The sequence below is a fragment of the Rhyacophila brunnea genome, unplaced genomic scaffold (assembly GCF_057557595.1).
Source record: "Rhyacophila brunnea isolate RB1 unplaced genomic scaffold, BYU_Rbru_1.0 scaffold_8, whole genome shotgun sequence".
In the NCBI taxonomy this organism is placed as follows: Eukaryota; Metazoa; Arthropoda; class Insecta; order Trichoptera; family Rhyacophilidae; genus Rhyacophila; species Rhyacophila brunnea.
In genome coordinates, this window is record NW_028233350.1 from 43,335,387 (window position 1) to 43,388,429 (window position 53,043).

The following is a 53,043-nucleotide window of genomic DNA, read 5'->3' on the forward strand; positions in this document are numbered from 1 at the left end:
GATACATATTAATTAATTAATACAGTTGAAATTGTAAATTATAAAAAAAAATCTCAAATTGCAAGCTTCGAATTTTTCCGCTTTTTTGTAGAAAACATGATTGTCCACAAGTTTTGTCTGAAACATTTTTTTTTATATTTAATAGATAGTGCACTACAACGCTGTAAAGTTGGGTAAAATATTAAAAACATACATAACGCTCCGTTTTGCACATATTTATGGCAATTATTTTTATGTAACATGCATTGAATCGTCTAAAAGTCTTTGTAGAAAATAACACAAAACGCTCATTATTACTTGTAGAAATAGAGCTTTATGAGATATTATATTATTTTCTTAAGGGGGATCATATAGGCCAACGGAGAACCTAGTGGAAAAATACGAAGCTTGCAATTTGAGATTTTTTTTTGATAATTTACAATTTCAACTGTACCAATTAATAAATATGTATCTGAAAACATTAAAAAGATTTTTTTTTAATTCAAAGATAAACTTACAATTGTAAAAAAATGTGAATTCGTTGCAGGGTCACATCTTATTATTACATTATATTTTATTGTCATATTTATTAAGTTTTCAAATTTTCGCCGTTTAGATTTTTGACTAATTCATAGTTTTGTAGCTGTCAGTATATTATTGATCAAATATCTATTTTTAATGTATCAAATTATTCGACCGCAATAATAAATTCCCAGCGACTCATATGCCGGTAAACAACTCATTACCTGTGTCAGTAGATTGATTGGCGATATTAAATACGGTATCGCAATGGAAAATTTGTCTAATATCCATTCCCATAGTATCATATTATATTATGACGGTAATAATAAATAAAATTCACAACTACTCGTATTTAAACCGCTGACTCATTCAATATAATTATGTACTAGAATATAATGTTTAGGTATTACTTTCGACTGTATAAATTACGAATAATGATTTATCAAAATGTCACTCGAATATACGTTTCCAGTATATTACCATCACAGTCTCTATATCGCTTCGCCCATCATCTGATCGTACCGAGATGCGGACTTCGGATCCGTACCTATCATAAGTTTAGTATTGTAACATAACTGCTGTAACATACTATTGTACCAACCATTACGCCTAATAAAATTTGCTCCTGCATACATCTTCGACTTCTTCATCATCATCCTCAACACCATAACCTACGACACATCGACGACTCCCAAAGTGATAACCCACACATCGAACACTACAGTTTTAATATTTTTTATATCTATTTTAAAAAACATCTATTTTTATAAAAAATATAAATGTGTATATCTTGAAATCCTTTTTATTTATATGAAATCTTATTTAGGTATGGTCCCAATATTTAAGCTCGATTTGATATAAATAAAAAGGATTTCAAGTAATACACATTTATATTTTTTTTATAAAAATCGATGTTTTTTAAAATAGATATAAAAAATATTAAAACTACGAATTAGTCAAAAATCTAAATGGCGAAAATTTGAAAACTTAATAAACTAAATTTTAATAATGAATATGACCATAAAATATAATGCGATAATAAGATGTGACCCTGCATCGAATTCACATTTTATTACATTTTGTTTTACAATTGTAAGTTTATCTTTGAATTAAAAAAAAAAACCTTTTTAATGTTTTCAGGTAAATATTTATTAATTAATACAGTTGAAATTGTACATTATCAAAAAAAATCTCAAATTGCAAGCTTCGCATTTTTCCGCTAGGTTCTCTGTTGGCATATATACGAACCGAAACGCAATTCCTAATTTTACCACGAGAGGCTCCGGTCCGCTCTGGTATATTTCGAACACTGCAAAACGCATGCATTTAATTTTATGAACCACTAGCTGAAGTACCCGGCTTCGCACAGGGTCGCTTCGTGGTTATATTTATCTTAGATATTTAAAAAATAATAAGAGGTAATTATTTTTTTAATATTAAAATATCTGTGTTATACAATATGGCAATATTAAAATAATTATAATAGGAGTAAAGGCCAAACAAAAGACCACTAAATTAAAATCGAATCCAAAATATGCAAACGTTATTAATGTTATTAATATGTAGTAAAAAAAATCAAAATTGCATGGATCAAACAAACAATAAACATTGTGTTTGTATATAATACTAATTTAGAAACCTTCGCAGGTGTGCGCACAACAACTGACAAAAGTTTCATCGCAATTGGATGAATGTTATAGGAACGCATACGAATAGAAGAAGAAGATGATTTTCTAATTCAGAAATCTTCGTGGGCATGCGTACGACAACTCACCAAATTTTCATTGAGAATAGAAGAAGATAAAATAGAAGAAGAAGGAGATGGTTATTCTAATTCAGAAACCTTTGCGGGTTTTGGCACAATTATTGACGAAAGTTTTATTGCAATCGGATGAATGGAATAGAAACGCATAGGAATAGAAGAATATAAAATAAAAGTAGAAGGTGGTTGTACTAATTCAGAAACCTTTGCGAGTGTTACCACAACAACTGACGAAGGTTTCATCGCAATCGGATGATTGGTGTAGGAACCATATGAATAAAAGAAGATATAATGAAGAAGAAGAAGAAGATGGTTGTACTAATTCAGAAACCTTCGCAGGTGTTAGCACAACCACTAACGAAAGTTTCATCGCAATCGGATGAGTGGTATAGGGACCATACAAATAAAAGAAGATATAATGATGAAGAAGAAGAAGAAGAAGGAGATGGTTGTACTTATTCAGAAACCTTTGCGGGTGTTACCACAACAACTGACGAAGGTTTCATCGCAATCGGATGAATGGTATAGGAACCATACGAATAATGTATAAAGAATAATGTATAAAGTATAGGAATCATACGATATATATATTGAAGAAGAAGATGGTTGTACTAATTCAAAAACCTTCCCAGGACTCGTCGCTATAGGATTTGTTTCCCGAATAGACCAAATGTCAATTTTACAGGAGACGAAAAACAAATTTCACTGTCGTATATTTTAATATCAGTAGATGTAACAATCATTCTTTCTATACTGTATGATTGCAACATTATCTAAGAATAGATTCCAAGAATAATATACTGGTATAAATCATTAAATGCACAGAAAATGCGTTTTATTTACAAGTACTCACTGTGGATATTCGGGAAATTTTTAGCGCTCTCTTAGAATAATGGATATTCGGGGCAAAACATGGACGTTCGGGATTTAAGACCGTAGCGTATTGCTGCACGGCCCACAGATTACTGAGTGGTCAAAAAGTACGCGCCTCAATGTTATATTTATTTACACGATAATTGTTAATAATTACCTCTACTATTTAAATACTTAATGATCGTAATTATCCAAGTTCGTATGTAATAATAACACGCGGCAATCGCTTTTTTCGGTTTTTTTTTTCGGATTAAGTAATAAAATAGTTTTTAAGTAATTAACTATTTTTTTATTGAACGAATATTTCACAAGATTTAAGAATGTACCATTCTAATAATTGAACATACTTACATATTTTTTTTAAATCACTTCTGAGAAAATATATTATAAGGTATCTACTACTTCAATTACTATCCGACGTCACGGTCATTTCTCCAATATTTTATGATGGTACTTACTCGTACTTGCTAACAATTTTATATTAATAATTTTTCCAAAAAAAAAAATCTATTTATATATATCTGTATATTATTATATATATATATATTTCTATAATTGACAATTAAACTTATTACAAACCACCAAATAAATATTATATATTTACTATTGTAAGGAACAACAACACAAAATAATAGCATGTATAAATTAATTACCATTGGCTGCTAATATTAGGTAGGTACCAATATCCTAAGTATATAATATCCACCAAATAAATAGTTACTAGCATACATATTAAATTAAAATATTAATTATCAGCGCATTCAAAAATAAATAATAGCATCGCCTTTATTTTCATAGAAATACCTAGATTAAAAGTAAAATAAAGACAAACAATGTTTGATTAATAATAATTTGAAATAATAATTATTTTTTACGTCGTAGTAGTTGCCGGGTCATACTGTAGAATTCATATAACCGTTGGGATTTTGTGTCATTTATCAAAACAAAATGCAGTTATTTAGGTTGAAATACTCACTTCCACAACTCTATTGTAAGTTCAGGGCGAACTGGTGGTGTATTAGCTATGAATGATCTCTTCAAATTTGATGAATTCACTATTAAAACAATAGTAACGTTAAAAACAATATCAATAAGACGAAATTTGAAAGAAGTCTCCAGACGGCGGAAAAATATGAAAGTGGGCGTGATTGTTTTAGAGCTAGACAGCGTGAATGTGGGAGCGAGATGCACGGCGTGAGCGCGGTTTGATTGGCTAAAGTCATATTCGGGAAATAAACACTCAGCCAGAGATATATTTCGACCGAAATTAACTTGGATATTCAGGTACGAATAGTTGGACATTCGGGAGAAAACCACGGAGTAATTGTAACTTAACATGGCGTATTCGGGTTTTTTAAAAAAATATCTCTGTTCCTAGATAAAAATATATTGTTTTTATAAATGATTTCGGTAGAGTTCGATAAAAGAAATTGAACTGCATTAAAATGTCGATTTCGACAAAAATGGATATTCGGGAAACAAATCCTATAGCGACGAGGTGTTGGCACAACATGTGCTGTACTTATTCAGAAACCTTTGCCGGTGTTACCACAACAACTGACGAAGGTTTCATTGCAATCGGATCAATGGTATAGGAACCATACGAATAATGTATAAAATATAAAGAATAATGTATAAAGTATAGGAACCATAAGATATAATGAAGAAGAAGAAGAATAAGATGGTTGTACTAATTCAGAAACCTTCGCAGGTGTTGGCACAACCACTAACGAAAGTTTCATCGCAATCGGATGAATGGTATAGGGACCATACAAATAAAAGAAGATAGAATGATGATGATGAAGAAGAAGAAGATAGTTGTACTTATTCAGAAACCTTTGCGGGTGTTACCACAACAACTGACGAATGTTTCATCGCAATCGGATGAATGGTACAGGAACCATACGAATAAAAGAAGATATAATGAAGAAGAACTAGAAGAAGATGGTTTTTCTAATTTAGAAACCTTTGCGGGTGTGTGTAAAATAACTGACGAAAGTTTCGTCGCAATCGGATGAATGGTATATGAACCATACGAATAAAAGAAAATAGAATGATGATGAAGAAGAAGATGATGATTTTTCTAATTCAGAAACCTTTGCGGGTGTGCATACAACCACTTACCAAAATTTCATCGCAATCGGATGAATGGTATAGGAACGCATACGGGACAGACAGAAAGACAGAAAGACAGACAGACAAACAGGCATACAGACAGACAGACATTCATTTTTATATATAAGATATAGCCTATACTCTTCACGAAAGTGCAAGCAATAAGTTAACAACGTTTTATCGCAATCGGATGAACGGTATGGCAGTGCATTCAATACGAACAAACAAACAAACAAATATTAATTTTTATATATTAGATTATATTAGTTAGCGTCCCAATGAATAAGATAATGAATTGCATATTATCAAACACGTCAAATTAAATAATAAATATTCAGTGTTATCAAGTTATCACTGTTATCAGTAATTGATGACTTGGCTAGACAGAGTTGTTATAAATTATTTTTATAATTTTCAAGATCTAAAAACTATAACCTACTATAATAAATATGTCCATTAGATATTATCATGGCTCAATTTCCGACAAATTTTAACAATAAATAAACATAAATGTCAAGTTAAGAATAATTTACAAATAACTTAAACAAGAAATCAAGAAAATATAATATATAAAAAGTGGTATGGTAAATTAACTTGTCCGAAATATTCAATATGAAAGTGCGATGGAGTGAGAGGCCATCGACAACTGATGGATTTGATGAGCATGAAATCTGAAACGAAAAAAACGATTCTCAGATTGCTAAGATGCTTGGCGAATATCTGAAGATTTAACTATACACAGCCAAAACTCTTTATTAACTTTGTATTGTTATACATCAGGGGTAGTCAACCTGGTCCCTACCGCCCACTAGTGGGCGTTTCAGCTTCAATGGTGGGCGGCGGGGGTTTTAAAAACATTCGTTTCGCAGCATCAGCATCAGGGATCTCATTAGGTAATAATTTAATTAATTTAATGTAATTCTTGCAGCCTTCATGCTTCTAGGGTCCGTCCTCACACGGGCCCAATTGGTCATGGAGATCTGATAGCAACCGAGGCCAACTTTGCGGTATTCAAGAAATTCGCAGTGTCGTATGGGGAGCGGGATAGTCCCGACTCTTCTGTAGACTCATCCATTTCAATTCTTTCAATTCGTGACACTCAGTATGCGGGTACACTAAGCGCTTAACGTCAGCGGACAGCAAAGCCAGTACAAAAAACAAAAAAAAAACAATTCTTTCTTAACTTTCTTCTTTAAGCACTACGGTGCATGGTTGCAGCATCAGTGTCTCGGGACGGAATGAGCACTTAAAATCACTTCCTTCAGACACGTTTAAAACGTCATAGAAAGCGGCCGTGCATATCGACGGCTGTACATATATGACGGGTGGTGGTGGGAACTTTAACTCCAGCCTTCATGCTTCTATGTGCGGTTAGAAAATTTGACTACTAACAGAGATTCAAAAGTGGGCGGTAGGTATAAAGAGGTTGACTACCCCTGTTATACATTCTATTAGTGAAATGTATAACTCCGTTTCGTTCTTGTTTGAATCCACGGCCAAAGTCTATGAACTCTTCATCATGAATACCATCGTAAAATCTAAAGATAACGACTATAAAATCATCGTTTGACCATGGTATTGCCACGACCCTTAACCAAAAATAACATGCTTTTTGAAAAAGCTAAATAAATAAATAAATATGCTCAAGCGAAGCTCCATAAAAATATGAACTTGTGGATATGATGTAACTTTATTGAAATAATATTTTATCGCAAAATACCAAGTTTTTAACCTTATTTTCAATGGTTAAAATAACTAATTTATTTTCTAACATAGTGAATATTATCAATACTTAAAACATCGGCGTATTTATAAAGGAGTTTGTTATGGATAATAATAATGTTATTATAGTAAATATTGTTGAAGTCGTGTTAACTATTAATTTAATAATATATTTCGATGATCTCAAGTAAATAAAGATCATTAAATTAATTGGGGTAATGGTATTGACCATAATATAATATGTCAACAATGTGTTTATTGCGGCAATATATTATGTTATATTAATAATATTAAGGGCGGACGTGCTCAGCGTGGGTAAAAATGGAGCTTTTTTTCTATTTTAAAAGCATGATCCTGGACATAACTTAAACGTTGTAGATAATCTATTTATATAATTTTGATGTCTTATTATATGTTATATTTATTTTAAACATTTGATGACTGCATAAAGTATTTTTATTACATAAAATAGTATTCTTTTAAACCCATGTGCAGTGGTGTTAAGATTTTTTACATTTATTAATTTTTAAACACATTTATAAAACCATCAGTATAATTTATATCGACATTATTATAGTGACATATTTACGATAAAAAATTATATTGATAATCTCTGTGATCCCAAATTTGACAAGAATTAGGCATTTTATTATTCAAAAAATTGGCAAGATTAACACATTTGAAGATAATTCTAAAGATACTCATTATAAGCTATGTCTTTGACCATTCAAGTGTGATAAACATCCTACGAATAATGATTGCTTTATAATAATTATTGACCTAAGAATAAGGTAGTGTTTTTTTGAAATACGCCATTTCTTTTGGCATTCCCCAGTGGTTAAGCTACCACATACGGCCGTAGCCATAAATTGACAAACCAAAACTGAAGTAGGTATCTTAAGATTCCACATAAATAGTACACACTAAACTTTATCAGTCATACTTATTTTTTTCATTGAACTAAGAATACAATTTGGATATGGTTCTGGTTAGTTTTAAAAATTTAATTAGACCCTGCCTAAACCAAACTATAATAATTTAGGTATGCTATAACAAAATATAGCACACTTTTTTAGTCATACTTATTTGTTTTCGTTGAATTAAGAATACACATTACATAATGGTGTTGATTAGTTTTTAAAAAGTTTATTAAGCCCTGTCTAATCCAAACCATGACCGATAAAAAATATTCTTCTATCAACAAAATATTTAAAATTTTGTACTTATGGTTTGATGACATAATTTTAGATATTTCAAAGGTAAACGAATATTTTTTGAATATTATCCATTGATATACCGGGTGTATAACGTGGTCATCAAGCCAATCGTCATGTATGGATGTGAAACGTGGGGTTTAACAGAAAAACAAGAAAAGGCGCTCCAAGTGTTTGAAAATAGAATCCTCCGGAGAATACTTGGACCCGTCAATGAGAACCACCGGTGGCGCATCCGCACAAACGCTGAGCTCTTCGACCGATACCAACCTAGAATCACTAATATTCTGAGGTCAAGAAGGCTCAGATGGGCGGGCCACGTTGTACGATCTGAACGATCTAGAACTCTCTATAGGATTTACAAAGGCACACCAGCTGGCACTCGACCTCTTGGCCGCCCTCGACGGAGATGGGCGGACAACATTCAAAGGGATGCGGAAAGGCTGGGGATAGTCAACTGGGAAGAGAGAGCGCTGGACAGAGATGCCTGGAAAAACGTTGTGCAGTCGGCCATGGACCTGAACGGCCCCTAGCGCCAGTTTAATAATAATAAGATATACTACTAGATGAGTAGTTACCAAACAAGTATCATGCTTTTGTTTATTCTATGTATTTAACAAATACCGGTAGTCAATAAAAATACCGAAATACCGTTTCATTCATTATTGAAGTCCCTGTATTGAATAAAATTGAACTTAATATAGAGAAAATAGAAAAATATTACATGATAAATTATTGGCATGTGTACTTCATTCCACTTATAAGAACACCTATTAAGTTAGATAGTAATTACTTAATTATCTACTTACATATTACGCAGTCATTTATTAGATAGGTACGTACATAAAACGTAGATTTATGTGTTCGAGAAAATGCAGTGGACGATTTTAGATAGTTGGTAAAGAACAGTCTTAAAAAGGTATCAGCCGTGATTGGAAGTCTTAGTTTTTGATCTTAATTGTTAAAACAAACTAAAATGATAGTCTTTTTTATTTTGGTTATATCTTGCTTGGTGGCAGCTTATCTGTATGCTACGAGGAATTTTAATTATTGGAAAGATCGAGGAATTTTCTATGTGAAACCTACGCCGTTTATTGGAAACCTGGGACCGATCTTCGGACAAAAAATGTCCATTGGAGAATTTCTGAAGAGTATTTATACGTGAGTAATATTGAATATTTTTTTGGTGCTTGGTCAATCCTATTAATTTTATGCTTATTATATATAGAGCGTTACGTTTATTTAATTAAATTTTCCACAAAGTTGTGTCAGAATTATTTTTCCACTATTAATTAAAATAAAATACAAGACGTTTTGCGTATTTAAGGACGGACGTGCTCAGCGTGGGTCAAAATGGTGCTATTTTCAAAGCATGATCCTGTAATTGAAGATCTTGGCATAAAAACAACAAATGTCACAAAACACTTTTTTTTCAGGAGAGAGTAAAAACATAATATCTTGGTTGTCAAGAAAAATTTTATTAATTTGACAATGAGAAATTATAGAGAAACCTTATATGCACTATATGAATGTAAAAAATATATTAAATTTATTTCGGTTAAATAGATATTTAAAAAAGAATGAGTGTGACATTTGCTGTTTTTACACAATTTTTGGACATTTGTTGTTTTTATTGCAAAATTGAAAAGATCGAAATGTAAATAGTATGACTAAAACTATAATTTTATTAAATAAAATAAAGAATATATATTTCTGTTATTTTTTAATCATAATACAACTTTTAATAAGGTTTGGACATATTATTTACCTATTAACAAACGACTTCAATGTATGTAAAAAATCAAGAATTAAATATTTAAAAAAATGTTTTAATTATGTGCGGGTTAATAATGATTAGCTTCATATTATTATTATTGATTTAATTTGATAAAACACATTTTTTATTATCTACTTATTCCATTTTAAATAAATAAATCTGGACCGGTTTCGTCCGCCTCTGTTTTTCTGCCAACTGTTTTCAACAGTTGAAAATGTCCCTATAAGGCGGACGAAACCTGTCCAGATTTATTTATTAAAAGTCGAATAAGTACTAAAAAAATGTGTATTATTAAATTAAATCATTAACACAATGGATTTCCACCATGAATTGATAGTTAACACGAAAAAAGAAAACCGATTAGATTCGTCTGACACCTTCACTATCAGAAAATTAAACGATGCATTTATTGGGTTTTGTAAATATTTAGCTAATTTTAAAATATATTTTTTTAGCTCCTTTCAATGGAATTAATCCACCATTATGTTGTTTTAAATGCAATCGTGACTTGCATTTGATTTTTCTTCACTACATTAAATCTATCCCACAGCCCAGAGAGAAACTGAAATGTTCGCAAAGTACTTCTCCCTTACCAGCCTGGTCTATTTTGTACATTATTACTAGCCTACAATTTTTTACCGAAAAATGCCTAAGTTTTAACCTATATTTCATATTAAAAAAATCATTTTCTCCGGTCTCTTTAGATTTTATAATGAAGGGCCCAGAATTTTCCTTATTGCATCCAACTGAACAATAATGAAAGTCACCGTTATTTGGTAAAAACGTTGCATGGTTTTGTTAATTTTTCTCTTTCGAGACGTTTCAGATATCTATGCTAGTAATATCCATGATAAAATATAAAAACAATCATAAGAAAACGTTATAAAAAACAATAATTAAACGAATCAAGGATAATTTGACAGCTCAGACACTAAATTTTATGGAATGTATACTAACATTACTAACGCCGCCTGGTGATAAAAGTGTAGAACTACTGGACCTTTGCTGTTTTCACACAAAAATGCCTGGACTATTGCGGTTTTTAGAAAAGTGGCATATTTTTGAGAGCAGATTTGAGGGACTTACGATTTTTTTTTAAAACATATCTTTGCACAGTTGTATGTAATCATACACAGGGAATATAGAAATGCAATAAAATGAAAATGGAAAAAAGTGGACATTTGATGTTTTTATGCCAAGATCTTCAATTTCGAATCGTTATAATTATCGGTTTCATGGCTAGAAAGAAACATTTATACGAAAATACCCCTTACGTTTATATGATGAGAAGAAATATGTAACAGTAATATAATGGAGAAAAACAGAGCAAATAAATTCGCAAGCAAGTGGAAAAATTCAAATAATTACAAGATAAAAAGAACTTTTTATATACAACGTTTTTAAATTCGGTTGAACTATATAAACTTGACTTGACACGATCAATTTTTTTTTGTACTTGACATGTCATATTATTGATTTCAGTAACGCATGTAAGTATATGTTAATAATTTAGTTGTTCCCTAGCAACCGATAATGGTGTCGAAATAACTTTTCATAGAAAACAGAATTAACTGAAAATGAATTCAATTCTACTTAAAGATGGCTAAAAGTATTAAAAAAATGCATTGGCATCGTGTTCTGATATATTCTAAAAGTTTCAAATGTCTAGCTAGTCGGGAAGTTAGTTAAAAATCGATTGCAAGATTTGTACCGGACAAAGAACCACCGGAAAAATAAGAATACAAGCTAAGAAAAACGTTGTAATAAATATGAAATGAATTATATTATTGTAAATTATTTAGAAGATCCACAAAAATAAAATAAAATTAAAACAATCGATCAAACTTAATCATGCTATCCAATAGGTCAACCGCACGATACATAGCATCATCAACCGTCACAACCTGCAATGGGGCAGTATGAAGACCACAGAACAGATTAATAAATATAATTCCGATAGGCAATATTATATTCCAATATACCACATTTTGACGCAGGTATTTGAATTTATGAGTGTGCTACGAAAATGAGCCACGCATTATGGACGTGAAGTGTGTGTTGCAACCTTCAATACACCAATATTAAATGGGCGTCAATGTATAAACCGAGAACAGTTGTCAGTATTCGACGTATGACATTGTATGATATTTACACGTGTTTAAGTTTATCCCATATTCTCCCGCACTCGAGATCGGTTGCCTGGTACCACCCGCTAGGTATTTCAGAGTTCCCTGAGGCACCCGAAGTTAAATTTAATACTTATTTAGTTCTTTTTTTAATCACTTGGATCGGTTTCTCCCAATGCCAATACTATTACCTCAGTTGAAGATTAATATTTTTTAAATTGATTTCGATCACCGACATGCTAGTAGTTTATTATATTGTTATAATGCATATTATATTATATTATAATATATTTTTTTCAGGACATATACAGATCATCCATACGTCGGAATATTTCTGGCTGATGCCCCATGCCTAGTGGTAAGAGATTTCGATCTGGCGAGCCGAATTCTGAAACAGGATTATGACTATTTCAATAATCGTATATTTAAAATATCCAAAAAGACGGATTACCTAGGCGCAATAAGGTAAATTATAAACGATAAATACCCGTTCATTGCGATTGATGTTTCTTTATAAATTTAATTAAATTATTTATTTTTTATGTGTTTTAGCCTTTTTGCAATCCACGGAAAAGAATGGAAAAATACAAGGGCCAAATTATCGCCGATTTTTACTGCGAAGAAGCAAAAGGTTATTTTTGATGCAATCGTTGGAGTATCTAAGAAATTGCAGAAGAAAATTGGAGAAAGTAAGAAGGGATAATACTTAATAAGTAATAGAATATTATAATATGTGTCAAAAAGTACACTAAAGCGTCAATTTGAGGTGAAAGATCTTGGGATAATTTTTGATTATTTATTATCTTTTCACTCGCATATAACTTCTACGGCTCTACGTGCGAGTCTTCTAGGATTCATCATGCGACAATCCAAACCATTCAAGAATCCAAATGTCTTACGTACACTCTACGTCTCATAAGTGCGTAGCATTCTTGAATATGGGTCGATTATCTGGTGGCCTTAAGAGGGTTTGAGTTTATTTTAGAACGTGTCCAGAAGAAATTTATTCGACGTCTTTATTTTAAGATATTCCTTTCGATAATTCGTCAAATGATTATTTTCCGACTGCCTTTCTACAAGGCATGCTTACTTTTCACTCTCTTGAATCCTCGTGTCAAGCCAATCAGGTACCATTAGTGAGGGGTGCAAGACAAGTCAATGCGCTCCCCAAAGACGTAGACGTTTTCGGTGACGTGCTTTGTATTATGTGCTAGGCATTATGATATTTGGTATCAGTAGGTACCAATTTGGACATAGGGACGGGACGTCACTGATCCCGTATATCTAAAAAATGTATCTAATATATTATAGTTGGGCTTCCACCATTGAGATTATAGCCACTTGGTCTTCTCCCGTCCTTTTTAAGGAGTGCTAGGGAGAATAGGTATCACTACATGTAATAATTTTTCATTATTTTTAATTTATAAAGGTTCATCGATTGAAATCAAGAGCCTGTCATCGTGTATCACCAGTGACGTCATATCTGATGCAGTTTTTGGATTTGACGGTACCGCAATCTCTGACCCGGAAAACGATTCATTAAAACACTTAGGAAACGCAGTGAGTAACAAATTATTATATGCGTCGTAAACATAGTAACGTATTATACATTTAATTTATTAGTATTATAGTCGGAATATTATTATTTACTATCAAACAATACGTAGAATTACTTCCGGTTACAAAGTTGTTGATTGTGATAGCAACATTTATTTACGATGAGCGAAGTATGACATAAGATTTTAGTAAACATAATTAAATATTAGAAATAAATAAAGTTTTTAATTAGGTATGCAAGCCATAATATGTAGGTCAAAGTGTATGAAATAGTCTAACAAGTCTAAATAATTACATAGGATGATCGGCTGTCTTCGATTTTTATTTATTTCAAATTAAAATTTAGTTACAAACGGTGAATTGTACAAATTAAAAATCCAAGCCGTTCACAGCATGACATGAAAAAATAAAAGCAGTTTCAGAAAAACAGTATAAATAAGTACGCAGAATGAGCTGAGTAGACCGTATTTTAAGAATTCACACGTCCTCGCATAGGTGGAATATATCAATATCCGAAACGATTTGGTTGAACAAGTTATAGCCCTCCCAATTGGTATTACTATGGCAGGGTAGTTATGCAGCCGCTGAGAACAAACAATGAATGCTTCCAATTGTTAAGATAATTATCGAGGACACACGTGTAAATACTACCAATATATGTAATATAGTACTATAATACAAGTTAATAATGATGTCATGTAATTAATAAATTCATAATAATACCATCAGATGGGCATGCGCTGTTGATAAAGTTTAATACACGTGTTGATGTCGTAAAAAGTGTATTTATGTTTGAAGTTAGTACAGCATAATTTATAAGAATATTAAATGTAGTCGTTTAAATCAATTATAGGAAACAATATTTTCTATTCATTTTTTCAACTAGCTTCTATGATAAATGCGGAATGGAAGTACAATTTTATTATTAATTATGAGGGATAATTGCTTCGTTATTTTATTCCTATGATAATAAAAAATGTCATCATAATTCATAACTCATGAAATGAATTGTTTATGTCTTCAATACTCTTTTAGTACACTTATTATAAATTATAATAATACTAAAACATATAATACATAGTAAAGAAATAATCAAATTAATTTTCTGTCAATACAGTGGTATTCTCTAGGGATTTCAATGCCGAACAAAAATATTAATACCGGCATTCGTGAAATATGTGAAAACATATTTCGTTTAATATATGTAATACGTGAAATATATGTAAAACAGTAGTATCTACCAATATATATTTATATAAAAATATCTTTAAAATATTAATATTTTATAGCACGTATCATTGCTGGTCACCAATGACGATGAACGGCCACGGAAGTAAACTAGACATCGCGTTACCTTACAAAAATATTCAGTCCTGTTAAGTAATTTATGTTAATTAATACATTTTGTTTCTACTTTCAATACCGAATATATAGGTATTGTCTGATTTTTAAAACCGTTATTTCGGTATCGAAAAATACCGGTTTTGAAATACCGGCATTGCAATCCCTAGTATTATCTATCTATATATTCATACCTTGCAGGGCAACGCAAGAAAACATAGATGAATTTGTGGTTTGATTCACGAGATATAAACATTTGAGGTTTATTTACTTAGTAGTTACTTAATTTTATATTTCATTAATACTCGGTAACCTTGGTAACGTAAAGAACAAAATTGTCTGATGTCATTATTCGACAAAATCTATCAATTTAGAATTCACAAATGTAATAGTACCAATCTATAATTTTACAATGACAATATTTTTGATATTACAATAATCTATATTATTGTAAGAACAATAAAAAAAACCGGAAAAGCTAAAACCTCGAACGATATAAGGCGATATTCTGGTATTGAGATCAGCCTAATTATTGACGACAAGATGTCATCACTTGTCGCTCACCTGATGTCACATGTTAAAATAATCTACCTGAATATTGTAAATTGCCTGTTGTTTGTTATTGGTCTGTAAATTATGAAATGTTCTCCAGCCAAGTTCTTGTTTAATGGACTCGCCACCCTCCGGCATTGACACTACTAATTTTCTATTTTATTTCAGCTATTTGCTGAAAATATAATTCAAGGAATGCGGGTCAACATATGTTTCTTAAAACCAGAGTTCATGATGGCTACAGGCATAGGTTTATTCCCCAAGTGGACCTACGACCTGATGAGAGACGCCCTGCGTAAAGCTTTGGCACTCAAAGCTGGTCATCCTCCACGTGGTGATTATATTGACGCGCTCATGGACCTGCGTGTTAAGGGACCTTGGGAAGGAAATAACGGAGAAATGATAGGTGAGAATAAATAATCTCTAGTATTTTATTATTATGATAGTAATTAAATTATTTACTAACGTTTGATCATCATGGAAATTTGACTAAATGCGATTAGAATAAAAACATTTGTATAAAATACAGATAAACTAGAAAAATTAAAAATTGATAAGTCGAAATTCCAAAACAAAACACAATACACGAAGGAGACATGACCGAAGTCATCAGGCCGATTGACAAAAAGTGTTTAATTATTCTAAATCGCTAAATACAACCCCAACTCATTTGTATGATGTAAAAATAAGTAGAATTAAATTTGACATTTTTTGACTCATCTTTTTGACTTCTGATTTGTCAATTAATGGCGATTACACAATAATACATCGGTTACACGCATGTCCACCATTTTAAAATATATGGTTGTGTGATGCAATTTTTGGTTGATGTGTGTTGATACTCAACAACTCTATAATTCTATGTGTTAAAAAAATCGCTAAAAATACAATGAATTTTATTTACCTCGAACACTATTTGGAAAACGCCACTAAAAGGCGTCAGATTGCCTTTAACCTTAGCGATAGGTATGGGGGCCATAGTTACACAGGTATTACCCGGTGTATTAATTACTACGATGGTAACACTAAGTATATTTAATTTTTAGTGCCTGTCATACTAAATTATTATTTTTTTTAAATTTGCAGTGCCTGACGATGAAAATCTCGCCGGTCAATTGTTTATGTTCTTTACTGCTGGATTTGAGACTGCTGCAAGCGCCATCACCTTTTGCATGTACGAGATTGCAAAGAATCCCGAAATTCAGGATAAGCTCCGAGAAGAAATCAATGAAGCCTTCGAGCACCATAACGGAGTATTCGATTATGAGATCACTAACCAATTGACGTATATGAACAAGTTTATTACAGGTAAAGATAGGTAATCTGAATTATAAGCATTGTTCATCAAATGATTACAAGGTTTTTTTAATTCGTACAAATTACCTCTCTGGTAGAGTACTTATATAAATGAAAATGATGTTCGACTAAAATAATTATCTGTCATTTGTGAATCGGCCTTATGGTTTTGGTCAAATATATACAGTACATTTTACCGAGAAAGTCTCAAATTGGCAGCAGGTGGCCAAATTGACGAGAGTTCTGGAGGAAGCCTAGAACACACGAGGAAAATATTATAAATATTATGGTATAATTTATACTGAATTTAGAAATAATGATACATGTGTTTTTCTACATACATAATTTTGAGAAACACTTCTGAGAAAATATATTATAACCAATAGAAAAAATATGTTTTTTTGTTGTAAGAACTGCATTCTACACTGATTATTAGAGACCAGATTATATGCAACATAAAAAACTTGAAATATGCATGAAAAGTTTCAAAATAATATGCAACATTAAATAATAAAAAATAGTAATTTTTAGGCATAAAGCCCACCAAAAGCGTCGGATCGGGGCGATAACTGCGAAGTAGGCCCGTGAAGTATAAATACAACTGAAATGACACTCCTCCCACCCGCGCATTACCCTTCACCTATGTAATAAGAGGCACGAGAAGCTTATTATTTTCAGCGCCTCTCAGAACAAATCAATGAATCATGGGACGGGCGGGCACAGCGCTTCGTCAAAACCAGTGTGCTCTGCCATATTTGATCACATTGTATTTTCGATGATTCACATTGAATATGAGCGATCGCCCCGCACGCCCGATTGTATGTGCCTGGCGCCTTAGTTTTTTTTTATTTCAAAATCAGCATACAATTAGTAATTAATTAATTAATTATCAATAATTAACAATTATCATTTTGTTACTCTTGTAAACGTTAACAATCAGGCACTGTTCCAGATGTTCGGTAATAAGATTGTGTCTTCGATCACTCAAAATATTTTTATAAGTGAAAAAGGACCGTTCCACATCCACTGAGGTAACTGGGCAGTATTTGAATTTGGGTGCTATGTTAGCACTTATTGTTTCTGGCAAAAGTTCATCTGTCCCATTAATAAAACTATAAATTTGATACAAAGGTTCAAAGCCTGGGTTATTATACAAAATGTTTTTAAAGTTTTTTGTAAGTTTACGCGGGAATACCTCTGGCAATGCGGAGTTTATTTGGCGGATTTTATTCATTAACTGAATAGATTCAGTCAACGCCAAACCTTGAGTTTCAAGCTTTTTAATACTTGCAGGTATGTGGGCAAAATGAGTGATAATCACAGCTATATTTTGTTAAATATTAAAATCGTTAAATGCCTCCTAGGACTGACAAACTGCCACTATCGAAGTCATTTACTACACCTTTGATGGCCTCGAAATATAAAATATAGCGAAAATATGCTTCATCACTTTAATTACTAGAATTTAGGTAAAATATGCAATTACCGATGAGAGTGTGCTAAATATGCAAATGCATATAATCCGGTCTTTACAGATTATAATATGAATTTATTCTAAAACATAATGAGTAATTTTATTTGTTTCCAGAGTGTTTGAGAAAACATCCGCCATTTCCGTTTATTGACCGCGTATGTTCCAGGGATTATTTAATTCCTGGGACAAACCAGATGATTCTGAAAGGAACGAAACTCATGATACCCATGCTGGTAAGTTTTACTGGAAATTAGCAGATGTGCATTATAATAACGGGTCTAGGACGATTCGGCGCCGGGACTACTAGGCGCCACGAAATCGTATGAAATTAGAAAATAAATAGACGTTCGTGAATTATAGGCACATACTTTTAAAATATTTATTTAATATTATTATTTATATTTAAATTATTATATTATTAATACTTGATGATAATTTAAATATGTACACGTAAATAATGATTTAATTGTGGATATGTTTAAGTTCCAACGACAAGAGAGTTATTATATTTTTTATATAGAGGATCAGGCATAAAAATCCGCAATAAAAACATTATGTTAACGGCCCACGTGCTCGTCGTAGGTCAAAATTGAGTTTTTATTGTATTTTCAAACCATGATCCTGGACACTCCTTAAACGTTGTAGATAATCTATTTATATAATTTTGAAGCCTTATTATCCTTTATAGTTATTTTAAACATTTGATGACTGCATAAAGTATTTTTGTTACATAAAATAGTATTCTTTTATACCTCTCACTCTAATGTTTTAGAATATAGTCATATTTCGGTACATAACTGTGCAGTGGTGTTAAGATTTTTTACGTTTATTAATTTTTAAACGCATTTATGAAACCATTAGTATAATTTATTACGAGATAATTTTTGTAAAATATTCACGATAAAAAATTATATTGATAATCTCTGTGATCCCAAATTTGACAAGAATTAGGCATTTTATTATTCAAAAAATCGGCAAAATTAATACATTTGAAGATGATTCTAAAGATACTTATTATAAGCTATGTCTTTGACCATTCAAGTGTGATAAACATCTTATGAATAATGATTGCTTTATAATAATTATTGACCTAAGAATAAGGTAGTGTTTTTTTGAAATACGCCATTTCTTTTGTCATTCCCCAGTGGTTAAGCTACAACATACGGCCGTAGCCATAAATTGACAAACAATAATTGAAGTAGGGAGTAAAATTGTATTGACGCGCGTGTTTGAACATGTACCGTTTAAAAAAAAAATAAAAAAAATTCGGTTAGGTACATGTTCAAACACGCGCGTTAACATAATTTTACTCCCTACTCTAATTATAGTTTGTAAATTTATGGCTACGGCCGTATGTTGGAGCTTAACCACTAGGGAATGACAAAAGAAATGGCGTATTTCAAAAAAACACTATCTTATTCTTAGGTCAATAATTATTATAAAGCAATCATTATTCGTAGGATGTTTATCACATTTGAATGGTCAAAGACATAGCTTATAATAAGTATCTTTAGAATCATCTTCAAATGTGTTAATCTTGCCGATTTTTTGAATAATAAAATGCCTAATTCTTGTCAAATTTGGGATCACAGAGATTATCAATATAATTTTTTATCGTGAATATTTTACAAAAAATATCTCGTAATAAATTATACTAATGGTTTCATAAATGCGTTTAAAAATTAATAAACGTAAAAAATTTTAACACCACTGCACAGTTATGTACCGAAATATGACTATATTCTAAAACATTAGAGCGAGAGGTTTAAAAGAATACTATTTTATGTAACAAAAATACTTTATGCAGTCATTAAATGTTTAAAATAACTATAAAGGATAATAAGGCTTCAAAATTATATAAATAGATTATCTACAACGTTTAAGGAGTGTCCAGGATCATGGTTTGAAAATACAATAAAAACTCAATTTTGACCTTCGACGAGCATGTCCCCCCTTAAGAGCAAAATGAATTAAAACTACTAAGTAGTACCTAGATAGAAACTGATTAAAATTCCTCGTCTACTTTCTGTATAAAATCGTAACGAACGTCTATTTATTTCATTCGACAGTGCGGCGCCCAATTGTCCTATTCCCTTAAATAACGCTTGGTTGAAGTTTTAGGATTGGAGTGTGGTAAAATTAAAATGTTGAATAGTATGGTTCTTCGGTTTTTTCATTACTGAATAATGCAGCAACCATTAAGTAACCAATTAAATGGTAAACAAATCCTGAAATTAATCTTTGAAAGTATGAATTAAGTTTATCGTCTGTGGTAAGTTGTTGGGTCCTGGGTTCGAATCCCAGGTCTGACAAAACAGATAAAAATGTTTTTCAACGTGCGTTTGGACGCAGACTATGGACATAATAAGTGAGCAACATCCATTTCTCGTAAACAAATCTCTTAATACAACCTCCATTCTGTGGAGGCCCATATTATGATCTTCCTAAGATCGATTAAATGGTTATAATTTTTTAATAACAAGAAAATAAAATTGAAATGGTGGTTTTTCAATTAAGATCTGTGTTTGGGACTAACAACCAAAGCTTTTTAAAAATACATTTAAACTGCACCCGACGTGTACCTACGTACATTATTGTGCTGCAGATTGAAGGAGAAAATATAATTATACTCACACTTTTTTTATTAAACTTATTATAGGGCTTACAAAATGATGAAAAATATTATTCAAATCCAGAAGAAATTATTCCTGAGAGATTTGATGACATTAATATTACTGAGGTCCCTTATTTCCCATTTAGCGCGGGACCAAGAACGTGTTTGGGTAAGTAACAAGCTACTACCAATAATATAGTTTGAAGATATTCATTTTAAGACATTTTATTTGTCAGCATTATTGTAAGATATCAACGTAAGATAAACTAACTAAATATTTACTCATCAAAAAAACCCACAATCTATATGAGATGAATGTAATTAATATAAGTTTTGTTCAAACTGGTATTAAGTTTAAAATATTTGTAGATTTACCAATGATTGGGTATTGGTAAGTTATTGGGAAAACCCAACTAGATTAATTTGAGTAAACATACCTGATTTGATGTTTGATTTTAAAACTAAAAAAATCAATGCAGCACATTGAACTATTATTAGGTAGGTACCTACCATGGGTGACGTCTCTAGGTAAAGCGCCGCGCTTAGCCGGCTCTCACATAAAAACTCATCTCGCCTGCAACATGTCGAATACGTCGATATGACGTCATTGTTATTCACATAACACACGTTGCCAAATAGAGCTCCGTAGATTGGTCGAATGCGACTTTTTAGTTTGAAAAAAACATCAGCTACTGTTGCAATCGATAAGTTGGCGTTGGCATTTCATTCCAGCAAAAGAAATGGCGTATCTCATACTACATTATTCTTAGCTCAATAATTATTATAAAATAATCATTATTTGTAGGATGTTTTATCATATTTCAATGGTCAAAGACATAGATTATAATCAGTATCTTTAGAATTATCTTCAAATGTGTTAGTCGTGCCCATTTTTTGCATAATAAAATGCCTAATTATTGTCAAATTTGGGATCACAGAGAATATAACTATGTTTTTTTTATAGTAAATATTTTACTATATTATAATTTTAACAACAATTTTACTAATGGTTTTATAAATGCGTTTAAAAATAATAAATCTAAAAAATCTTAACACCACTGCACATGGATGTACTGAAATATGACTATATTCTAAAACATTAGATCAAGAGGTTTAAAAGAATACTATTTTATGTAATAAAAATACTTTATGCAGTCATCAAATATTTAAAATAAATATAAAGCATAACAAGGCTTCAAGATTATATAACTAGATTATCTACAATATTTAAGGAATGTCCAGGGCTCTGAAAATACCATAAAATCTCTTTACCTACATGGCGTATGTAGGCCGTTAATGTACATAGTAATGTTATATTTATTTGATTTTATAAATATACCTAGGTGTTATTCGACTTCGAAGAAAATTTATTCACAAAATCAATTCTCATTGATTGATTGTTGCCCATGAAAAAAATCTTCAATTAGATTATTGAATTTTTGAATGAATTTGTAATAATTACCTACGACCAGAGTGGCAAAATGAACGTGTCACGGTCGTAGCTCGAGGAATACTTTTATTGTAAAATTATAGCTATTGGGCAATTTGTCACACATTATTAATATAATATAGTGTACCTAATACAAAAATGAACATTCATCACGTGATTTCAAAGTTAAGTAATTAAATTATTATTTGTAAATTCTGCAGACCAATTCATCACACATTTATTTCATCATCAATGTTGTGATAGAATCTATATGTTTACATGTCTTATAAATAGGTTATCATGCAGCACGGAAAAAATAATAGATACCGTAATTACTTTTTTGCTTACGTACTTAAAGTACTTATGTGAAAATATGAAAATTATTATGTACGCATAATATTGTAATATAATTATGTCGCTTAATGATAAATATATGAATGAATATTCGTCCAATGCGAGATCAATAGAAAAGTATGACTTGCATTTTTGATATCATGCAATATGGAAATCGAAAAACAAATGTCATTTACTGTCGTTCCATGACTAAGTCAAATATTATATTGTATACATTTAAAATCTTTAAAGAAGATTTCTTTCTCATTGCAAATACTTAATGATTGTGAACGGATTCGTATTGTAAAATGTGGTATTGATAGAGCTTGTATGATTAGTCTTTATTGAAAAGTTTACCTGTTTATAATGTTTTTTCGTAATAAAAATGTCTTTAGCTGGGTGTAAACCCCATCCAATGGTGTAGGATATAATATCTAAATATTCTTGTTAATTATTAAAAGTATCTACAATTTAGGAATGTGCCTCATGTAAAATTACAGAAAAAAGATTAGTTAAAGTTGATATCAAAGAGGTATTAAATTAAAAGAGGGGCAAGGACTCGGCTTTCTCATACAGCTGAATGAAGCAGACCAACAATAGCCGACAACTTACAAGAAATAGCGACGCAATAAAAAAGAATCAGGGCATCGCAGAGGATTTACTTTGGTCATTATAACATACCCATATAATATAATGTTAACGTTCAAATTTTGCCACAAATTGATTACCAGCCCGTCTCACTATACTTTTTCACCCTAGTATGGTTCACCATACTTTCATATAACCTGCCGCCCCTAGGTTGATACCTAACTAATCCAAACATCATTTTTTACCATTACCAAGGATAATGTCTAATAATAGTATCATTTCTTCAATTAATTAATGATTTCTCTTCTTGGTCGTGCACTCATGGCTGAGGATCGTGACCACATTTAAATTTCGCCATCCTTTGAGCGACCAAGACTTTCCATCCCTCTCGATTTTAAATCACCAAATAACTAGTAAAACATAAAATATATAATAATATTCTAAATGTCACTAATGAAACCATTTTTTTCTGTTGATCATATACAATAAATTATCATGATGTAATTATTTTCAAAATTTTGATTAAAAACTAAGGCAACACCAATAGGAAATAATCAAATCAATAATTAGATTTTAGTTAACCCACTCAATAAATTTAATTAAATTTAACATTGATTCAAGGTGCGATACATGATACCTACATGAATTAATTTTCTGTATATTTTCAGGGATGAGATTTGCCCAGCTGATGCTTCGTGTCATGTTGATTAGCAGTTTGAGAAACTTCAGGTTCACACTCAACGACAAGACACCACACACAATCAAAATGAGTCCGAAAAGATTTGGAACCACACCGATGGACGATGTATTATTAGATGTCGTAGCAATTAATTAATTTATTTCATTTACTTATTTGTATAAAGTCAAAAGTAGAAAATGTAAAAAAAAAATGTTTTGTACATCGTTCACCTACAAATATGTAGCCTTTTACCACAATAAAAAATATAGGTAGAGAACTTAAAAGGGGGTTGACTAGTGTCTTATCTAGCTATAACAGAAGAATTTATTAATAGTAGTCATATGGGAACACCATAGACACAAGTAACAAAATTTGTATTAAAATAACATATTTATGGTAATATTTTTGATGCTAGGACTTTCGGGAAGTTGGTCATTGGGGATAATGATCATTCAGGATTCTGACTTTCGGAGTTTTAGCTTTCGTTGTCATGACTTAAACCCATTTAATATGTCGTAACTTTAAGGCTTTATTTGCAATTTCTCGAAATATACCAAATGTATTAATATATAACACTGTCTTTAATTATTTATGAAACATTAGAAATTGTTCATTTTTATTATTTTTTACACCTCTATTGTACCTATTCATACTTTTAACATTTAATAATCATTACAGTGCATCTATTCTATACACAAGGCTACTATCGGCGGCTATCGAGGGTAGTTTATCATATTTATGTATTGAGAGGTTACTTGTTACAATAAGTTAACCGTATGCACTGACAAAAAGTTCTATGTTTTAACAGCCACTCTCTTTGCTATGTTCACTTTTAAAGCGAGATAGACAGTTTTGACAGTTTAGACGGCTACATTATTATAACAATTATAATATACACCAATACATGAATATAATAAACTACCCTCGATAGCCGTAGCCGATATCAATATCCGTAGCGAAGTGTTTGGAAAAAGTTATTGCCTTCGCAATTGGCATTACCAATTGCAGGTTAGTTCTGCACCTTGCTTAGGAGAACAAACATCTAATTTCCCAGATTTCTAAGATAGTTATCAGGGACACACAGGTTAACACAATTTGATAATATGGGAGTACTGTATATTTAAACATTTTTTGTTCAAAAGTTGTGATCCACATATTATGCAATACAACATTTAGAGCATGGGTGGCCAACCTTTTCAGCAGCCGGGCCAGATTCAAAAAATGAGATTTCCTACCGGGCTGCACAACCGATTTTTTTATTAAACAAAACAAAAAAGAAATATATATTATACATAATATTATATATATATTATTAAAATAAAAAAAGCGAATCAAACATATTTATTAGATTAGACTTTTTTTAAATAATAAAAAATAAACAAAATACTCGTAGTACAAAAATAATAAATTTTAGTGAGAAGTTTGATTTTGTGTGGCAGAACTAAGTGCATCAATATCGATATTGAGTGAGGTTGATCCTACACGTTTTCCAAATGCACATCAGTGCTTCATGTTCTCACTTGGGATTTGATATGATTAATCCGACTAAAAAGCTGTTCACACGTGTAAGTGTTTCCAAATAGCGAAGTCATCGTTAGAACATGTTTATAAAGTGCAGGATATTTCTCCTTGTCCAAATATGTTTTGTAAAACTCTTCCAAACAAACCTGATGAAACTTCTCCTTTAACTGTTCATCGCAACATATTTCACAATGTTCCATTTGTAAATTTTCCGCTAATAAATTCAAGTCTACGGAGAATGGCGTTGCAATTGCAGCAAAAAGCATACGGTGCTTTTTAAAATCTTGTGCTAATATCGAATCTCGATTTGCGAAATTAGCACATCTAGCGGCAGCCTTTGATATTTTTTTATTTTCTCACTGCTCCACAGGCCACAAGTTGACACCCTGTGGGCCGCGGGTTGGCCACCCATGATTTAGAGGGAATGTTGCCTACTGCATCGTATTTACACAGATACGGCCCGCTATACTGACTAAGCCAGAGTGAAACGAGGAAGAGATGTTTAAAATCATCGTCGATATTTAATAACGAATATAATAGATAAAAAAAGAGTTAATAACAATAATTATGAATCCAACTATAATAAAAACGTATACGTACGGAAATATATTATCTTTAGATTTTTGCTTATTTACGTATTCCACACCAGACTGCATTGCTTTTTTTTTTTTAAATTAACAAAAAATGAAAATATGGACGCAGTCAAAATAAAGTATTTGAAAGGTTTCGTAATTTAAATTTGGGTCCCATGACATTGTAAGCCGGACCGTTGCCGCTCGGCCATCGTGGGACATATGTAAGTACTATCGATCTATAAAATCATAAATTTAGTTACAATGTGACTTTTATAGTTTGGCAGATATATCAGAGTACTAGGATGCTGTGTTACAGATATGTCGCACCATCGCAACTAAACTGCCACAATCCAAAAAACGTAAAACAGAGCTTTAAGTTTTTACCTTTTGCATTTTTGTACTGTGTTTTTGAAATATGTTTAGATATTGAATGAAGTTTTGACTTGAATTTGATGACTTAGAGATATGAAATTTTCGGTAAATATACTATGAACGATATGCAATGAAACGTAGTAATTAACTCAAAACACGTAAATTTGGACTTGTGGCGGCTTAGTTGCGAGGGTGCGATGTGGGTGTGGTTGAGGGTAGAGTCGTCAAGAAAAAGTATAGCTACTTGGTATCAGTATTGTATAGAATGAAGTATCGATAGCGAGATATGGACATTGTTAAAATATCTATTACTAATAATGCAGTATTTTTTTGAAAAGCAATAATCATTGAATATTACTAAATTTATCTAGTCGTGATCGAGAAATCTCGTCTCGACAATTCTCAAGGATCATGGAATAATCAGAAAAGACCGATCTCGAATCTCTAGAAATATTTTTTTTCGAAATTTTGAAAATTCTCATTTCTCGAGAAATCATCAATGAGAATTCCGAGAAATTGTCACTAGGTTATGCTGCCGACCGTAACCGGAACGGAATAATAATAAAAAACAATCGAATTTCTCAAGAAAATTTGATATCCAGGATATATAAAAAAGGTACCAGCGATATCTGTGATATCAGCGAATGTTGGCCGGGCAGCTGTTCATGTTCTTCACAGCAGGATTTGAGACGCCTGCGAGCGGAATCACGTTTTGTTTGTACGAGCTTGCCATGAATCCTGGAATTCAGGAGAAGATTCACACTTCAATGGTCAAAGACATAGCTTATAATTAGTATCTTTAAAATTATCTTCCCATTTTTTGAATAATAAAATGCCTAATTCTTGTCAAATTTGGGATTAGAGAGATTATCAATATAATTTTTTATCGTAAATATTTCACTATAATAATGTCAACATAAATTATACTAATGGTTTTATAAATGCGTTTAAAAATTAATAAACGTAAAAAATCTTAACACCACTGCACATGCATGTACTGAAATATGACTATATTCTAAAACATTAGAGCGAGAGGTTTGAAAAAATACTATTTTTTGTAATAAAAATACTTTATGCGGTCATCAAATGTTTAAAATAAATATAAAGGGTAATAAGGCTTCAAAATTATATACATAGATTATCTACAACGTTTAAGGAATGTCCAGGATCATGGTTTGAAAATGCAATACAAGTTAAATTTTGACCTACGCTGAGCATGTCCTCCCCTTTTCATTGAACTAAGAATACAATTTGGATATGGTTCTGGTTAGTCTTAAAAATTCAATTAGACCCTGCCTAAACCAAACCATAATAATTTAAGTGTGTTATAACAAAATAGTGCACACCTTTTCGGTCGTACTTCTTTGTTTTCGTTGAATTAAGATTACACAATGCGTAATGGTGTTGAATAGTTTAAATTTTTTTATTAGCCCTGTCTAAACCAAACCATGATCGATAAATAATATTCTTCTATCAATAAAATATTTAATATAGCGTAATTATGGTTTAATGACATAGGTTTAGATATTTAATAGGTAAACGAATATTTTCTATTATAAAAGTTAATCAGTTAAAAATTTCGGTTCATGTCAACAAATTTGAAAAATACTATTGAAATATAATAATAATTATATTTATTATTTGACCGTTATGGTTTCCAAACAAAGAAACACCAACAATGACATTTAAAAGCAATGATAATGGATTTTTCCAAATATAAAAATATTTAATCCGACCACGAAAACAAATTCAAAGTATTTGTAAAAATATAGCAGTTCTATAATAATATTTTTTAAAGGTCAAGATTTTTAAAAGGTGAGTACTAAACTTAGCAGTGGCGAAGGGTGGAGGTGGGCTGTTAAGATACGCCATAAATAGTGCACCTTAAATTTGTCAGTCATGCGTATTTGTTTATTTTTCAGTCATACGTATTTGTTTTCATTGAAATAAGACTACAATTTACAGATGGTGTTGGTTAGTTAATTAAACCCTGCGAAAACCAACCCATAATATATAATAGTTATTATTCTTAATTCAATAAAAACAAATATGTATGACTAACAATGTTTAATGTGCATTATTTATGGTGCTCCTATCCCACCCTTCGATACAGATACTTTTGTTATCTTATATAATATTTTTTTAATATCAATGTTTTAAAGAGATTTTTATAGCTATATTCATTGATAGATACTTCTGTTTTTTTGTATATATTTAACGAATTCCGGTAGTCAATAAATACCTGTAATGATATTTTCATTCAGTATTATAGTAATCACTATAATAAACACAATTGACATTTTTTTTATAGTGTTAGAGTCTGTATTCTATAAACTGGCGTACACGTCACACGGAAAGCATTGTGCTATCGCGTTCAACTGTTGCAAGTTTTCAATGGGAGGGAACGAGATAGATGCTGAACCGGGGGGGGGGGGGAAACCAGCACGCCAGCTTATAAAAGACAGACAACTGTCAATTCATGGTGGAACTGCATTAAATTATTTGATTAATTATTTGTTGAATTAAATAAAACACAATTTTATAATAGATACTTATTTCAGTTTTTTAATTAAATTTTCTCCTCGAAGACGAAACCGGTCAAAAATTTAATTAAAAAAATGGAAGAAGTACTATACAATTGTGTTTTATTTAATTAAACAAATAATTAATACAATTGACATTGTAAACATAAATAGAAATATATATGATGATACATTATTGGCATATGTACTTCATTCCACTTAATTATGAGAATACCTATTACGTAAGATAGTAATTACTTAATTATCTACCTACATATTACGAGGTCTAGTTATTAGATAGGTGCGTACATAAAACGTAGATTTATGTGTTCGAGAAAATGCAGTGGACAATTTTAGATAGTAGGTAAAGAACAGTCTTAAAAAGGTATCAGCCGTGATAAGAAGTCTTAGTTTTTTAATTGTTAAAACAAACCAAAATGATAGTCTTTTTAATTTTGGTCATATCTTGCTTGGTGGCGGCTTATCTGTATGCTACGAGGAATTTTAATTATTGGAAAGATCGAGGAATTTTCTATGTGAAACCTACACCGTTTATTGGAAACCTGGGACCGATCTTCGGACAAAAAATGTCCATTGGAGAATTTCTCAAGAATATTTATACGTGAGTAATATTGAATATTTTTTGGTGTTTGGTCAATCCTATTATTTTTATGCTTATTATGTATACATTTATTTAATTGTATTTTCCACAAAGTTGTGTCACAATTATTTTTCCACTATTAATTTTATTAAAATAAAATACAAGATGTTTTGCGTATTTAATACAGTATAATAATAATCAGGATATATATAATAATAGGCATACTTACCTAGGTATTTATTAAAATAAAATTCTCTGTTCAAAAGTAAATGAAATTTAATAAATTACCAAACTTTTCAGAAAACATTAGTATACTTAAACATATTTAGATTTTTAATTTCAATAATGCAAGTTATGAGAAATTCAATAAATAATCTCGAATTATAAGGCAATTAATTGTTATTAATATAAGAAACTTCTGATTATTTACAACAAGAAAAAATAATTTAAATAAAAACTCACATACTCAACATCTAAATTCTAAGATTAACAAATGTTCAATATACTTACCATTATAATGGAATTACTTAGATAATTATATTTCTTTCAACACGAAAATATTTTTACTAAGAAAATTATGGAATTAAAATAAATGGTGGTTATATAAACCTTTTGACAAAAATAAGCGATTTGTTGATAATCTTGAAGATTTTTTTTTCAAATAATTTATCGTTATATACATTTTAAGACATTTTGATATCCTTATTAGGCCAGTAGTAGGAGAGTTTTACCATGCAAAAGTTACGGTTGTTTTGATTTTAGGATATGTTTAATAGACTGTGGTCCTATAAAAAAATCCAAATTTTCGACCTTAGTGCACGCCTAATAACGCCGCCATCTTGGAAAAATGACACACAAAAACGTTTTTTTTCACCAGTAGGTAAATGGATAAAAATACCTAGTTATTATCCAGTGACGTCCCTAGACAAAATGCAGCCCCTAGGCAGTCCCAAAATGCCGCCACATTTTTTATACAGTACTTTTTATCATCCTTTCATGACTCCAATATCTAAGAAATGTGTTGTATGGATACATTACTAACAAGATATATACCACCATCTGCCATCCAAATGCCATCTCTGATTCAATTGACTATATTGTGAGTCTACAGTTTCAGGTAGGTACATTTAAAAATACACTTGACAACTTCCAAAACTCACGAGTGACTGGTAAATATATTTGGATACATTTTAAATTAGGTATGCACGTGTCATTGTTGTTCACCAAGAACGTGGCATCCAAAGACAACGGAAGTAAACTAGACATCTTTTATAGTACCTAATTAATACATTTTGTTTCCAACCAGTGAGCTGATTTTTTTAATGGAAAGGTAATTCCGTTATTACTAAGTTTATATAGTTATTTCTATATATACCTAATGATTCTCCTCGATTTGCATCCCTTTGGGTAACTGCCGCCCCCAAGCGACGCTCATCTACCTACCCCCACGGAACGTCACTGTTATTATCCATTTTGTAGAAAACATGATTGTCTACAAGTTTTGTCTGAAATATTTTTTTATATATTAGCGCGCTACAGCGCTGCAAAGTGGACTAGAATATTAATAATGTACAAAACGCTCTGTTATGCACATATTGTATGGCAATTATTGTTATATAACATAAATTAATCTTCTAAAAGTCTCTGTAGAAAATAACACAAACGCTCATTATTGTTTGTAAAAATAGGGTTTTATGACATATTATATTATTTTCTTAATATTCCACGAACCGGAATGCAATTCCAAATTTTACTACGAGCGGCTCCGGTCCGCTCCGATATGTTTCGTAACCTGCAAAACGCATGCAAATAATTGTATGAGCCATTATATTAGTTAGCGTACCAATAAATAAGATAATGAATTGCATATTATCAAACACGTCAAATTAAATAATAAATATCCAGTGTTATCAGTAATTGATGATTTAGCTAGACAGAGTTGTTATAAATTATTTTTATCAATTTTCAAGATCAAAACCATTACCTTCCTTAATAAATAAATCCATTAAACATCATGGTTCAATTTCCGACATAATATGTTAAACAATAAATAAATATAAACCGTAGGTAAATGTCAAGTTAAGAATAATTTACAAATAACTTAAACATGAAATCAAGAAAAATCATATCAAAAGTGGTATGGTAAATAATTAACTTGTCCGAAATATTCATTATGCAAGTGCGATGGAGTGAGAGGCCATCGACAACAGGTGGATTTGATGAGCATGACATCTTAAACGAAAAAAACGATTCTCAGATTGCGAAGATGCTTGGCAACTATGTGAAGATTTAACTATACACATCCTAAACTCTTTATTTACTTTGTATTGTTACACATCAGCGGTAGTCAACCTGGTCCCTACCGCCCAATAGTGGGCGTTTCAGCTTCAATGGTGGGCGGCGGGGGTTTTAAAAACATTTGTTTCGCAGCATCAGCATGAGGGATCTCATTAGGTAATAATTTAATTAATTTAATGTAATTCCATCAGACTTCATGGTTGAGTGGTCCGATGGTATGTTGGAAAGTCAGTGATGGCAGCACTGATCTAATACTGCCGCCTACGCTATTGATTTGTCCAGTCCTTGCGTTGAGAATCTGCTGAAAAAAACAAATTTGAAGACGGCTTTACGTTTATCTTTCAAGACTTCATGCTTCTATGTATGCAAAGTATAAATAAAAAAATAGATTTAATTACAGTAAGTTGTTTTATAAAGATTTATTCTGCCAAACATAGCAAAAGTCTGACATAAAGTATTTGGTAAGTAATTATTATTATATGCTTTTACTTGCTGTAACTCTGCTTTATCTACTTTATAAATCAGCATTACTGTGGAACCGGTGGGCGGTTAGAAAATTTGACTACTAACAGAGATTCAAAAGTGAGTGGTAGGTATAAAGAGGTTGACTACCCCTGTTATACATTCTATTAGTGCAATGTATAACTCCGTTTCGTTCTTGTTTGAATCCACGGCCAAAGTATATGAGCTCTTCACCATGAATACCATCGCAAGATCTAAAGAAAACGAGTATAAAATCATCGTTTGACCATGGTATTGCCACGACCTTTAACCAAATATCATGCGTTTCAAAAAGCTAAATAAATAAATATGCTCAAGCGAAGCTCTATAAAAATATGAGCTTGTAGATATGATGTAACTTTATTGAAATAATATTTTATCGCAAAATACCTAGTTTTTAACCTTATTTTCAATGGTTAAAATAACTAATTTATTTTCTAACATAGTTAATATTATCAATACTTAAAACATCGGCGTATTTATAAAGGAGTTTGTTATGGATAATAATAATGTTATTAAAGTAAATATTGTTGAAGTCGTGGTAACTATCAATATAATAATATATTTCGATGATGTCAAATAAATGAAAAACATTTAATTAATTGGGTTAATGATATTAACCATAACATAATATCGTCCGTCCCTATTAAAAAGTCGGATCTGAAATTTTGTCATTTTTGGATTATTACGTAAAACTTATTTAAACATTTATACCACAATCACAGTTTTTTTTGTTTGTTTGAAAAATTTCGAGATACTCAAGTTAAAAATGACGGATCTACCGAGAGTGTCTGAATAACAATGTCGGTTCTTACCAACCGACTTTATTGGCTGGCGTGGGTGAGCAAGATGCGTCGGATCACTCGGATATGACAGTTGCTGCTATGTTCACCGGACAGACGGATGTTTTTATAAACGTTTAGAAAAGTTTCTATAACCCGTATTCATTATGGCAAGCACGTCACAAAGGATATTTGATGAAACATCTTTGATTGCTCGTACTGAAAAATAGCATTTTGCAGATCCGACTTTTTTAATAGGGACAGACGATATTATATGTAAACAATGTCTCGATTGCGGCAACATATTATTATGTTCATAATATTAAATGTTATTTATTGAATTGGGTAAATCGGAAATTCGTCCGGTTTACGGCAGGGGTATAATAATACAAATTTAATATACATACTGTCATTAATCTGTACTTTGAAGATATTTTTAAAGAAACATTACAAAGTTAATCGGCAGGTTTAATTAATGGTGTCTATATTTCCCAAATATTATTTTTCAACTGTCTGGCGTGTCGAGCAGTTTTTCATGGGGAAAAATAGTTTTTAAGAAATCTATATAAAAAAAATGATGATGTTCTAGATACCACTACACACATTTATAGTTTTATCGCTTTTATTCAATTACGCCATACATTTTGGTCCACCAATTTTGAAACCCCAAAATAATTACTACTACTAGGTCCACCGCGTTCTTGTTTCTTATTTGGTGCAGTCATTTTTTGTTGGTAGAAATGAAATTGTCTGTTAATGTGTAAATTAGTTTGGTCATTTACGCACAAATTGACACCAGAATTGCTCAGATCAGAAGAGTCATTCTCTTGCTAGAGTGGTCTCAAGCATTGTAAATCGATCAAAATTGGAGGTTCGCGGCGCGGCATCCCCCGCCGCCTGATGAGGTTAGTGTGATAATAATGATTTATGTGACGCATAAAGCCTGAGGACCTACCTAAGCAATAATATATATACATTAAACGCAATGCATATTCTTGAAGAGTATTTGCCTGATATTTTTTATACAATGCGATCTTTCATTTATTATTATTACTATAGGTATTTTTTTTCTCTTCAAACGCGTGCCACTGGTGGCACGCGTACCATAGGTTTGCCTCCACTGATATATGGTATGCCGATGACATAGTGCTGATCGCTGATGTCTTAAACCGTATAAGTATACTGAATAGTAGAAGGTTAACGATGTTAGAAACTTGTATGCTTAAAAAATAGCCCCAATAAAACGAAACTATTAACTGTTTAAAAAAAATACTAACATCAATATTTAAGAATACGGGTCATTGAGAAATTGGACAAGTTTCATGAAATTAAAACAAGAAATCAGATATCAAGAATGCTTTTCTCAAAATGAGATTACTCATTAGCAATCAAGACTTTAATGTTCACCTGACACTATGTATGGATAACTGTTATGTTCTCCCATTCTGTTTCTATGACATTAATAAAGTATGGACGCAAAACTAGATACGTTATAGAAAGTTGAGGCTTAAACATACACTCAATATTCAATTTGATGACAGGGTAAAAATGTTAACGTTCTCAAACCAATGGGAAAGAACTGAGGAGTTCAGCATAGTACCAAAATCAGAACTTTAGAGTATCTGAACCGCAGTACAGCATTCCCCAATTCGTCATCCGAAGAAAACCATTCCGGTTAGCAAGATAATAGAGCGAAGTTCACCTTGATGGCGAACGATCTCTGATAGGGGATGGTACTAGAAGAAGAAATCGTAGTGACCTGTAGAAATCTTAAATAACACAATAATGTAGGTATTTAAAATGCTTACCTAATATTTTCTATTCAAATATAAAATATAATATACCGACAGTCAAAGAATCAGACTTACAGACATTACATTCTTATATCACCTTATTCTGAAATTGGTATAGTGGAAATGTATTTTTGTTTGTTTTAATAGTATGTACCTAAAAGTGGAGTAATATGTTAATGATATTTAAACGTATAGCTTGCCCACCTCACACGAAATTTTGTTAAAAGGCAATTCTTAGATCTATGATGGCCAAAAAAACTGAATATAAAAATATATATAATATAAGTCAACAGAGTAAAACATTTCAAGAATTATCAGGGAAAGGTTTCGATAGGTTTTAAAATTCGTAGCAAGCAATAAATAAAAATATGTTTTAGAAATTGACACCTTATGAGAATAAATTATCATATAAACAAAGATTGTAAGCAAATGACAGAAAATGGGACGTTCGTTTTTTATTTTTAGTTTTTTTTCTTGTATAAAATGAGTGGATATCAAAATAATGCGATTTGAATTTCGAATCGTTATATTTATTGGTTGCATGGTTAGAAAGAAACATGTATACAAAAATACCCCTTACGCTTATATAATGAGAAGAAATATGTAACAGTAATATAATGGAGAAAAACAGAGCAAATAAATTCGCAAGCAAGTGGAAAAATTCAAATAATTACAAGATAAACAAAAATAATTACAAGATAAAAAGAACTTTTTATATACAACGTTTTTAAATTCTGTTGAACTATATAAACTCGACTTGACTAGCTTAAACGATCAATTTTTTTTTGTACTTGACATGTCATTGATTTCCTTAGTGATATGTTAATAATTTAGTTGTTCCCTAGCAACCGATAATGGTGTCGAAATAACTTTTCATAGAAAACATAATTATTTGAAAATGAATTCAATTCTACTTAAAGATTGCTAAAAGTATTAAAAAAATGCATTGGTATCGTGTTCTGATATATTCTAAAAGTTTCAAATGTCTAGCTAGTCGGGAAGTTAGTTAAAAATCAATTGCAAGATTTGTACCGGACAAAGAACCACCGGAAAAATAAGAATACAAGCTAAGAAAAACGTTGTAATAAATATGAAATGAATTATATTATTGTAAATTATTTAGAAGATCCACAAAAATAAAATAAAATTAAAACAATCGATCAAACTTAATCATGCTATCCAATAGGTCAACCGCACGATACATAGCATCATCAACCGTCACAACCTGCAATGGGGCAGTATGAAGACCACAGAACAGATTAATAAATATAATTCCGATAGGCAATATTATATTCCAATATACCACATTTTGACGCAGGTATTTGAATTTGTGAGTGTGCTACGAAAATGAACCACGCATTATAGACGTGAAGTATGTGTTGCAACCTTCAATACACCAATATTAAATGGGCGTCAATGTATAAACCGAGAACAGTTGTCAGTATTCGACGTATGACATTGTATGATATTTACACGTGTTTAAGTTTATCCCATATTCTCCCGCACTCGAGATCGGTTGCCTGGTACCACCCGCTAGGTATTTCAGAGTTCCCTGAGGCACCCGAAGTTAAATTTAATACTTATTTAGTTCTTTTTTTAATCACTTGGATCGGTTTCTCCCAATGCCAATACTATTACCTCAGTTGAAGATTAATATTTTTTGAATTGATTTCGATCACCGACATGCTAGTAGTTTATTATATTGTTATAATGCATATTATATTATACTAGCTGACCAGGCAAACGTTGTTCTGCTATATAAATTATTTTTAGTGAATATTTTGGTTGTTAAATAAAAAGTAACGAATGTATCGTAAGTGTGTGGGGATGGGATCTATGACAGAAAGAGGAATAGAGCACTGTAGACGATGACCGCCGATAAAAACAAAAAAACATCAACCATTCATTTTCTCAATTCAAAATGAGTAATGATGTTCATAATGAATGAATTACCTGTGACAGGATCTCGTTGTTTAATGTTTATGCAATATCCGTCTTGTCCCTTCCAGAAAATTAGCGGATATTGGAGAGCGTCGTATGAACGGTGTGTGTCAGCGATGAACTCCAGATTATTGTTTCTCCTTCGAATCACGATTTCTCGCGTCGATGTGCGGTCGCCAACCATGATTCCAGCAATGTCGTCAACAACAGTCGCATTGAATCGACGTACGTGCTCTCCAGCTGGTGTTTTATCAGGATTGATGACAATAGCGTGATTGTCACTTTGCAATTCGTGCATATGTGCTTTGAAGAATTTCAATAATTCATTGTGCTCATTCAACAGGGCGTCCAGTTCGCCGACGATGCGCCTGGCATTAGGCGAATTGAGGCTATTGTAGCCGCAACGTGCATCCACATGATTGATGTCCTCACCGCCGCGCCCATGAAGTAGATTTGTAAAAATGTATGTGGTTCGTTTGGCATTAGCAGCAATGAGCCTACTTTGTGGTATACTTGACCTTTGTTTTGAACGTAGAATGGAATTGTTGACCATTTGCCGCAGTATTGTGAACTATTTCCGTTTCCATTTGGAAGCATGAATTGAATGTGCGAATGGACTTCAGAAACAGGTTTGAATCTGGAACCGTGCCAATGAGCAAGCTGTTCAATGGTTCTGGTGGTATCTCAATTTCTGGTAGTTGCACTTTTCCTGATGCGCAACACATCCCGGCTGACTCATGTTTGAATTTGAGCGCATGACAATGGGGACATTCTTTGTCCATAGCACCAATCAGCACTTTTGGATGAGCGGAATATTCAATATCTGGCTCGTACTCGAATGCGAGAAGAAGGAACGAAGCGGATGTAAATGTTCGATGTACTTGTTGGCGTTGTCGGTCATTTGCTCTGCGTGTGTTAACTACGAACCGGCGCGCTTGGCTCCGTTCCAATTGTCGTTGTTGATTTCGTTCAGCTCGTGCCTCTTGTGATTGAGATGCACGCAATTGCGACATGCTTACACGCACGTTTTTGTTATCTTGTTGGATTTGTTCGTCTGTTCTTTCAACTCTACTATTTCGCATCTTTGCTGCTTTATTCGTTCGACGGCCCAAATGGCCCCCCTTGCGTCTTACTGGCATTGTGCACTGTAATACACGCACATAAAAATAGATAAATTAAATCAAATCGTACAAAATTTTGCACGCACTGCGTTGTGATTTGCCGAATGAAATGTCAAAATGACGCGACGCTTCTCTTTAATTCTTCTCGGACGTAGTGCCATCTGTCATTCAAAAACATAAACAATTTCGTTCTGTTTGAAATACGAACGACGGTTAAATTTGTTCATACAAAAATAATAAAATCGCGATTAAAAAATGGGAGGATGGGGGTAGGAAAATGAAAATTTGAGGTTATAGGTATTTTTTTATGCCAAATAATAAAAAAAATACAAAAAAAAAATTGTTAAAAAAATAAAAGAAATTTTTTCTGGATAGAGATACCCTAATCACCTAGCGGTATGAAATATACTTGTTGACCTATTCTCATACCTAACAAATATACATAAAAAAACATAAGAATCGGTCGAGCCATTTCGGAGGAGTTCGACCACAAACATCGTGACACGAGATTTTTATATATATAGAGATTATAATATATTTTTTTCAGGACATATACAGATCATCCATACGTCGGAATATTTCTGGCTGATGCCCCATGCCTAGTGGTAAGAGATTTCGATCTGGCGAGCCGAATTCTGAAACAGGATTATGACTATTTCAATAATCGTATATTTAAAATATCCAAAAAGACGGATTACCTGGGCGCAATAAGGTAAATTATAAACGATAAATACCCGTTCATTGCGATTGATGTTTCTTTATAAATTTAATTAAATTATTTATTTTTTATGTGTTTTAGCCTTTTTGCAATTCACGGAAAAGAATGGAAAAATACAAGGGCCAAATTATCGCCGATTTTTACTGCGAAGAAGCAAAAGGTTATTTTTGATGCAATCGTTGGAGTATCTAAGAAATTGCAGAAGAAAATTGGAGAAAGTAAGAAGGCATAATACTAAATAAATAATAGAATATTATAATATGCGTCAAAAAGTACATTAAAGCGTCAATTTGAGGTGAAAGATCTTGGGATAATTTTTGATTCTTTATTATCTTTTCACTCGCATATAACTCGTACGGCTCTACGTGCGAGTAAGCTTCTAGAATTCATCATGCGACAATCCAAACCATTCAAGAATCCAAATGTCTTACGTACACTCTACGTCTCATAAGTGCGTAGCATTCTTGAATATGGGTCGATTATCTGGTGGCCTTAAGAGGGTTTGAGTTTATTTTAGAACGTGTCCAGAAGAAATTTATTCGACGTCTTTATTTTAAGATCTTCCTTTCGATAATTCGTCAAATGATTATTTTCCGACTGCCTTTCTACAAGGCATGCTTACTTTTCACTCTCTTGAATTCTCGTGTCAAGCCAATCACGTGCGCATATGTGCTAGGCATTCTGATATTTGGTATTAGTAGATACCAATTTGGCCATAGAGACGGGACGTCACTGATCCCGTATATCTAAAAAATGTATCTAATATATTATAGTTGGGCTTCCACCATTGAGATTATAGCCACTTGGTCTTCTCCCGTCCTTTTTAAGGAGTGCTAGGGAGAATAGGTATCACTACATGAAATAATTTTTCATTATTTTTAATTTATAAAGGTTCATCGATTGAAATCAAGAGCCTGTCATCGTGTATCACCAGTGACGTCATATCTGATGCAGTTTTTGGATTTGACGGTACCGCAATCTCTGACCCGGAAAACGATTCATTAAAACACTTAGGAAACGCAGTGAGTAACAAATTATTATATGCGTCTTAAACATAGTAACGTATTATACATTTAATTTATTAGTATTATAGTCGGAATATTATTATTTACTATCAAACAATACGTAGAATTACTTCCGGTTACAAGTTGTTGATTGTGATAGCAACATTTATTTACGATGAGCGAAGTATAACATAAGATTTTAGTAAACATAATTAAATATTAGAAATAAATAAAGTTTTTAATTAGGTATGCAAGCCATAATATGTAGGTCAAAGTGTATGAAATAGTGTAACAAGTCTAAAGAATTACATAGGATGATCGGCTGTCTTCGATTTTTATTTATTTCAAATTAAAATTTAGTTACAAACGGTGAATTGTACAAATTACAAATCCAAGCCGTTCACAGCATGACATGAAAAAATTAAAGCAGTTTCAGAAAAACAGTATAAATAAGTACGCAGAATGAGCTGAGTAGACCGTATTTTAAGAATTCACACGTCCTCGCATATGTGGAATATATCAATATCCGAAACGATTTGGTTGAACAAGTTATAGCCCTCCCAATTGGTATTACTATGGCAGGGTAGTTATGCAGCCGCTGAGAACAAACAATGAATGCTTCCAATTTTTAAGATTATTATCGAGGACACACGTGTAAATACTACCAATATATATAATATAATACAACTTAATAATGATGTCATGTAATTAATAAATTCATAATAATACCATCAGCTGGGCATGCGCTGTTGATAAAGTTTAATACACGTGTTGATGTCGTAAAAAGTGTATTTATGTTTGAAGTTAGTACAGCATAATTTATAAGAATATTAAATGTAGTCGTTTAAATCAATTATCGGAAAAAATATTTTCTATTCATTTTTTCAACTAGCTTCTATGATAAATGCGGAATAGAAGTACAATTTTATTAATAATTATGAGGGATAATTGCTTCGTTATTTTATTCCTATGATAATAAAAAATATCATCATAATTCATAACTCATGAAATGAATTGTTTATGTCTTCAATACTCTTTTAGTACACTTATTATAAATTATAATAATCCTAAAACATATAATACATAGTAAAGAAATAATCAAATTAATTTTCTGTCAATACAGTGGTATTCTCTAGGGATTTCAATGCCGAATAAAAATATTAATACCGGTATTCGTGAAATATGTGAAAACATATTTCGTATAATATATGTAATACGTGAAATATATGTAAAACAGTAGTATCTACCAATATATATTTATATAAAAATATCTTTAAAATATTAATATTTATAGCACGTATCATTGCTGGTCACCAATGACGATGAACGGCCACGGAAGTAAACTAGACATCGCGTTACCTTACAAAAATATTCAGTCCTGTTAAGTAATTTATGTTAATTAATACATTTTGTTTCTACTTTCAATACCGAATATATAGGTATTGTCTGATTTTTAAAACCGTTATTTCGGTATCGAAAAATACTGGAATACCGGTTTTGAAATACCGGTATTGCAATCCCTAGCATTATCTATCTATATATTCATACCTACTATAAAACGGCAGGTTTTTAGAGCGTTGAATTTTTGCTGAAATGCAGGCCAACGCAAGAAAACATAGATGAATTTGTGGTTTGATTCACGAGATATAAACATTTGAGGTTTATTTACTTAGTAGTTACTTAATTTTATATTTCATTAATACTCGGTAACCTTGGTAACGTAAAGAACAAAATTGTCTGATGTCATTATTCGACAAAAATGTATCAATTTAGAATTCACAAATGTAATAGTACCAATCTATAATTTTACAAAAACAATATTTTCGATATTGCAATAATCTATATTATTGTAAGAACAATAAAAAACCGGAAAAGCTAAAACCTCGAACGATATAAGGCGATATTCTGGTATTGAGATCAGCCTAATTATTGACGACAAGATGTCATCACTTGTCGCTCACCTGATGTCAAATGTTAAAATAATCTACCTGAATATTGTAAATTGCCTGTTGTTTGTCATTGGTCTGTAAATTATGAAATGTTCTCCAGCCAAGTTCTTGTTTAATGGACTCGCCACCTTCCGGCATTGACACTACTTATTTTCTATTTTATTTCAGCTATTTGCTGAAAATATAATTCAAGGAATGCGGGTCAACATATGTTTCTTAAAACCAGAGTTCATGATGGCTACAGGCATAGGTTTATTCCCCAAGTGGACCTACGACCTGATGAGAGACGCCCTGCGTAAAGCTTTGGCACTCAAAGCTGGTCATCCTCCACGTGGTGATTATATTGACGCGCTCATGGAGCTGCGTGTTAAGGGACCTTGGGAAGGAAATAACGGAGAAATGATAGGTGAGAACAAATAATCTCTTGTCTTTTATTATTATGATAGTAATTACATTATTTACTAACGTTTGATCAACATGGAAATTTGACTAAATGCGATTAGAATAAAAACATTTGTATAAAATACAGATTAACTAGAAAAATTAAAAATTGATAGGATCGAGAAGACATGACCGAAGCCATCAGGCCGATTGACAAAAAGTGGAAAATTATTCTAAATAGCTAAATACAATCCCAACGCATTTGTATGATGTAAGAATAAGTAGAATTAAATTTGACATTTTTTGACTCATCTTTTTGACTTCTGATTTGTCAATTAATGGCGATTACACAATAATACATCGGTTACACGCATGTCCACCTTTTTAAAATATATGGTTATGTGATGCAATTTTTGGTTGATGTATGTTGATACCCAACAACTCTATAATTCTATGTGTTAAAAAATCGCTAAAAATACACTGAATTTTATTTACCTCGAACACTATTTGGAAAACGTCACTAAAGAGCGTCAGATTGCCTTTAACCTTAGCGATAGGTATGGGGGCCATAGTAACACATCTTCCCGGTGTATTACTACGATGGTAATACTAAGTATATTTCATTTTTAGTGCCTGTCGTACAACATTTTTTTTTTTTTTTTAAATATGCAGTGCCTGACGATGAAAACCTCGCCGGTCAATTGTTTATGTTCTTTACTGCTGGATTTGAGACTGCTGCAAGCGCCATCACCTTTTGCATGTACGAGATTGCAAAGAATCCCGAAATTCAGGATAAGCTCCGAGAAGAAATCAACGAAGCCTTCGAGCACCATAACGGAGTATTCGATTATGAGATCACTAACCAATTGTCTTACATGAACAAGTTTATTACAGGTAAAGATAAGTAATCTGAATTATAAGCATTGTTCATCAAATGATTACAAGGTTTTTTTAATTCGTACAAATTACCTCTCTGGTAGAGTACTTATCTATGAAAATCATGTTCGACTAAAATAATTATCTGTCATTTGTGAATCGGCCTTATGGTTTTGGTTAAATATATACAGTACATTTTACCGAGAAAGTCTCAAATTGGCAGCAGGTGGCCAAATTGACTCGCGGAGAGGTCTGGAGGAAGCCTAGAACACACGAGGAAAATATTATAAATATTATGGTATAATTTATACTGAATTTAGAAATAATGATACATGTGTTCTTCTACATACATAATTTTGAGAAACACTTCTGAGAAAATATATTATAACCAATAGAAAAATATGTTTTTTTGTTGTAAGAACTGCATTATACACTGATTATTAGAGACCAGATTATATGCAACATAAAAAGCTTGAAATATGCATGAAAAGTTTCAAAATAATATGCAACATTAAATAATAAAAAAATAGTAATTTTTAGGCATAAAGCCCACCAAAAGCATCGGATCGGGGCGATCACTGCGAAGTAGGCCCGTGAAGCATAAATACAACTGAAATGACACTCCTCCCACCCGCGCATTACCCTTCACCTATGTAATAAGAGGCACGAGAAGCTTATTATTTTCAGCGCCTCTCATAACAAATCAATGAATCATGGGACGGGCGGGCACAGCGCTTCGTCAAAACCAGTGTGCTCTGCCATATTTGATCACATTGTATTTTCGATGATTCACATTGAATATGAGCGAGCGCCCCGCACGCCCGATTGTATGTGCCTGGCGCCTTAGTTTTTTTATTTCAAAATCAGCATACAATTAGTAATTAATTATCAATAATTAACAATTATCATTTTGTTACTCTTGTAAACGTTAACAATCAGGTACTGTTCCAGATGTTCGGTAGTAAGATTGTGTCTTCGATAACTCAAAATATTTTTATAAGTGAAAAAGGACCGTTCCACATCCACTGAGGTAACTGGGCAGTATTTGAATTTGGGTGCTATGTTAGCACTTATTGTTTCTGGCAAAAGTTCACCTGTCCCATTAATAAAACTATCAATTTGATACAAAGGTTCAAAGCCTGGGTTATTATACAAAATGTTTTTAAAGTTTTCTCTAAGTTTACGCGGGAATACCTCTGGCAATGCGGAGTTCATTTGGCGGATTTTATTCATTCACTGAATAGATTCAGTCAACGCCAAACCTTGAGTTTCAAGCTTTTTAATACTTGCAGGTATGTGGGCAAAATGAGTGATAATCACAGCTATATTTTGTTAAATATTAAAATCGTTAAATGCCTCCTAGGACTGACAAACTGCCACTATCGAAGTCATTTACTACACCTTTGATGGCCTCGAAATATAAAATTTAGCGAAAATATGCTTCATCACTTTAATTACTAGATTTTAGGTAAAATATGCAATTACCGATGAGAGTGTGCTAAATATGCAAATGCATATAATCCGGTCTTTACAGATTATAATATGAATTTATTCTAAAACATAATGAGTAATTTTATTTGTTTCCAGAGTGTTTGAGAAAGCATCCGCCATTTCCGTTTATTGACCGCGTATGTTCCAGAGATTATTTAATTCCTGGGACAAACCAGATGATCCTGAAAGGAACGAAACTCATGATACCCATGCTGGTGAGATATTAAGTTTTTTTTTACTGGATATTAACAGATGTGCATTATAATAACGGGTCTAGGACGATTCGGCGCCGGACTACTAGGCGCCACGCAATCGTATGAAATAAGACAATAAATAGACGTTCGTGAATTATAGACACATACTTTTAAAATATATATTTAAAATTATTATTTATATTTAAATTATTATATTATTAATACTTGATGAGAATTTAAATATGTACACGTAAATAATGATTTAATTGTGGATATGTTTAAGTTCCAACGAGAAGAGAGTTATTGTATTTTTATATATATTATTACAGGCATAATAATTCTCAATCCGCAATAAAAACACTATTGATTATTTTTTATTTTTTTTTATTTTATTTTATTTTATATTATTATTGAGCAAAATGAATTAAAACTACTAAGTAGTCTACTTTCTGTATAAAATCGTAACGAACGTCTATTTATTTCATTCGACAGTGCGGCGCCCAATCGTCCTATTCCCTTAAATAACGCTTCGTTGAAGTTTTAGGATAAGAGTGTGGTAAAATTAAAATGTTGAATAGTTTGGTTCTTCGGTTTTTTAATAATTACTGAATAATGCAGCAACCATTAAGTAACCCATTAAATGGTAAACAAATCCTGAAATTAATCTTTGAAAATATGAATTAAGTTTATTGTCTGTGTTAAGTTGGTGGGTACTGGGTTCGAATCCCAGGTCTGACAAAACAAATAAAAATGTTTTTCAACGTGCGTTTGGACGCAGACTATGGACATAATAAGTGAGCAACATCCATTTCTCGTAAACAAATCTCTTAATGCAACCTCCATTCTGTGGAGGCCCATATTATGATCTTCATAAGATCGATTAAATGGTTATAATTTTTTAATAACAAGAAAATAAAATTGAAATGGTGGTTTTTCAATTAAGATCTGTGTTTGGGACTAACAACCAAAGCTTTTTAAAAATACATTTAAACTGCACCCGACGTGTACCTACGTACATTATTGTGCTGCAGATTAAAGGAGAAAATATAATTATACTCACACTTTTTTTATTAAATTATTATAGGGCTTACAAAATGATGAAAAATATTATTCAAATCCAGAAGAAATTATTCCTGAGAGATTTGATGACATTAATATTACTGAGGTCCCTTATTTCCCATTTAGCGCGGGACCAAGAACGTGTTTGGGTAAGTAACAAGCTACTACCAATAATATAGTTTGAAGATATTCATTTTAAGACATTTTATTTGTCAGCATTATTGTAAGATATCAACGTAAGATAAACTAACTAAATATGTACTCATCAAAAAAACCCACAATCTATATGAGATGAATGTAATTAATATAAGTTTTGTTCAAACTGGTATTAAGTTTAAAATATTGGTAGATTTACCAATGATTGGGTATTGGTAAGTTATTGGGAAAACCCAACTAGATTAATTTGAGTGAAAATACCTGGTTTGATGTTTGATTTTAAAACTAAAAAAATCAATGCAGCACATTGAACTATGATTAGGTAGGTACCTACCATGGGTGAAGTCTCTAGGTAAAGCGCCGCGCTTAGCCGGCTCTCACATAAAAACTCATCTCGCCTGTAACATGTCGAATACGTCGATATGACGTCATCGTTATTCACATAACACACGTTGCCAAATAGAGCTCCGTAGATTGGTCGAATGCGACTTTTTAGTTTAAAAAAAACATCAGCTACTGTTGCAATCGATAAGTTGGCGTTGGCATTTCATTCCAGCAAAAGAAATGGCGTATCTCATACTACATTATTCTTAGCTCAATAATTATTATAAAATAATCATTATTTGTAGGATGTTTTATCATATTTCAATGGTCAAAGACATAGCTTATAATCAGTATCTTTAGAATTATCTTCAAATGTGTTAGTCGTGCCCATTTTTTGCATAATAAAATGCCTAATTATTGTCAAATTTGGGATCACAGAGAATATAACTATGTTTTTTTTTTATAGTAAATATTTTACTATATTATAATTTTAACAACAATTTTACTAATGGTTTTATAAATGCGTTTAAAAATTGATAAATCTAAAAAATCTTAACACCACTGCACATGGATGTACTGAAATATGACTATATTCTAAAACATTAGATCAAGAGGTTTAAAAGAATACTATTTTATGTAATAAAAATACTTTATGCAGTCATCAAATATTTAAAATAAATATAAAGCATAACAAGGCTTCAAGATTATATAAATAGATTATCTACAATATTTAAGGAATGTCCAGGGCTCTGAAAATACCATAAAATCTCTTTACCTACATGGCGTATGTAGGCCGTTAATGTACATAGTAATGTTATATATATTTGATTTTATAAATATACCTAGGTGTTATTCGACTTCGAAGAAAATTTATTCACAAAATCAATTCTCATTGATTGATTGTTGCCCATGAAAAAATCTTCAATTAGATTATTGAATTTTTGAATGAATTTGTAATAATTTTGTATGCTAGACCTACGACCAGAGTGGCAAAATGAACGTGTCACGGTCGTAGCTCGAGGAATACTTTTATTGTAAAATTATAGCTATTGGGCAATTTGTCACACATTATTAATATAATATAGTGTACCTAATACAAAAATGAACATTCATCACGTGATTTCAAAGTTAAGTAATTAAATTATTATTTGTAAATTCTGCAGACCAATTCATCACACATTTATTTCATCATCAATGTTGTGATAGAATCTATATGTTTACATGTCTTATAAATAGGTTATCATGTAGCACGGAAAAAATAATAGATACCGTAATTACTTTTTTGCTTACGTACTTAAAGTACTTATGTGAAAATATGAAAATTATTATGTACGCATAATATTGTAATATAATTATGTCGCTTAATGATAAATATATGAATGAATATTCGTGCAATGCGAGATCAATAGAAAAGTATGACTTGCATTTTTGATATCATGCAATATGGAAATCGAAAAACAAATGTCATTTACTGTCGTTCCATGACTAAGTCAAATATTATATTGTATACATTTAAAATCTTTAAACAAGATTTCTTTCTCATTGCAAATACTTAATGATTGTGAACGGATTCGTATAGTAAAATGTGGTATTGAAAGAGCTTGTATGATTAGTCTTTATTGAAAAGTTTACCTGTTTACAATGTTTTTTCGTAATAAAAATGTCTTTAGCTAGGTGTAGACCCCATCCAATGGTGTAGGATATAATATCTAAATATTCTTGTTAATTATTAAAAGTATCTACAATTTAGGAATGTGCCTCATGTAAAATTACAGAAAAAAAATTAGTTAAAGTTGATATCAAAGAGGTATTAAATTAAAAGAGGGGCAAGGAATCGACTTTCTCATACAGCTGAATGAAGCAGGCTAACAATAGCCGACAACTTACAAGAAATAGCGACGCAATAAAAAAGAATCAGGGCATCGCAGAGGATTTACTTTGGTCATTATAACATACCCATATAATATAATGTTAACGTTCAAATTTTGCCACAAATTGATTACCAGCCCGTCTCACTATACTTTTTCACCCTAGTAGGGTTCACCATACTTTCATATAACCTGCCGCCCCTAGGTTGATACCTAACTAATCCAAACATCATTTTTTACCATAACCAAAGATAATGTCTAATAATAGTATCATTTCTTCAATTAATTAATGATTTCTCTTCTTGGTCGTGCACTCATGGCTGAGGATCGTGACCACATTTAAATTTCGCCATCCTTTGAGCGACCAAGACTTTCCATCCCTCTCGATTTTAAATCACCAAATAACTAGTAAAACATAAAATATATAATAATATTCTAAATGTCACTAATGAAACCATTTTTTTCTGTTGATCATATACAATAAATTATCATGATGTAATTATTTTCAAAATTTTGATTAAAAACTAAGGCAACACCAATGGGAAATAATCAAAGCAATAATTAGATTTTAGTTAACCCACTCAATAAATTTAATTAAATTTAACATTGATTCAAGGTGCGATACATGATACATGAATTAATTTTCTGTATATTTTCAGGGATGAGATTTGCCCAGCTGATGCTTCGTGTCATGTTGATTAGCAGTTTGAGAAACTTCAGGTTCACACTCAACGACAAGACACCACACACAATCAAAATGAGTCCGAAAAGATTTGGAACCACACCGATGGACGATGTATTATTAGATGTCGTAGCAATTAATTAATTTATTTCATTTACTTATTTGTATAAAGTCAAAAGTAGAAAATGTAAAAAAAAAATGTTTTGTACAATCGTTCACCTACAAATATGTAGCCTTTTACCACAATAAAAAATATAGGTAGAGAACTTAAAAGGGGGTTGACTAGTGTCTTATCTAGCTATAACAGAAGAATTTATTAATAGTAGTCATATGGGAACACCATAGACACAAGTAACAAAATTTGTATTAAAATAACATATTTATGGTAATATTTTTGATGCTAGGACTTTCGGGAAGTTGGTCATTGGGGATAATGATCATTCAGGATTCTGACTTTCGGAGTTTTAGCTTTCGTTGTCATGACTTAAACCCATTTAATATGTCGTAACTTTAAGGCTTTATTTGCAATTTCTCGAAATATACCAAATGTATTAATATATAACACTGTCTTTAATTATTTATGAGACATTAGAAATTGTTCATTTTTATTATTTTTTACACCTTTATTGTACCTATTCATACTTTTAACATTTAATAATCATTACAGTGCATCTATTCTATACACAAGGCTACTATCGGCGGCTATCGAGGGTAGTTTATCATATTTATGTATTGAGAGGTTACTTGTTACAATAAGTTAACCGTGTGCACTGACAAAAAGTTCTATGTTTTAACAGCCACTCTCTTGGCTATGTTCACTTTTAAAGCGAGATAGACAGTTTTGACAGTTTAGACGGCTACATTATTATAACAATTATAATATACACCAATACATGAATATAATAAACTACCCTCGAAAGCCGTAGCCGATATCAATATCCGTAGCGAAGTGTTTGGAAAAAGTTATTGCCTTCGCAATTGGCATTACCAATTGCAGGTTAGTTCTGCACCTTGCTTAAAAGAACAAACATCTAATTTCCCAGATTTCTAAGATAGTTATCAGGGACACACAGGTTAACACAATTTGATAATATGGGAGTACTGTATATTTAAACATTTTTTGTTCAAAAGTTGTGATCCACATATTATGCAATACAATATTTAGAGCATGGGTGGCCAACCTTTTCAGCAGCCGGGCCAGATTCAAAAAATGAGATTTCCTACCGGGCTGCACAACCGATTTTTTATTAAACAAAACAAAAAAGAAATATATATTATACATATATATATACATATATATATATATATATATATATTATTAAAATAAAAAAGCGAATCAAACATATTTATTAGATTAGACTTTTTTTAAATAATAAAAAATAAACAAAATAATACAAAAATAATAAATTTTAGTGAGAAGTTTGATTTTGTGTGGCAGAACTAAGTGCATCAATATCGATATTGAGTGAGGTTGTTCCTACACGTTTTCCAAATGCACATCAGTGATTCATGTTCTCACTCGGGATTTGATATGATTAATCCGACTAAAAAGCTGTTCAAACGTGTAAGTGTTTCCAAATAGCGAAGTCATCGTTAGAACATGTTTATAAAGTGCAGGATATTTCTCCTTGTCCAAATATGTTTTCTAAAACTCTTCCAAACAAACCTGATGAAATTTCTCTTTTAACTGTTCATCGCAACATATTTCACAATGTTCTATTTGTAAATTTCCCGGTAATAAATTCAAGTCTACGGAGAATGGCGTTGCAAATGCAGCAAAAAGCACACGGTGCTTTTTAAAATCTTGTGCTAATATCGAATCTCAATTTGCGAAATTAGCACATCTAGCGGCAGCATTTGATATTTTTTTATTTTCTCACTGCTCCACAGGCCACAAGTTGACACCCTGTGGGCCGCGGGTTGGCCACCCATGATTTAGAGGGAATGTTGCCTACTGCATCGTATTTACACAGAGACGGCCCGCTATACTGACTAAGCCAGAGTGAAACGAGGAAGAGATGTTTAAAATCATCGCCGATATTTAATAACGAATATAGTAGAGAAAAAAGAGTTAATAACAATAGTTATGAATCCAACTATAATAAAAACGTATACGTACGGAAATATATTATCTTTACATTTTTGCTTATTTACGTATTCCACACCAGACTGCATTGCTTTTTTTTTTTAAATTATCAAAAAATGAAAATATGGACGCAGTCAAAATAAAATATCTGAAAGGTTTCGTAATTTAAATCTGGGTCCCATGACATTGTAAGCCGGACCGTTGCCGCTCGGCCATCGTGGGACATATGTAAGTACTATCGATCTATAAAATCATAAATTTAGTTACAATGTGACTTTTATAGTTTGGCAGATATATCAGAGTACTGGGATGCTGTGTTACAGATATGTCGCACCATCGCAACTAAACTGCCACAATCCAAAAAACGTCAAACAGAGCTTTAAGTTTTTACCTTTTGCATTTTTGTACTGTGTTTTTGAAATATGTTTAGATATTGAATGAAGTTTTGACTTGAATTTGATGACTTAGAGATATGAAATTTTCGGTAAATATACTATGAACGATATGCAATGAAACGTAGTAATTAACTCAAAACACGAAAATCTGGACTTGTCGCGGTTTAGTTGCGAGGTGCGATGTGGGTGTGGTTGAGGGTAGAGTCGTCAAGAAAAAGTATAGCTACTTGGTATCAGTATTGTATAGAATGAAGTATCGATAGCGAGATATGGACATTCTGTTAAAATATCTATTACTAATAATGCAGTATTTTTTTGAAAAGCAATAATCATTGAATATTACTAAATTCATATAGTCGTGATCGAGAAATCTCGTCTCGACAATTCTCAAGGATCATGGAATAATCAGAAAAGACCGATCTCGAATCTCTAGAAATATTTTTTTTCGAAATTTTGAAAATTCTCATTTCTCGAGAAATCATCAATGAGAATTCCGAGAAATTGTCACTAGGTTATGCTGCCGACCGTAACCGGAACGGAATAATAATAAAAAACAATCGAATTTCTCAAGAAAATTTGATATCCAGGATATATAAAAAAAGGTACCAGCGATATCAGCGAATGTTGGCCGGGCAGCTGTTCATGTTCTTCACAGCAGGATTTGAGATTATCAATATAATTTTTTATCGTAAATATTTCACTATAATAATGTCAACATAAATTATACTAATGGTTTTATAAATGCGTTTAAAAATTAATAAACGTAAAAAATCTTAACACCACTGCACATGCATGTACTGAAATATGACTATATTCTAAAACATTAGAGCGAGAGGTTTGAAAAAATAATATTTTATGTAATAAAAATACTTTATGCGGTCATCAAATGTTTAAAATAAATATAAAGGGTAATAAGGCTTCAAAATTATATACATAGATTATCTAAAACGTTTAAGGAATGTCCAGGATCATGCTTTGAAAATGCAATACAAGTTAAATTTTGACCTACGCTGAGCATGTCCTCCCCTTTTCATTGAACTAAGAATACAATTTGGATATGGTTCTGGTTAGTCTTAAAAATTCAATTAGACCCTGTCTAAGCCAAACCATAATAATTTAAATATGTTATAACAAAATAGTGCACACCTTTTCGGTCGTACTTCTTTGTTTTCGTTGAATTAAGATTACACAATGCGTAATGGTGTTGAATAGTTTAATTTTTTTTTTATTAAGCTTTGTCTAAACCAAACCATGATCGATAAATAATATTCTTCTATCAATAAAATATTTAATATAGCGTAATTATGGTTTAATGACATAGGTTTAGATATTTAATAGGTAAACGAATATTTTCTATTAGCAGTTCTATAATAATATTTTTTAAATATCAAGATTTTTCAAGGGTGGGTACTAAACTTAGCAGTGGTGAAGGGTGGAGGTGGGCTGTTAAGATACGCCATAAATAGTGCACCTTAAATTTGTCAGTCATGCGTATTTGTTTATTTTTCAGTCATACGTATTTGTTTTCATTGAAATAAGACTACAATTTACAGATGGTGTTGGTTAGTTAATTAAACCCTGCGAAAACCAAGCCATAATATATAATAGTCGAAAAATTATAGTCTTAATTCAATAAAAACACATATGTATGACTAACAATGTTTAATGTGCATTATTTATGGTGCTCCTATCCCACCCTTCGATACAGATACTTTTGTTATCTTATATAATATTTTTTTAATATCAATATTTTAAAGAGATTTTTATAGCTATATTCATTGATAGATACTTCTGTTTTTTTGTATGTATTTAACGAATTCCGGTAGTCAATAAATACCTGTAATGATATTTTCATTCAGTATAGTTATCACTATAATAAA

At 31.6% G+C, this 53,043-nt stretch overlaps 2 protein-coding genes across 3 annotated transcripts; both read left to right on the plus strand.

Moving 5' to 3' along the window:
• Positions 1-11,815: 11,815 nt before the first annotated feature.
• Positions 11,816-24,250, plus strand: LOC147064273 (cytochrome P450 6k1-like). The gene is made up of 9 exons (XM_085958683.1): positions 11,816-11,829; positions 12,391-12,555; positions 12,643-12,779; positions 13,520-13,650; positions 15,709-15,946; positions 16,627-16,848; positions 18,425-18,543; positions 20,970-21,093; positions 23,943-24,250. The coding sequence occupies exons 1-9, from the start codon at positions 11,816-11,818 to the stop codon at positions 24,107-24,109; spliced, it is 1,317 nt and encodes a 438-aa protein (XP_085814809.1). The 3' UTR covers positions 24,110-24,250.
• A 5,066-nt stretch (positions 24,251-29,316) lies between these two features.
• LOC147064274 (cytochrome P450 6k1-like) lies at positions 29,317-49,240 on the plus strand. 2 transcript variants are annotated; one of them, XM_085958926.1, is made up of 9 exons: positions 29,317-29,565; positions 38,528-38,692; positions 38,780-38,916; positions 39,590-39,720; positions 41,820-42,057; positions 42,705-42,926; positions 44,496-44,614; positions 45,678-45,801; positions 48,660-49,240. In XM_085958926.1, exons 1-9 carry the CDS (start codon positions 29,381-29,383, stop codon positions 48,824-48,826), a joined length of 1,488 nt encoding a protein of 495 aa, XP_085815052.1. In that variant the 5' UTR covers positions 29,317-29,380; the 3' UTR covers positions 48,827-49,240. The 2 variants fall into 2 exon arrangements, 1 of the variants encoding a protein (XP_085815052.1); XR_015071998.1 differs by lacking the exons at positions 29,317-29,565; positions 38,528-38,692; positions 38,780-38,916; ... (3 more) ...; positions 44,496-44,614; positions 45,678-45,801 and adding an exon at positions 47,121-47,259 and having other exon boundaries at positions 48,660-48,796.
• Positions 49,241-53,043: the final 3,803 nt, after the last annotated feature.

What these genes read in the sequence shown, in the direction of transcription:
- LOC147064274 (XM_085958926.1), top strand. Translation starts at nt 29,381, where the DNA reads ATGATAGTCTTTTTAATTTTGGTCATATCTTGCTTGGTGGCGGCTTAT. An exon ending in AACTCATGATACCCATGCTG is followed by an intron (nt 44,615 to 45,677) that starts GTGAGATATTAA and finishes AAATTATTATAG; the next exon opens with GGCTTACAAAATGATGAAAA. An exon ending in GGGACCAAGAACGTGTTTGG is followed by an intron (nt 45,802 to 48,659) that starts GTAAGTAACAAG and finishes GTATATTTTCAG; the next exon opens with GGATGAGATTTGCCCAGCTG.
- LOC147064273 (XM_085958683.1), top strand. An exon ending in AAATAACGGAGAAATGATAG is followed by an intron (nt 15,947 to 16,626) that starts GTGAGAATAAAT and finishes TTAAATTTGCAG; the next exon opens with TGCCTGACGATGAAAATCTC. An exon ending in TATGAACAAGTTTATTACAG is followed by an intron (nt 16,849 to 18,424) that starts GTAAAGATAGGT and finishes ATTTGTTTCCAG; the next exon opens with AGTGTTTGAGAAAACATCCG.